This window comes from Coenobita brevimanus, chromosome 90, assembly GCF_032717465.1.
Source record: "Coenobita brevimanus isolate Jiangsu-jjx chromosome 90, ASM3271746v2, whole genome shotgun sequence".
Classification (NCBI taxonomy): Eukaryota; Metazoa; Arthropoda; class Malacostraca; order Decapoda; family Coenobitidae; genus Coenobita; species Coenobita brevimanus.
Window position 1 is genome coordinate 16,165,058 of NC_137043.1, and position 72,089 is coordinate 16,237,146.

The following is a 72,089-nucleotide window of genomic DNA, read 5'->3' on the forward strand; positions in this document are numbered from 1 at the left end:
CTATATGGAAGTTGCAAGAAGTGAATTTGCATGACATATGCTATAAAAAAAAAAAAAAAAAAAAAAAAAAAAAAAAGCGTTAAAAGCACTTAAAACTAAAGATGGAAAAGAGTGAAACAGGAAATAGAGGAGGTAAAAAGTATGGCGAACGCAGTGGTATGAAGTTGGCCGACAAAAGGGAGACGAGGGATGGACAAAAAGATATAACATGGGAGGAAAGGGGAGCACGTGGCACGTAGAACGTGACTTGGGGAACAGAAAGACCGCAATTTGAAGCAGAAAATTGACAACACAGAAATATGGAAACAGTCAGACAGTATTTTTAAAAATGTATTCTGTCCAACTTAGCCAAAGACTGTCATCCCTACCTGAAATATGACAAGATATGAATACCGTAATATGACGATAGCTGCCAATATGTGTTATGAAAAGGATGTAGAGCCGTAGTATTGTTTTATTCTGCCACTTAACGGAGGAAATAAACTTAAGTACCAAAATCTGTGCCAGGCAAATGTGGTGTAGGGAAAACCACTGGATCTTAATTTGAAAGAAATGTGAGAAGACAAAAAAGTATTAAACAAAGTGATACACAAAGAAGAAGACATAAGGCTGTGGAGATGAGCAGAGAAGTAACAAGGAATCCATCGTGGCCAAGTAATAATTAGCTCATTCGTGAGTTTTGGGGTACATGGAAGTTGAAAATCTCGACATTAATAATTCTCATAATATCAGCATAAATTCCGTTCAAAACAGAGAAATATCGTGTGAAAACAACTTTAATCTAATATCAAGCACTTGCTGAGCTATGTTCAACTTGGAGTTAGCCGTAAATAAAGAAAATAACAAGCAACTTCTCCAGCACTATAAAAACCTGAACTGTCATCGATATTGTACGTTGTTCAGCAGGTACTTCAAATTATGTCAAAGCTATTCTCATAAGAATTTTTTCTAGTCTAAACGCCATTAATGTATCGATATTTTCGACGTCCCGCCCGCAGCTCGGAAATGGCAAACTGATCTGTTGTCTTAATGACGTGTGTTCAGTCCCATGCCGGGGTAAAGAACGGCTTAATGATATGAATTACAATATACATTATAACAGAATTACAAAGGAAAAGGGGAAAAAGAAGTCGGTGATAATCATAGGGGCATTTGTCTTCTTAGTATAATAGAAAAAGTGTATGGTAGGATACTTATTGACAGAGTTAGAGAAAGAACAGAGGAATTAGTTGGAGAAGAACAGGGAGGCTTTAGGAAGGGAAGAAGTTGTGTAGATCAGATATTCATTCTTAGATCTTTAGTGGAAAAGTTTCTAGAGAAGGGAAAGAAGTTATATACGGCTTTCATGGATTTGGAGAAAGCATATGACAGGGTGGATAGACAAGGATTGTGGATAGTATAAAGAATATGTGGAGTAGATGGGAAGTTGTTGAATGCTGTGAAGAGTATGTATGATGGTGCGAAGGCTGCAGTGCGTGTGGATGGTGAACTAAGTGAATTTTTCTCTCTGAAGGTTGGGTTGAAACAGGGATGTGTCATGTCTCCATGGTTGTTCAATCTGTACATGGATGGGGTAATAAAAGAGGTACAAGGTAGGGTAGTGGATGTTGGAGTGGCCCTGGTGAGAGAGGATAGTGTTTGGAAACTCCCTGTACTGTTGTTTGCAGATGATACTGTGCTGTTGAGTGAAGACGAAGGGGAGCTGCAAGGCTTGGTGGATGAGTTTGGGAGAGTGTGTAAGAAACGGAATCTAAAGGTGAATGTAGGGAAGAGTAAAGTGATGATCTTTGAGAGAGGTGAAGTCAGTGAATGTACAGCGAGGTTGGATGGTGAGGAATTGGAAAATATGAGTACGTTTAAGTACTTGGGTAGTGTGATGAGTAAGGATGGAGGTTTGGAGGGTGAAGTGCTTGAAACTGTACAGCAGGGAAGAAAGGTTGCTGGTTCCTTGAAAGCAGTGATAAGAAACAGGGAAGTGAGCATGGAAGTGAAAAAGTTACTACATGACAGTATTGTGATACCAACTCTAATGTATGGAAGTGAAGCTTGGACGTTGTTGGAAGTACACAAGCCAAGAGTGAGAGCAGTGGAAATGACTTATTTAAGGGGAGCCTGTGGAGTCAATGGAGAGACAGGCTGACGAATGAGGATATAAAGGAGCGTTGTGGCGTGGATGTGGATGTGATAGGAAGCGTTATGAGGAACACACTGAGGTGGTTTGGCCATGTGGAGAGGATCGAGGGTGAAAGACTGACGAAGAGAGTGTATGTGAGTGAGATGGAGGGGGGAAGAGGGAGGGGGAGGCCGAGGATGAGATGAAGGGATGGGGTGGAGAGGTATATGAGAGAGGGGGGTGTGAGTTGGGAGCAGGGCAGTGAAATGGCGGGGGACAGGGTGACGTGGAGGCGATTTGTTTGTGGCCACCCCAAACGAGATTGAGGCGTCTGGCAATAGATAGATAGATAGACATTATAACAGTATGTACAGTGAGGTTCACACACTCCTAGCTCAGACTCTGTCGGGTGAGGAGGTCTGGCCGATTTCGCTCGAGCTGTGAACACTGTTTCATTCACTCTTGTCGATTTTCGCCTGTTTTCCTCGTTTTTTTGCCTCTTTTAGACTTTGTCTCTGGCACTGAGGAAGAATTTTGGTCGTTTTCCAGGTTTTTTCCGAGACTTAGTCTCAGATTGCCTGGGTGTGAGTGGGAGTGTGTGTGTGTTGGTGACTGTGTGTGTGTGTGTGTGTGTGTGTGTGTGTTTTTTTTTTTTTTTTTTTTTTTTTGGCCTGCCGTTAGTGTACCTCACCGTAGTACGACGCCGAACCCTGAAGGGGTGCCGTTAGGGCACTTCCATGAAGGGGGGCCTTTAGGGCCTGGTTATAGGAGGCGGTGAGGGCGGCTCTGTTAGACTAGGGAAGACCCGAAAGGGGCAGTGGCGGGGCCTCCCATCGCCCTTTAGAGGGCGGGGAGCATAGGTTGCCCGTCACTGTAGGGACCTGGCCACTTTTGCTGTTTTTTGTTTGCTTGTGCTTTTTTGAGTGGTTGTGTGTGTGAGGTGTGTGTGTGTGTGTGTGTTTTTGACTAAGTTTTTTGGCCTGCTCCGGTGAGCATGAAGGGATCCAGCATCCCTAGGCCCCAGGGGCATTCCCGCCTCCCGCTTCCTCAGTCGAGGCCCTCCATCCCGTGCCCTGCCACAGGCACGAAGAGGGAGCGTCACTGCTCAGGCTCGAGCTCCCACTCGTCAGCTCACGAGGCCGCGTGTGCTAACCCCTCTACACCAACATCCACGAGAGTGGCACCTCGCTTGCGTGGTGACTATACCCGCTCTGCCAAGGCGGCCCGCCGACATGAGGCTATGGAGGAGGTTGCACCTGCTCCATCATCTCTCTCTTCCACCAAGGGCACTTCGGAGGCTCCTGCTGCGACTCAGCTCCCCCCCTCTGCTGATCCCGCTCTGCAGGAAGATGAGGGTTTCACCCCCGTGATACGCAAGGGATCGAGGCGTGCTCGCCAGGGAAACGGCCCTTCTCCGGCAGTACGCACTGGGCCTCCCCTCAGGGATCCCTCTGCTGCTCGTCCCTCCGTGTCAGTAGCTGTGCGTCCGCCTCCCCGCTCTGCATTTCCAGCTTTCCGTGTGCCGGTACAGGACGGCCATGCGACGAGCTACGACGCCGTGGCTGCACTAGAGCGTCACCTGCCAGGGCTACGCTGCTCCAACCTGATAGGTCGAGACGGCAGCTCGGTGTTGGTGCCGAAGGACGAGGGAGCCTACGACCTCTTACGAACAGCCCTGCAGGACGAGGCCTGCCCTGTAAAGCTAGTAGAGCTGACACCTGGTCAACAGTCTACGAAGGCAGTGGTCATGGGCTATCCCTTGAGAATGCCCATGGAGATACTCCTTCACCACCCTCAGGTCGAAGAGGCGACCCGCTGCCAGAAAACGCGGACCCGGGAAGAGACTCGTCAGGTCGTTGTCACCCTGCGGGGTCCTCTGATCCCTTCACTCGACCTAGGGAACTGGGGAACGTATCACCTTCGCCCCTTCACCCCGGAGCCTCTCCGTTGCTACCGCTGCCAGCGCTACGGGCACCACCGTGCCAACTGCAACCACCCCGTCATCTGCGGCATGTGCAGTGGCGGCCACGACACGGCCGAGTGCCTCCAGCGGTACAAGGCGAAGCAACCAGTTGCAGCCAAGTGCCCCAACTGCTCCGGACGACACCACGCCTGGCACCCCAGCTGCCCCGCGAGGGTTCATCGAGTGAACCAGGGTCGAGAGAGGCAGGTTGCCTTTGTACAGGAACACCAGGCCACCAGCGCCACTCCAGCTCCCCCCGGTACTTTCATCTGGGGACAACAGCGCCGCCCTCTCACTCAGTGCCCACCACCTCTCAGCGACCAAGAGTTCCCTCCATTGCCCTCAGCGCTCACTGTGGTCCAGACCACAGCCGAGGTCCACCACCAACAGCCGCCTGTATCGATACCATCTCCGACTGCAGAGACCAGACAGCCACTGACTGTTCCGCCACCAGCGCCTGGCTCCACGCCAAGTCCACCATCCGCTCCTGCTCCTCCGGTGATCTCTTTCACAACGGAGGAGCTCAGGACCTTTGCCACAGAGCTGGCGCTGACCCTAGCCAAAACAGTGGCCTTAACCCTCGACATCCCTCTCCCAACAGAGCCCCTTGCCGAAGCAGCCAATCGCCTAGTGGACCAGGCGATCGCAAGGAAGATGGCGAGCCTAGGTGCTCCTCTGTCCCCTCGCCGCCCAGCTCGTTCGGCAGGGCGACCCCGTCCCAAATCGCAGAGGTCAGCTCGCCCGTCCAAAAGAGTCAGCTCACGACCTCCCAATGCTCTGCCTTCGGCCACACAGCTGCCTCGTCATCGACATCGTTTGGGGCACACCCTACCACCATCAGGGTCCAAAGTGATGGACAGGGCCTCACCACTGCTGCAGGAGAACGACCGTCCGCAACTGTCGCCGGACGGCCAGTAGACCGCTCTCTCAGGCTCCTCCAGTGGAATTGCTTGGGAGCACGGAGCAAGCTCCCCTTTTGCAGGAGGCGGCCGCACGGGACCGCCCTCATGTCATTCTCCTGCAGGAGACCCTGCTCCCAGGCAATTCCACTTTCCATCTCTCGGGATACACCACCCATCTCCTCCCGTATATTCGTGGCGTTACACGGGGATGTGCCGTTCTGGTCCGGGACCACATCGCGTGCACGGATTGTGAGTCCCCTCCTTTCTGTGGACCTGATGTGGAGGTTCAGGGCGTGGTTCTCCATCTGGCGACGTCGCCCCTGACGGTATACAATGTATACCGAAGCCAGAGGAGCACCCTGGAGTTGGGGGAACTTTTCTCCCAAGCTGCCAGGGGGGCCGTGTACATTGGGGGCGACTTCAATGCCCACCACGCCCTTCTGTCATCGCCTCTTCAGTCCAATGAAGCAGGACGGCACATTTCTTTACTTCTGGAGGAGATGGGTGGTGTCTCCCTCCTAAACGACACGACAGAGCCCACCCATATTGGAGGAGGTCGCCTCGACCTCTCCTTTATCTCAACCCCTCTGTCAGGCCTGGCGTCATGGTCGCTCCACCCACACCTTGCGAGTGACCACTTCGCTCTCAGGGTTAACCTGCCTCTCGCTCCCCTCCCGCCACCCCCACCTCCACCACTACAGTGGGACCTACGCAGGGCGAACTGGACTGCCTTCGCTCGTGCTCTCACAACGGCCTTCGAGACATCCCCTCATGCCTCGGATCTCGATAGTCAGGCAGATCAGGTAGCACGCATTTTTGCGCAAGCTGCCTCTCTTGCCATCCCCGTGCAGCGACGCTCGGCGAGGTGCTACCGAGACGGCTGGATCTACTGCGACAGGGTCAAGGAATTGAACAGGAGACTCAATGCGGCTTGCAGGCAGTACCGGCGGTGCCGTACATCTCCGCACCGTCGGTACTTGGTCGCAGTGACACGCCATGTTGCTTCAGAGAAACGCCGCCTTAAGGAGGAGACGTGGATCGGATGGTGTCGGACGTTGGATTCTCACTCCACTCTCCGTGAGATGTGGAGAAGAATCAAGTCCATCTCCGATCCACGTCCCCCCCGTCCTCCATCTCATCCTGACCCTGCCGCTGAGGCCAGCCGTCTTGCTAAGCACTTCGCCGACCGCTCTGCCTCGTCTAATCTCCCGCAGTCTGTCAGAGCCCTACAGGAACAGCTGTCCGCCTCTCGCACTGCAGCAATTCAGGCAGCATGTGATAGGCCTGACCCTGCTGACTGTCTGATCACCAGTGGGGAGCTCCATAAAGCGCTGCAGCGCAGAGAGGACACTGCACCGGGGCTTGACGGCCTCACATACTATGTCTTAGCAAATGCCGGAGATTATGGTAGAGCACGTCTACTTGACCTGCTCAACCTATCGTGGTCTGAGGGGCGTCTTCCGAGGTCGTGGAAGACGGCTGTTATCCACCCGATTCCGAAACCTCGTGATCCCGCCGCCATGCGCCCCATCTCCCTCCTCAGCTGTGTTGCCAAGACGGCTGAGAGGGTTGTGCGGGCCCGCCTTGCTTGGCGGCTGGGACCACTGCACCCAAGGATTTATGCTTTTCACCCTGGCAGGAGTACCACCCACTGCCTCGCATCATTCCTTGGGGAGCTGAGGGGAGGAAAGGGAATGGCCGTCTTCCTCGACCTTGAGAGGGCGTTTGAACTAGCGAACCCAACTGTTATCTTGGCTGCTCTTGCAGCCAGGGGTGTGGGAGGCAGGTTACTATCCTGGATCAAGGATTTTTTCACTGCTCGATCAGCGGGGGTTAGATTTCAGGGGCATCTCTCCCCTTTTTCTCATCATGACAATGGCACCCCTCAGGGAAGTGTCTTAAGCCCGCTCTTGTTTAAAATCTTGATGGAGGGGCTTTTAACCATTGACTATGGGCCTGGCATAACACTACTGTGCTATGCAGACGACCTAGCCCTCATTTTTACACGCAGGGACTGTTTTTCGCAGGCTTATTCTGCCCTCTCCTGCCTGCATGAAAAATGCAATGAGCTAGGGCTCAAAATAAATCTCACGAAGACTAAATGTCTGCCCTTTGGCCTCCGTCCTCCTGACTTCCCGGTGCTGCTCGGAGGCCACCAGCTCACCGTGGTCACTTCGCACCAGTATCTGGGGGTATGGTTTGACGGGGGCCTCACCTTTGGCAGCCACGTCCGATATCTGAAGGAGCGTGCCTTAACTCGCATGGCTGCCCTCCGATACCTTTCACGACGGAGTCTGGGGGCATCATATGCAGTCCTCCGCACTTTTTACATCCACGCGATCCGCTCTCTTGTGGACTACGGAGCAATCTGCTTGTCTGGCCTCACACCGCCAATCTCCAGATCACTGGAAGTCATCCAGAATGATGCTCTACGAATCATGCTGGGTGCTCCACGTTGGACCCGGATCACTAACTTACGGATGGAGAGTGGTTTGCCGTCGCTGGCGCACCGAATAGCACTACGAGTGACGCTTATCACTCACCAGTTAGTGCAGCACCGACCAGAACTGCCAGTCTCTGCCCTGCTCCTACGACTACTACGACGACCACCTGAGCCGCTCCCCCAACGCGACTGGGCCCGAACCACAGCGGCTCTTATCCACAACCTGGAAGTCGCGCCTTGTCTCTGCCAAGGCCCTGATTCCCCATTTCCTGGGTTTCAACACCCACCGCCATGGAGGCCACCTCCATTCCACATTCTTACTCCAACGGAGGCAAAACCTCGCTCCTCTATCCCTGCCATCCTGCGACAAGAGGGTCTCAGTCAGGTGGCTGCTCTGCACTCCCCGGGCTCGGCCACTTACTTTACAGATGGGTCGGTCCACCCTGATGGCTCTGCTGGGTCCGCTTTCGTCCTTGGAAGGACAGTTGAATCATGGCGCCTCTCCCCTGGTGTATCTGCATTTCAGGCAGAGCTCGCGGCAATTCCGGGTGCGTTGCGACATGCTCACCATCATCATTACCAATGCATCGTTGTTCATACAGACTCCCTTTCTTCTCTGCAGAGGTTGCGCTCATTCTCACTGCAAGACAATATCTCTCTCATAACGGCCATCCATACATTTGCAACCCTCCTTGTCCAGAGAGGAGCCACTATCACTCTTCATTGGCTCCCAGGACATGTGGGGATCACTGGGAACGAAACAGCTGATGTCGCTGCACGCTCTGCCTGCTCTCTGCCAGAGATCACGTTCCCACTTCTCCCCGGCCCATCACATGTCCATCGCACTTTGACTGCAAAAATAGGTAGGCTGTCTCGGGAGGAGCACCAGCTTTGCGTCGCTGAAGGTTCCACATCTGCGACTTGGTATGTCACAGCCACATCATACTCTCCTTTGGTGCCTCCCCCAGGCCTGCCAAACTATCTTTTAGTGCGACTTAGAAGATTACGAATGGGATTCCCATGTTATAAGCAGATTAAAAATGCGGCAACAGATCCGTGTGCTCATTGCTTAGAGAGGTCGGATACGCCTCTCATCCATTACATACTTCACTGCCCTGCCACAGCTCATCTCAGATCCCGTCACGCAGCTGGCTTTGCCCAATCGGCCAACGATTATACTGACGCTGCTGGCATTGTGGCCAGAACACCTTTTAAAATTTTACTACAAACAGTTAGGGACTACCCCCCTCCTCGTTAAATACAGCTTGTGCGCTACATGTGCACCACTGACGGGCTCACTGTTTGCCCGTGTCTCAGCACTGCTGAGACGAATATCCAAACAACAACAACAGTGAGGTTGGGTGAGGAGGAAATGGAAAATGTGAGTACGTTTAAGTACTTGGGTAGTGTGATGAGTAAGGATGGAAGTTTAGAGGCTGAAGTGCTTGAAAGGGTGCAACAGTGAAGAAAGGTCGCTGGTCCCTTGAAAGTAGTGATAAGAAACAGGGAAGTGAGCATGGAAGTGAAAAAGTTACTACATGACAGTACTGTGATACCAGCTCTAACGTATGGAAGTGAAGCGTGGACGTTGTTGAAGGGACATGAGTCAAGAGTGAGGGCAGTGGAAATGAATTATTTGAGAGGAGCCTGTGGAGTCACATGGAGAGACAGAATGACAAATGAGGAAGTGAAGGAGCGTTGTAGTGTGGACGTGGATGTGATAGAAAGCGTTAGGAGAAACACATTGAGGTGGTTTGGCCATGTGGAGAGGATGGAGGGTGAGAGACTGCCGACGAGAGTGTATGTGAGTGAGATGGTGGGGGGGAGAGGGAAGGGGAGGCCAAGAATGAGATGGAGGGATGGAGTTGAGAGGTATATGAGAGAAGGGTGTGTGTGCTGATAGGAGGGAAATGAAATGGCGGAGGACAGAGCGACAGAGAGGCGAATTGTGGCCACCCCTTGCGGGATAGGGGCGTCTGGCAGTAGATAGATAGATAGACAGATTTTTCCTCTTTCACAGGAGTCAGCGACATATCATAAAAGCATCCAAAGGAATTCAGTATAGTCCATGAGCATTAACTTCAAAATGGTGACATGTGAAGGAGCGAACCACATAATGGGACTAATGGGCCTCAGGGAACGGGTTATCAATTCTATGCCCAGAGTCGGACACATTATAATAGCGACATTTCGGTGTGGGGGGGGGGGTTGTTGAAGGTTAATAAGCCTGTATTGAAAAGAAAAAGAAAAACAGAATGAACGATACACCTTCAAAAAAGGAAAAAAAAAAAGTGTAGAAGGAGCCTTAAAGAATGCAATAAGGACATTACAACTGAAAATGCTGAAAACAATCTGAAATTAAAAATCGAGGCTTGGCCCCTTGCAGCCCCTTCAATCTCCTGTTAATCAAGTGGCTGATGAAAGTTATAACACCTGCAATTGAAAAACGAATATCCCCTGGAAAATGAATTCGACTGTAGATAGCAAATTGGACTGTTCACTCCATAATCAGATTGGAACAGCTAAGTCTAGCTTATGTAGTAGGAAGAAACTGAGAACAGTAAAGGACTGAGTGACGGGTAAACATTTAGAAGAAGGTTTGTCCACAGAAAGAATTAAAGATGGGGAAGCAACAGAAGTGTGTGTGTGTGTGTGTGTGTGTGTGTAAGTCACCGGGTCGGACAGGATCACTTGATGGTCGTGATGGTCAGCTTTTACCCTCCCGGAAGGGAGCTGAGAGCTCATATAGTCCGATCTAAGGGCAAGGCTGTGACCTTCACACACGCACACACCCGTCCCCTTGCTCAAGGGGGACAGTAACCACCCACTTCGTTAGTGAAACTTTTCGCAACCTGAGCGAGGCGCGAACTCCCGTCCACCAGTTGGCAAGCGGGAACGTTACCACTGCACCAGCGAGCGGTGTGTGTGTGTGTGTGTGTGTGTGTGTGTGTGTGTGTGTGTGTGTGTGTGTGTGTGTGTGTTACATAAACACTTATACTTGCTGCATTTAGCAAATGGAGAGGAATGGGTGTGAGGGGAAAAATAGGAAAGAGCTTAAGTTCTTTAATTCTCTAGGGTACGAGTATGTAGTAAAGAATTTTTAAAGGAAGAATTTAAGTACATTATATTAATTTAAAAAGTTATGCTACCCTGAAGGCTGACTTGTAAGTCTCAAAAATTAAGCATATAGGAAAAGGACGAGGAACAGAGGTTATACTATGAACGCGACTAAAAAGAATGAGAGATAAATATCCGCCTCAAACTTGGACAAGTCTTCCGTAATGGATGATTATTTGCAGAAAGCGGGATCAAGAATAGCTCCTTCATCAGGAGTAAAGATCAGCCAACAAATAAAGGGTAAAGGTGAAAGTAACGTTAATGAGGATAGTGTTATTTATAGTATACCTTGTTATGGTTGCCCCAAAGTATATACAGGTGAGACCATAAGAGGTCTTGCGAAAAGAACATAATTCAGATGTGCGTCGGCATAACACTTCATATTCCCTGGTTCTTCATACAGATCACTGCCGACATCTACCAAAAAGGCCGGATTTTACGATTTTATAGAAGAGGTTAGATAAAAACTTCAGAAAACCTTTAGAGCAAGAGTTGATACGTACAAAATAAGTTTCCAAGCACAGAGATGGTTTTATGTGCAGTCAGTCACTGCGGCAGGTGCCACTTTGACCCCACCAAATGAGAGGGAATTCAGGAGCAATTAAGCATGGGGAACAGTGGAGTCAGTTCAAGATAAAACCACCAGGTCAGGCCAACATAATAGAGAACAGCAAATCAGCAATAGACAGGACAAAGGTCTCAGCAATGTCATGTGTATGAATATCTCAGATTTCCTAACCTTTATAGTCTCTCTGAGGATGGACTCTGTATAGTCTCGTTAGAGAACTAAAGAAATTAAGCTCTTTCCTGATTTACACTCCCATCTATTCCTATCTATCTATCTATATCTATCTGTCTATCTCTCTTTTTTTTTTTTTTTTTACTAACAGAACGGAGGAAGGAAAAACAAATGGAGAAAAAAAATAATCCATACACCAGATTACTGGTGTCCTCTGTTCATAAAATATCTGTAACAGTTAGACTTGAACAGTTGTAGGTTGAAATTTGGAGGAAAACAACTATGGAGAAGCGAGTTCCAGAGAGATGCAGTTCGGGGAATGAAAGAATTCTGATAGGCAGAAGTTCTGCAATATGGGTGAGTGACATTCCAGTCATGAGCGCTACCAGATGCCCGTGTAGCACGAGGGAAGGCATGGAGAGGTGGCACCATGGACGCAACTTCGTCTGAGCATTTGCCAAAAAAATATCTGTAAAATAATGCAAGGGAGGCAACATTCCTTCTTACTTGCAGGGGAGGTAGTTTATATGTAATGGCAGGCTTGTTAATGATTCTAACAGCTTTATTCTGAATTTTGTCTAGTTGTCTTAATGCAACCTCTCCACAACCATTCCACAAGGGTGAGCAATATTCAAGCTGAGAGCGCACATGACTCTTATAAATTATAGCTAACTGCTCATTGGCGAAGAAGTTACGGACTCTGTACAATAATCCAAGTTTCTTTGAGGCAGTTTTAGCAAGTGATCTGACATGAGAGGTCCAGCTGAGGGCACTGTTAAGTGAGACACCAAGAATTTCAATACTTTTGGAGATGGGAATATTAGTAGCAGTGAAGGTAATGTACGAATCTGGCAATATCTGTCTATTAGTAAACTGTATATATTTAGTTTTACTAGCATTAAAAGAGACAAGGTTGTTTTGTCCCCATTCACTGATTGTAGATAGATCTTGATTTATGGAGATGGCTGAGAGGTAGAGATATTAGACTTTGTAAATGGATGTCTGAGTGTGAATGAACTATGTAGTGTTGAGTCATCTGCATATGAGTGAATGGGATTGTGAGTGACAGATAAGAGATCATTAATATGAACCAGAAATAGGGTTGGCGCCAGAACTGATCCCTGCAGCACGCCGGCGTTAATTGAGTGGAAATTCGAATATACATCATCTACTTTTACTCTTATTTTCCTGTCACTAAGATAAGAAGAAATCAAAGGAACAAAAGACGTTAGTCCATAGCAAGGGAGTTTGGACAGCAGGGAACGGTGCCATACTCTGTCGAAAGCTTTAGAGATATCAAGAGCTACTGCTTGAGTTTCTCCAAAAAGATAAATTGATTGATGGATGGTATGAGTTAAAAGATTGAGTATGTCAATGGTGGATCTTTCGTGGCGAAAACCGTATTGTCTATCATTAATTAAGTTGTTGGATTCAAGATGTTTAACAATATGCTTATTAATTAAAGTTTCAAATACCTTACCAAGAGAAGATGTGATAGCTATTGGTCTGTAATTGGAGGGGTCAGACGAACTTCCTTTCTTCGGAACTGGGTGGATATTGGCTTCTTTCCATGAATTTGAGAATAAAGAAGTACGTATGCATAGTCTGAATAATTTAGCTAGGACAGAGGCAAGTTCAGGGGAACACTTTTTCAAAACAGTTGGCGGAATTCCATCTGGGCCTCTAGCTTTGTTGGTAGGTAAATTGTCTAGGATGGATTTTACGTATCTTGTCCGTATTTTAAGTGGGGCAATTTCGGGAGAATCAAGTTCCAGTACTGAGACATTCTTGCTGGTATCATCTATGGTAGAGTTTCTTGCAAAGGTACTAGCAAAGATATCTGCTTTCCCACGTGGGTCATTTGTAATATTGCCATCTGAAGATTTTAGTGGGGGAATGGAAGATGACTTGTTAAAGTTATTATCTATGTATCTATGTATGTACTGTATGTATGTATGTATGTACGAGTATGTATGTAAGTATGTATGTATTATACTGTATGTATATTTGTGTAATTCATCGGGTCGGTCAGGATCACTTTGATGGTCGTGATCGTCAGCTTTTACCCTCCCGGAAGGGAGCTGAGAGCTCATATAGTCCGATCTAAGGGCAAGGCTGTGACCTTCACACACGCACACACCCGTCCCCTTGCTCAAGGGGGACAGTAACCACCCACTTTGTCAGTGAAACTTTTCACAACCTAAGCGAGGCGCGAACTCCCGTCCACCAGTTGGCAAGCGAGAGCGTTACCACTGCACCAGCGAGCGGTGTGAGTGTGTGTGTGTGTGTGTGTGTGTGTGTGTACACACCGGTGAATATATATATATATATATATATATATATATATATATATATATATATATATATATATATATATATATATTGCCGGACGCCTTATTTCCGTAAGGGGTGGCCACAAACAAATCTCCTCCACGTCGTCCTGTCCCCAGCCATTTCATTGCCCTGCTCCGAGCTCACACCCCCCTCTCTCGTTTATCTCTCCACTCCATAACCCTCCATCTCATCCATGGCCTCCCCCTCCCTCTCCCTCCCTCCACCTCACTCACACACTCTCTCCTTGTCATCCTCTTGCTCTCCATTCTCTCCACATGGCCAAACCACCTCAGTGTGTTTCTCCTAATGCTTCCTATCACATCCACATCCACACCACAACGCTCCTTCTCTGCCCCTTTTTTTCAGTCTCTCTCTCTATGTGACTCCACAGGCTCCTCTCAAATAACTCATTTCCACTACTCTCACTCTTGACTTCTGTCCCTCCAACTAGGTCCAAGCTTTACGTCCATACGTTAGAGTTGGTATTACAATACTGTCAAGTAGTAGCTTTTTCACTTCCATGCTCACTTCCCTGTTTCTTATCACTGCTTTCAAGGAACCAGCAACCTTTCTTCCCTGCTGCATCCTTTCAAGCACATCACCCTGTAAACTTTCATCCTTATTCATCACACTACTCAAGTACTTAAACGCACTCACATTTTCCATTTCCATCTCATCCAGCCTCACTGTACATTCAAGCTCTTTCCTACATTCACCTTTAGATTCCATTTCTTACACACTCTACCAAATCATTCACCAAACCCTGCAGCTCCCCTTCGTCTTCACTTAACAACACAGTATCATCTGCAAACAACAGTATAGGTAGTTTCCAAACATTGCCCTCTCTCACTAGGGCCGCTCCAGCATCCACTGCCCTACCTTGTATCTCTTTTATAACCCCATCCATATACAGACTGAACAACCATGGCGACATGACACATCCTTGTTTCAATCCAACCCTCAAATATAAAAATTCACTCAGTTCACTATCCACATGCACTGCAGCCTTAGCACCCTCATACATTCTCTTCACGGCATTCAAAAACTTCCCATGTACTCCATATATTCTTAATACTTTCCACAGCCCTTGTCTATCCACCCTGTCATATGCTTTCTTCAAATCCATGAAGGCCGCATACAACTTCTTTCCCTTCTCTAGTATTTTTTCCATTAAAGATCTAAGAATGAATATCTGATCAACACAACCTCTTCCCTTCCTAAAAGCTCACTGATCTTCTCCAACTAATTCCTCTGTTATTTCCCTAACTCTGTCAGTAAATCCTTTGTACAAGTGAACAATTATCCCTGACTTCCAATCCTCCGTTACTCTACCTTCTTCCCAGGCCAATCTGCACATCTTCCACATCTATTCTACTACTATCTCTCCCCCATGCTTCAGCATTTCACCACACACTCCATCAGTTCCTGGGGCTTTCCGCATTTTAACACACTTCATTGATTCCACGACGTCCATCCTACTGATTTCTTCCTATCTTCTCACATAACTCCTTCTCCCAGTCGTTCCCCAGCCATTTATACTTGCATTGCTTTCATTCTCCATGTAGAATAATTCCTTAAAGTGTTCTCTCCATCTGCTCACTTTTTCTACCTTCTCCACTAGTAATATACCATTTTTGTCTTTCACTCAGCAGCTGACTTCTTTGGCACTCTGTATAACTTTTTTTTACCTCTTTCCAGAACATTCTCTTACATTCACTCCACTTTACACTCAAGTTCATTCCAAATTCCTCATCCACTCTCTTCTTATTCTCTCTTACTAATCTAATATATATATATATAGATATATATAGATATATATATATATATATATATAGATAGATAGATAGATAGATAGATATATATATATATATATATATAGATAGATATATATATATAGATATATATTTATATAGATATACATATATATATATATATATATATATGCACGAGGACCTGGCATTGCCCGGGCCAGAAAGGTTAACACACCAATCCTATTTGTTCTAGTTCAGTCTTTCTACTCCTGAAAGACCATGTACAGTCAGGGACACATGAAACAGATACACGCCAGCCAGGAGCGAGGCGGTGTTGTGCTGTCCGCACATGGTAACACTGACGGGTTCAGAGCTTCACCAGGTATCGATGGGTCGCTGAGGCAAAACGAACGCTTGTGAATTTGTTTCGGCCAAGAGGAACAGACTTATGAATAAAAATGTCAATATGAGTCAGATTAATAATGTTTCGTTCATATACCAGACGTTAGTATGTTTATCTTTGTGAATATAAACTAGCTGTATTCAAGTTAAATTTATTTAGCATTAATTGCGCTAATTTAATATAATACATTAATCATATTCCTATTTCAGTATCGGTATCTGTTAGGAAACAGTTAAATGTAAGATACTGTCAGTCCATAAATATTACTTGATATGCTGCACCAAGCATACGCAGTTAGTGGGTATATTTTTTCTATGGTAATAACACTTTCGCTACCACAAGCGCACATTCATATTTTATCTTTACAAACGCCAGACGATTATATTCAGCTGAGGGAAAAAAAAACTGACAGCCATTAGGTTAATAAATATTTATCACTGAATGATATTATCCAAGACATTTTTTATTGTTTTAACCCAGTAATTAATCTCATTAATTAGCTTCCAAAATAAACACTTGTCCAAGTAGATAAATTGCACTTATGTTACAATTAAAATACATGAATATTTGCATGCAGAGGTAGACACGTGCTCTTAATTCAGTACCCTGTCCATCCACCAAGCTTGTCAATAACAGCCTGCAGTCGCTTTCTCATGTTTTCGGTGTGTCTTCTAACTAGGTCCGGCTTTCCCCGAAATTCCTCCTACACCTCACGAGCATGATCCATTAGTTCCTGGGGTCTGCGCTCCTGCTGAGGCTCCAACGTATTTACCATCGATGCCCATATATTTTCTATAGGGTTACAATCTGCCCCCTTACTTGGCCATTGCAGTAGCTGAAACTGTGGATGATCTTGAAACCACTGCTGCACAACACCGACCTGATGAACAGGGCACCGGTCGTGGACAAAATATACTGGACCAGGAGGGAAAGGGTGATTCCTGGCGGTAAAGGAAGGCAAAAAGAAATTGTTTAGTATGTCAACATACTTTTCAGCATTAAACCTCCCCTCTGTGCGGTGCATGTCGCCCATTCCGTGTATGCTTATCCACCCCCATATATTCACTGTCACATGCCCACTCCTGGCTACGTGGAGGATATTTTGCCGATCGTATCTGTTGAAACAAACCGTAATTAGATAGCAGTTTTATTTTAAAAAGTGTAAGTTGCCCATTTTCATATGTTGATTGTTCATTATTCATGTCAGTTACAAATAAGGCAAATTATGTTTGAAAAGGCTTTGATCATGGTCATTTTCTGAGAAAGCATGTATCACTAATAATGTCCCATACTACTGATATCGAATTTACTTAACACGTATTAATAATAATGTCTCACAGCATTAATACAATAACTTGCCTATTAGTTAGAAAACAGTGATTTCTACTTACCGAGTGTTGTTTCTCCTCCAGCAGTGGCGTACTGCAAAACGTAGTCGCCCTTCCCGGTGTGCGTCCGTCAGGAACTCTTTAATTGCTGGAATTCTGTGATGCAAGCCCTCTTTGTGCATCCGTCGTCTGACTGTTCTCGCGCTGACATGAAGGTGCAGAGCGTCCCTTATAGTCACAGCAGTTGACTGAGGAGTGGCCTCGGCTGCATGTTTAATACCTGTATCTCTGTCCTGAGCTGCATTGGTGCATCACGGTGGTCGTCCGCGTGCCAGGTTCCCATAATCATTGGTCTCCTCCGCCCTGAAAGACGATAGAATTCACATTTATTCTACAAGTTCACATCCATTCTGCACATTTGCATTCATTCTGCATGTTCATAATGTGTATTGGCGGTATTTTTTATGGATATGTAACAGTAATAATCATATAAACTCACCTGTGTAGCCACCTGACGACTGTTCCGGTAGAAATCCCTAAGTTGTTGGCTACGGCTCTTATGGACAGGCCACTTTCCCACATACCAATAATGCGGCCTCTAAAAACCAATCTTCCTCTCTCTCTCTGCTTGGCGTCTTGCTTCCATCCTTGGTCAAGTTTGTGTGCGCAGTCCAGTAGCATGGCACGTTAGGCATCACCTCGGTTCATCTTTACAGGGATGCTAAAAGGCCACTAACCCGGCCCTTTGCTACAAAAGACCATTGATTGCCCTGTTCATAGAGAGCAGTTACTGCGTTTGTCGGGAAGAGGGAAGGGCGGGTAATGAACACGATAGAGACTGTAAATCATGTTAGTCAAAGGTTACTTGTTCCATATGTCAGTACTTAATCTATCAGTGTAGGATTAACTGTAATCCTACGGTCACATAGCAGTAAAACAGCTAATAAGGCATATCTCTACCCGCCGATTAGGCAACCCTGATCAACCACATACTCCCCCTATTACATCTCGTTTTTGTTTACATCGCTGGCATATAGATACAGGGAGTTGGCGGTCACAATAATTCTGTGGTTCATATGATAGCTAAAGATAATGTTTTAAAAATGAATAATTAGCAATAAATAATAACGTTGTGTAAATAATAATCAGCCCACTCAGTAAATATTGTATGGTTCGTGAGGTTTGTTGAAAGTAACACTTAATAACTTGACTCATAAGAACAGACTCTCTTATGTGGTGTGCAATTTTATTGTCATAACTCCATAATGTTTATCTTATACGTGTAATATTCAGGCAGTACACTGTATACAGAGCAACGACAACTCTACATAGCAGCGCTAAAGCGTTCGTTTTGCCTCAGCGACCCATCGATACCTGGTGAAGCTCTGAACCCGTCAGTGTTACCATGTGCGGACAGCACAACACCGCCTCGCTCCTGGCTGGCGTGTATCTGTTTCATGTGTCCCTGACTGTACCTCTTCTGCTTCTGAAGAGGGATTATAAGTGTTTTAAGAACTTTAAATTTCAGTTTTGGAGACTAATGCACAGTATTTGTGCGCACTTGTTTACTGTTACCGGTGACCTCAAATGACCTCGGAGGTCAACCTCACATAGCCCATGTCCTAAGTGGAGGCCAAGTGAGTCTCCATTCCAAACACTGGGCTGCAGGTGTACCCTGCATTGCCTGGACCAAAAAGGCGAACACTTCACCGGTGACCTCAAATGACCCAGAGATGAATTTTGATTCCCGTGAAACCGTGCTTGGGTTACCCTGATTTAGAATATACAATACATGGGTATGGGGGTCGCTGGTGCTTGGTTTGGGCCTCATTAAAGGACCAACAATAAATTGAGCCCTTTATTGCCCTTTAATATATATATATATATATATATATATATATATATATGTAGAACTACATATTATATAGATAGATAGATAAATAGATAGATAGAGGCAGGGAGTCAGATGATGAGAGGTGTTGTGTCTGCGAGAATCGAGCAATGCTAAACATGCTTACACTGAGGAAAGCTGACGACAGCGGCCAGTAAGGAGATGATGCAATTAGCTGTCAGCAGTCCTCTCGTGAACAAAGACCTAGTCTATCCACGAGGAACACACGTGACACACCCCTGCTACACCAGAATTTAGGAAAGAGAGCTCAGACGGAGATTAGCCACAGAAGAGGCAAGAGAGAAGTAGACAGGCCTCAGAGGAGACAGGTGACGGGAGAAGGGCTTGGCAATTTGAGATAGAGAGACAGATAGCGAGACAGGGAGGTAGCTACCCGGGACTTATACTCGTTCCGTGTGAGAGACTTGTTAATATTCCAAGACAAATAAAAATAGTCCCATACAATTCTTTACCTCTCCTGTCACTACATGACATTATATATATATATATATATATATATATATATATATATATATATATATATATATATATATATATATATATAGAGAGAGAGAGAGAGAGAGAGGCAAGCAGACATGGGAAATAGGAAACAGGAGACGATAACCACAAGAATAATGGACACTGGAAGCAAAAGCCGAGAGCAGCGGCTAAGAACGATGGATGAAATAAATCTTTTGCGGCCTATCAGTACTGGCGTTTTATTTTGGTTTAAGCCAGACGCTTTTATGAAACTGATAGTGGTCATACTGGTACCATTAATCCTGTCGTGGCTGCAATAAGTCTAGTGTTCTGTTAAAGTTATCGTTAGACTACTATTGTACTGTATATTTATTTGACGGTAGGTCATTGAATCGTGAGGCTGGTAAAAGAAATGTACACAGACAGCCCTTTCAGGATTAATTAAGGTACAGGAGAATTTTTAAGTTCTTTGTGAAGCACTGAAGTATGGAAAATTTAAATGGAGAGTGATAATGAAGCAACAAATGAGACGGATAGATAGAAAGGACAGACGAGGAGGAGGAAACAGGCTCCTGGGAAATGACATGAGTGGAGCTGAGGCGGAGGGAGCACTGAGCACAGACACAACTTCAAGATAGAGAGTAAACGACAGGCGGAGGAGAACACAGCCGAAAGCTACGTGAAAAGGCAGCGGATCACACTGCAGTGTATAAAACAACACCCTCAATGGAAAAACAAGAATGTGAAAAAAACTGAAGGATAAAATTATACGTCGTACAATATGCCTTGCATTTTTTTTTTTTTCTTTCTATAACCAGGCACCTTACTTTGGAAGGGGTGGCCGCTACCCAATTGCCTCCATGTCACAATGTCTTTTACAATTAGTTTGCCTCCTCTCCCTCTCATTCGAAGAGGAAATCTGTCAGTGATATTCCAGGGACAAAAAAATACGAAAGTCTGAGACAATAACGTAGAAATAAAGACTAGCTCGCTAACAAGTATTCTCTCTCTTCTCTCTCTCTCTCTCTCTCTCTCTAAATACCAATTTTTTTGCTCTTGAAGTTAAGTTTTATTGGATGATATCGCGGTTTCATCAATAAAATGAATTCTTTCCACTTAAACTTCTGTTCGCAGATTAACTCAACGTTTAGTTCGAACTGGCCAAGGATAACTCGGAATAAAGTTCTTACGCGTCCAAATCAAGCCCTAGTATAATCAGACAGTTTATCACTACATAATCTTTATTTAGCTGTGTAATACTTGTTACTGATAATTTCATGAGGAAACCGTCGTTGCGTATGATATATATATATATATATATATATATATATATATATATATATATATATATATATATATATATATATATATATATAATGGTGTACTGACTATTTACATAAATATATTAAATAATTGCATATGCATGCTTGCCTAAATATACTGTATATAGGGTACAAAAAGTGGATCCAAGCGACTAGGTTGTATTGGAATTGCACATCATGCATAACTGCATATGCATGCATGTATACAAATGTGTGTGCCCAGTGAAGCACGTATATTTATCTGCCTATCCATGATTTGCTCCTTTCCAGCCCAATCAACTGATCCAGGCTGAGCTCCTTAGCCCCTGCATTTAAGGCGAGGATGACCAGCTTCGTTCAACTCAGAATGGTAGGCCTATTCGATGATATATAAATCCCAAGCATTCCTTTGATGAAAACGCTTTCAAGCCACATTTGGTGTTACGGCCATAAAATGCCATCAGGCGTCATTTACTGATATGGTTATCGTCAGGGGTAGTAAGTGGTTTTTGAGATGGAAGAAACCATCTGGCTTGTAAGGAGTCATCCGAAGGCAGCGCTACATAGTGAGTGGATGGTAGTTGCCTCATCGAATTTCACATGTATCTGTTAATGTATATTATTCATATACACCTAAATGCAGAACATGCATTGAGATCATATATGTGGATACGTATAAATGCATATGATAAAATTATGTAAGGTTCTCGGACTCCTACTTATGCAGCCACACAAACAAACAATTATGTATATGGTATGTGTATCTAAATAATGCTGTGTTTTTGTCAGTCTGTGCATTTGCTTGTTTCTTTCACGAGAACTGTGATAGACATTGATCGAATTCTTTTTGCATTAGGTCGGGGTAAGTCCAGAGAGTGTAAGAAAAATACCAAACAAAAATTTCGGCGATCTCGCGGGACGCGACGGCGCAACATTGTCGGAAATTGCTACAAACAAAAATATGCGAGAATATGTTTTTCGACTGTTTGGTCAAACTGGTCATTGTGGGCTCAATAATGGCATGGAGACAATGTATTTGGAAACATTTTGTGATGGAAAGGTTCGTCCCTCAAATATTTGTGGGCAAACACTAGTGTATATATATATATATATATATATATATATATATATATATATATATATATATATATATATATATATATATATATATATATACTACATGACAGTATTGTGATACCAACTCTAACGTACGGAAGTGAAGCTTGGACGTTGTTGGAAGGACACAAGTCAAGAGTGAGAGCAGTGGAAATGAGTTATTTAAGAGGAGCCTGTGGAGTCACATGGAGAGACAGGCTGACGAATGAGGATATAAAGGAGCGTTGTGGTGTTGATGTGGATGTGATAGGAAGCGTTATGAGGAACACACTGAGGTGGTTTGGCCATGTGGAGAGGATGGAGGGTGAAAGACTGACGAAGAGAGTGTATGTGAGTGAGGTGGAGGGGGAAAGAGGGAGGGGGAGGCCGAGGATGAGATGGAGGGATGAGGTGGAGAGGTATATGAGAGAGGGGGGTGTGAGCTGGGAGCAGGGGAGTGAAATGGCGGGGGACAGGGCGACTTGGAGGCGATTTGTTTGTGGCCACCCCAAACGGGATTGAGGCGTCTGGCAATATATATATATATATGAAGTCAAACTGTGTATGTGTATACCTGTCTGTGCATTTGTTAGTTTCTTTCACGAGAACATTAATAGGTACTGACGACTTTCCTTTTTTGCGTTAGGTCGCAGTAAGTCCAATAAAGGTCAAAAGATACAACAAAATGACTATTGCGTGCGACGCGACGGCACAACGTTTTCGGAAATCGTGACATGAGCAAATGTTTGTGTTTGCGTTTGCTCATTTCATCCACGAAGATGGAGATACATATCAACGTATTTTTTTTTTTTTTTTTTACATTAGGTTGGAGGTAAGTCCAGGAAGTGTCAGGAAAACACAAGCCAAAAATTTTGGTGGTTGTGCGTGACTCTACGGTGCAAAATTGTTGGAAATCGGGTTCGTTCCTTTCACGAGAACAGTAATATATACCAACCTAATTCTTTTTTGCACTGGATCCGGGAAAGTCAGGGGAGTGTCAGAAAATCACCAAACAGAAATATTATACTGGTCGTCATGGGCTACGTGATGGCCCGAAATTGTCGGAAATCACAACACTCGACAATATTCCAAAAATAATTTTTTCTACTTATTTGTCTGAAATGATTATTATGGGCTCAGTATCGGTATGCAAACGAAGATGATGGTATCTGCAAACACTTTTGGATGGAAAGGCTATTAGGTAGTATCCCAAATTTTTGTGGCCATGCACTGGTATAAATATACAGTATATATATATATATATATATATATATATATATATATATATATATATATATATATATATATATATATATATATATATATATATATATATATATATATATATATATATATATATATATATATATATATATATATATATATATATATATATATATATACAAGTGGTGGGATTTTTTAGGGCTTGCCGGGTACTACAAAGCGTTTATGCAACAATTCTTTCACATAGCAGAACCATAACTTCACCTACCGAAAAAACAAGGGGTGTTCAGTGGGAAGAGGAACAAAAAATATCATATAATGAATTAAAAGATAAACTTACATGTGCACCTTCCTTGGCCTATCTTAATTTCACAAAACCATTCATAATTTGCACAGATGCTTCCCTGAAAGGTTTAGGTGCTTCACTGATGCAAGAGGATAGACGAGGTAAACACCAACCCACTGCATTTGCCAGTAGTCAAATAAATGGAACAGAGAAAAATTACTGTACAACAGACTTAAAAGCCCTAGTGGTAATATTTGCTCTACAGAAATTTCGTGACCTTGTGTATGGATATGAAATTCATCTATACACAGACAACAAGCCTCTCGTGGGCATGTTCCAAGAAATACTCCTTTCTGGGAGGAGAGCACGATGGAAATGTAAAATCCAGAAGAATTACAATGTAAATATTCACTACATAAAAGGTAAAGTAAATTTGGCAGCAGATGCTTTATCGCAAAATCAGTCAGCCAATATTGCTACAATAAGTCCACGGGAATCACTCTCCAACAATGGTGAAACGATCCCTACTAATCAAGAAATCTCACAGGCACAGAGACAGGACCCAGTATGGTTTAAAGTAATATATCATCTGGAGTCAGGCAATAATGTACCATTACCCAAGTTACATGAACCACTTAAACAATTCACAATGGTAAACAATGCCTTATAGAGGGTAAATCCAGGAAACCGAATCATAGAAAAAATATTATGCAGTTAGTCATTCCTAGTATAATGATACCTCACATTTTAAGGATAATACACGACAGTCCTCATGCAGGGCATCCTGGCGAAGACAGGACAATCAGGCAGGCCCGGATGTCATATTATTGGTCAGTGTTATGCAAAGACATACATCATCACGTAGATAAATGTGAGTCATGTGCAAGACACAAAGGTAATATGTCATCACCTGCACCTATAGGGAAAAATCCTGTACCTAATCAATCATGGGAGATTGTCGCCGTTGATTTACTTAAATTTCCCTTAACTACCAATCACAGTCAACTGACCATTTCTCACGATACATGATCTTGGTTCCAGTTAAGGATAAAACAGCAGAAACAGTTGCGCGGGTATTCATTCATAGTGTGATCTGCAGGTTCACAACACCGAAGGCGCTAAGAAGTGACAATGGTGGTGAATTTAGCTCTGAAATTTTGCAAGAAATATGTAAACAATACAATATAAAGAAGGCTAATATCTTGGCCTACCATCCAGCTTCCAGTGGATTGGTGAAAAGACAGAATAAAAAAAATAATAAATGTACTACGGCACATTCTCAATGAAAATTATGCAAACTGGGCTGATTGGATCCCCAGAGTTGAAGCATCAAGTAATTGTGCAATTAACAAATCCATGGGAGATACGCCTTATTTCATCATTTACGGGTCAGACAAACGTCTCCCTTACGAGACGTTAGAAGGTGAACAAATTCCCGTATATAATTATGATGATTATTCTAAACTTCATTTACGTGAATCTCAAGAAATACACAGAAATGTAAGGAACGATGTCCAAGGAGAAAATGGCAAAATCATTTAATAGGAAGGCAGAAGAATCAAACGTTAGCATAGGTGATATTGCCTATGGCATCATTCACACTGGAGACAGGAAACTGTCACCGAAATTTGAGGGCCCATACAGAGTAATTAAGAGAAAAGCCAAATAAGGTAGTGATTAAGTCACTATCGAGTGACGAAGAAAAAGAAATACATATTGATCACTTAAAAAGGGTCTCAAGAAATTTAACTTGCAACTATAAAACACCGGACACAACCGAAAAGCCTAGTACACACGGTGAAAATAAACCGGAAGCAATTAACACATATCAGAATAAACTGCGGTCGCAAACCAGACAGACAAACATAGATGCAACCAATACAGCTTTCACTATAACAAGGCATTTACAAGACTTAGGAATCGATTTAGACTCCTTTTATAGGTATTAAGATTAAACAGGCCGAGATAACTGTAGTATTCATCATCACTATTATCACCCTTAGCAATACTTGCTATCAACAGTGGATTAGATATCTAATACAGTTATTCTTTCGGTAGGTAAAGATGAGGCGAATAATTCCATGGATCATGTTTTTATTGATATCAAGAGGATCACCTCACTTGCTTCCTCAGCATGTAGTCCGACAAGGGTGCCTGGTCGCCCCAACAGCCTTAACAGCAATAGCGCAAGACATAATAAGCACCGAAGTTAGTTTGGACATACTGCAAGACATACCAAGAATGTTACAGAAGTTATCAGGACCACTTAGAACTCTGGAAGCGGTATTAAAACGCCCTTCATCACATGATCACCCCTCACAGGTAGTAGCTGAATTAATTAGGTTAACAGACTGGAAACTAGAACAGGCTAAGTACATAATGATCATCATGATCCAGGACATCCCATCAGCTGGGAGTAACACACTTAGGGCAGGAAACGACATCACAAATACACGTAACAGACGTGGCTTGTTTGACTTAGGTGGAGCAATTACAGTCAACATTTTTGGATTGGCTACAGAAAATGATCTAGAGGAAATAATAAATTTAACAAACTTGCATAAATTCTCTCATATCAACATAAGTTGGCTGATTCTCAGAACACCTTAATGCTGACGATTGTAAAGAACCTAAGGAAGGCAGAAGCATCAACTCTAGGAACTGTGGAGAAAGTAAGTGCACTAGAAGGAAACAATACACTATTCCAACACCTCTCAGTGATCATGGAGCACAGTGATGTAATAATACTACAGTTAGACAATACTAGAGCTCATTATCAGTCTTACATGAAAGGAATTGCTAATGCTGGTAACAGAAGGATCACCATTAATCTACTACCCATTCACAATCTCCGTCAAATAATTAGTCAAGGTATACATAAGCATGGTTTGAAATCTTTGTTTGAAGAAAGAAATCTGCTGTTATAATTATTATCCATATTTGGAAGCAACACTCACAACAACATCAATTGTAGTTCATGTAACATTCGTAACAGATGATTTGTTCACAGTCTATAAAACCTACTCTTCTCCTTCCAAGAAAGATGACTCATTGGTCACCATCAACATCACAACAGAAGACATCATAGTCTCCAAGAAACAGGAGGCTGTCACTTGCACAATTAAAACAACAATTGAACACAAATGTCGCACACCATTACATGCATTTCATCTTTGTCCTGCGTACATCTTCACGTTTCAGCCAGCTGAGAAAGTCCCTTGCGAAACTGCTATAATAAAAGATCACGACATCCCTCATCATGGCAGCTTCACATTAGCTCCAGCTAAACTCATCCTTCATCAACACACTGGACATTCACAGTTCTTCTACTTCGCTCAAAATACGTCAATTTTTGTGACTTGCCCAGACACACCCCCAGCCCATCAGCATCTGGTTCATACATCTCACCAGATTACTGCGCAGTCCTGACACCTACACTATCCACTTTGCCCACAAAAAACCATTATGCCATTCTCAACCACACACACAGCTACTTTCAGCCATTACCTAGGATGAACTTAAATATAAGTGCACATATTACGTTGACTTCACCCAGGTATGAATCCATGCAACTAATAAATCGGACAATACAACCTTGAGAAGTATTATGTTCAGCCCATTATATGTATACAGCCCACCTATCTTTGTGATTTTCTCCATCATACTGTATTTGCTATATTACTTTTGGCCATGCACAGAATGCAAGCAAGGATTGCTAACCTGGAATCAGTGTTTAGGAACTGTTCTGTACAAGTGAGACAAAGTGAGTAAATATTGTAAATACTGAATGTATATATTTTATATAAAATAACAAAATGTGGGTTTCACATAATATAGGCTTACTTTAAGTATACTGTTATGTCTCATTTATATATGAATATACTGTATATAGCAAGTCCTTCTCATATATATTGTATACTGTAATTGACTACAGTAGACTTGCCATTGTATTATTTTAATATTGCTATTATGTGGATGGTGAACTAAGTGAATTTTTCTCTTTGAAAGTTGGTTTGAAACAGGGATGTGTCATGTCTCCATGGATGTTCAATCTGTACATGGATGGGGTAATAAAAGAGGTACAAGGTAGGGTAGTGGATGTTGGAGTGGCCCTGGTGAGAGAGGATAGTGTTTGGAAACTCCCTGTACTGTTGTTTGCGGAGGATACTGTGTTGTTGAGTGAAGACGAAGGGGAGCTGCAAGGCTTGGTGGATGAGTTTGAGAGAGTGTGTAAGAAACGGAATCTAAAGGTGAATGTAGGGAAAAATAAAGTGATGGTCTTTGAGAGAGGTGAAGTCAGTGAATGTATAGCGAGGCTGGATGGTGAGGAATTGGAAAATGTGAGTACGTTTAAGCACTTGGGTAGTGTGATGAGTAAGGATGGAGGTTTGGAGGGTGAAGTGCTTGAAAGGGTACAGCAGGGAAGAAAGGTTGCTGGTTCTTTGAAAGTAGTGATAAGAAACAGGGAAGTGAGCATGGAAGTGAAAAAGTTACTACATGAGAGTATTGTGATATGAACTCTAACGTACGGAAGTGAGGCTTGGACGTTGTTGGAAGGACACAAGTCGAGAGTGAGAGCAGTGGAAATGAGTTATTTAAGAGGAGCCTGTGGAGTCACATTGAGAGACAGGCTGACGAATGCGGATATAAAGGAGCGTTGTGGTGTTGATGTGGATGTGATAGGAAGCGTTATGAGGAACACACTGAGGTGGTTTGGCCATGTGGAGAGGATGGAGGGTGAAAGACTGACGAAGAGAGTGTATGTGAGTGAGGTGGAGGGGGGAAGAGGGAGGGGGAGGCCGAGGATGAGATGGAGGGATGAGGTGGAGAGGTATATGAGAGCGGGGTGTGTGAGTTGGGAGCAGGGCAGTGAAATGGCGGGGGACAGGGCGACTTGGAGGCGATTTGTTTGTGGCCACCCTAAACGGGATTGAGGCGTCTGGCAATATATATATATATATATATATATATATATATATATATATATATATATATATATATATATATATATATATATATATATATATATATATATATATATATATATAATTTTATTGTTACAGTTATATTTTCACAATGACTACAGTTATACTCGCTACATTACCACAATTATGTAACTTTTACAATATTATGTATTTCACATAATTATCTTACAAGATGACTGTAATGTGTATAGAGTATGCATTAATATGTTGTGACAGAAGTTGCTGTCATTGGTTCGCCAGTTTCGCGTGTCCGAGCGATTTGAAAACATTATATAGGCACTAGTATGTATCTCATAACGCAATGTACAGGAAGTAGTGTCTGCTGGAGACCTATACAGCTTCATGCTAGGAATGTCAGTCCACAGAATGAATATCCACAATCTTGTTGTCCCAGACCATCAAGAATTCTCAACACATGATGTATCTCAATCTCTTTTTCAGTCCTGACGACAAGAATTTCATGACGTATTCAGACACGTGGAGTAACCAGCCCTAGTGGGTTATTCCATTTGAATGGAAATCTACCAGACATTACATCACACCACACATTCTCTCCAAGCTGAATATAACGTCGGAGAGATTCCCTTCAGATCAGAAGGGGTTGGAGAGAAGGCCGGATAACACGAGGGTCAGCTAGGAAGCTTTGCCGTCATGCTACGTTACGCTGTAAATCACAGTTCGATATTACTGTACAATAAACTCCTTAACCCAAGAGTGCTCTAACTCACCTCGCTGATACACAAAAGGGGGAAAGTGAGAAGGAAAGAGAGAGGACCTACCTATTCATACTAGTCGACGACACACCGTGTAATAAGCAGCGACAAGTTCGAGCCATACTACATCTCACGACTTTATTCTGGCAGTGCTCCGACGACCTGCAACCGACCTCCTCATCTCCCTACAAGTACTTACGAGGAAGAGTACTTGTAGGGAGATGGGGAGGTATGTTGTAGATCGTCGGAACACTGCCAGATTAAAGTCTGAGATGTAGTATGACTCTAACTTGTCGCTGCTTATTACACGGTGTGTCGTCGACTAGTGTGAATGGGTAGGTCTCTCTCTCTCTCTCTCTCTCTCTTTCCCCCTATTATGTATCAGTGAGGTGAGTTAGATCATATATATATATATATATATCTATATCTATATATATATATATATATATATATATATATATATATATATATATATGAGAGAGAGAGAGAGAGAGAGGGAGAGAGAGAGAGAGAGAGAGACATAGGTGTGTGCTATTCTGCGTTAATGTGAATCAGCGCCATACTTCCTCACTTGTTAAAACAATAATTCAGTGTGGCATTGACTGTGAAAGATATATTAACAAATAAATGCAATATTTATACAACAGGAATCCAAGAATGTAACATTCGTCTCGTTTTTATTAATTTCAAGTAAGTGTATCTTCTATCAGCACTAATTCATACCCTCACTTTTGAGTCATACTGTGTTATTGCTCCATGCATAACTGATCAAATGATTTTAATTATTTTATATCGAAGAGATTTGTGAGTACGGTAAATATCGAAATCAGAGTTCCTGGAACTCAGCTCCGTCTTATCAGTACCATTAGAGGAGATTAATGTAGTTATCAACGTGTTTCCTTTCATAAAAAGTTCCTTTTCCTGTTAGGTACGCACGCCCATTTTGTTTACCACCATAAAGGAAAAATTTCCCTTCTATCTTATTATTATCTCTCTCATCTAGTTGGTTACCACTCCGTCCTCGGGCAGAAAAACAGATTTACATTTAACCGAATTTCCCCAATGAGTTTTAAGGCAGTCTATCAGGCAGAGGAAGATGCTGTAATAATATGAATTTACGCTAAGTATTCTGGCTTCACGTCGACATGAACAGGAAATAATCACTGCTGGCTTAGCGAACTCAGATCGTGATCCGTCGTGACACTGGCCTTAGTCTTGGCCTTGCACCACTACCTGAGAGTTGCAGCAACTTCACCTCCTTTATGCCACAGTATACAGTAGTTATAAATTGAATTAGGAAACAGAAAAATGATTATGTGGCTATTCTTATTCATTAAAAAATTTATACCTGTAGTAACAGTGTATATGATAGAGAATTATTGCAAAACCATAATCGCTGCCCTTCAGAATATTGGTTATATCCCTCTCCCATTATGGCGATATCCCTCTCCCATTATGGAGGGTACGTAGTCCGTCTGGTTATTTACTTACCATGGTTGTGTCCAGTTCCGTAATGCAAGAGTTATCCGACATTCTTAGTTCTGCACATGCTAAAATGATCTACGTTGGAAGTATCTTCGTATTTCTCAGTCATTAAAGAATTGGATCGAAGGATCTCAATATGCATACATCTTGGTTTGGCCACTAATCTATCATTTTACGAGAAGGTAAATTTTACAGGCTTTCCTGGCTTAGGTTACACACACACACACACACACACACACACACACACACACACACACACACACACACACACACACACACACACACACACACACACACACACACACACACATATATATATATATATATATATATATATATATATATATATATATATATACCTCATCATCCTTCCCTCCTCTTTTCTACTCTGATGGTTCTGTAGCTATTTCTTCTACTGATAAAGCAGATCTCTTCGCACAGACTTTCTCCTCCAATTCCACCTTAGACGATTCCGGTGCTGTTCCTCCATCACTTCCCCCCTCTGACTTTCTCATGGCTGACATTAAAATTTCTTCAGCAGATGTATTTTCTGCCATCACTGGCCTCAGTACTAACAAGGCATATGGGCTTGATGGGGTCCCTCCTGTTGTTCTCAAGAACTGTGCTTCTGTGCTTACACCCTGCCTAGGCAAACTATTTTGCCTTTGTCTGTCAACTTGTACCTTTCCTTCTTGCTGGAAGTTTGCTCTCATTCGGTCAGTCCCAAAGAAGGGTGACCACTCCCAACCCTCCAACTATCGTCCAATTGCTTTAACGTCCTGTATTTCAAAAGTTTTCGAGTCAATTCTTAATAGAAAAATTTTAAGGCATCTTTCCTATCACAACCTTCTTTCCGATCGTCAGTATGGGTTCCGTCAGGGACGCTCCACTGGCGATCTTCTCACCTACCTTTCAGACTCCTGGTCATCCTCCTTTCGGGACTTTGGCGAAAGCTTTGCCATTGCACTTGACATCTCAAAGGCTTTCGATCGAGTCTGGCATAAATCTTTAATTTCCAAACTGCCCTCCTACGGTTTCTATCCTTCTATCTGTGCCTTCATCGCTAGCTTCCTTTCTGGTCGTTCTATAGCCGCTGTTGTACACGGCCATCGTTCTTCTCCTAGATCTATCAACAGTGGTGTTCCTCAGGGCTCTGTCCTATCACCAACTCTCTTCCTTTTATTCATCAATGATCTTCTAAGCTGTACATCTAACCCTATCCACTCATACGCTGATGACTCCACCCTTCACCTCTCCATTCGGTTCCCACAACGCCCATCTCAACAGTTACTTCAAGAAACAAGGGATGAGGCTATGGCACACCTAATGTCTGACTTGGCTCGTATCTCTGACCGGGGAAAAAATAATATGCATCTAAGACTCAGTTCTTACACCTATCAACCCGACAAGGTCTTCCACAGGTATACCCACTAATGTTTGATAATGTTCAGCTTAATCCTGCATCATCCTTCAACATGCTTGGGGTTTCATTTACTCGGGACTTATCTTGGAAAGATCATATTATATCTCTTGTAATATCTGCTTCCAAGAGATTGGGCGTGCTAAGCCGACTGCGCTCTTTCTTTACCCCTGCACAATTGTTGATTCTATACAGGGGTTTTATCCGCCCCTGTGTGGAGTACAACTCTCATGTGTGGGGAGGCTCCCCACATACAGCTCTTCTCAATAGGGTGGAGTCAAAGGCTTTTCATCTCATTAACTCTCCTCCTCTTACTGACTCCCTTCAACCTCTGTCTCTTCGCCGCACTGTTGCATCTTTATCTCTTTTCTATCGCTACTTTAATGGTCAATGCTCCTCTGAACTGTCTGCTTGCATTCCTCCACCTCTACGACGGGCGCGTAGCACCCGTCTGGCAGCAAACTCTCATCCCTTTTCTGTCCAACTCTCTAATGCAAGAGTTAACCGTTACTCTCAGTCTTTCATTTATGCAACAGGTCAGCTCTGGAACTGTCTCCCTCTGTCTGTATTTCCTGCTGCTTATGATCTCCAGTCTTTCAAACGTAGTGTGTCCAGGCATCTCAAAATGATCGGATCTTGAATCTGGCTCTCTATTGTATTTTGTTTTTCTCTTGGACGGAACTGTTACTGCGGGCTCATGGCCTTTGGTTCCTTCTTCCTCGCATAAAAAATATATATATATATATATATATATATATATATATATATATATATATATATATATATATATATATATATATATATATATTGTTACATAGCCTATGATTTCATCATCCTTTGTATAATTCTAACGTACAGTATGCTGCATGTTTGATCACGATTCGCCTCGTGGCTTCCATAGTGACCAGGCTTGCGTGTTCTACCTCACTCCCCCCTTCTCCCCCTTATAGTAGAGTAAGTCGTTCTTTCTGTTGTTCAGAGCAGGAGTGTCAACTCTTCGTCCTCTGTGCTTCATTTGCGCGTCCTTCTTACAAGTTGTATCAAGCTCTGCCGGCCCCTATATAATGAGCTCAGTCTCTGCATTAATTGCCACTTAGATCTACTCCTTATTTTGTTCACCTCTCTGTCCTCCCCTGGATAGTGTATTATGATTTTTGTGAGTGCTCAGGAAGTCTCCAGCCATCTAGCTGTTGTATAATTTGAGTATAAGTGTTGTTACCATTTTTCTTGTACTGTGTGGCCTGGGGAGTTGATTCGTGGGCCTGGTGAGGTTTTTGTGATTCATGTGGAGTTTTTGATGTCAGCCATTATTAATAATATTTTGTATATGTAATAATATATCTTGCTTTAACTGAGCATTATCCGGTTTTCTCATTTATCAGGGCTGACTTAGATAAATTTGCACTTGCTAATTCATGTTAATAGAGGCTATTGCAGTTAACCATATATTTAACCTGTTTTTGCCATTACATTATCCTTATGAGTCCTGAATGTTTAGTTGTTAATTTGAGCATTAAACTTTAACTTGTAATTTTACCTAACTCTTTTGTTTTGAACCTGGAACTTTGCGGGACAGTAGTGATTTTAGTATTTTCACTTGAAGTGTTCATTATCTCTCTCTGTTCCGTAACATAAATTTGGCGACCTCTTATCAGGATATTCAGGATATTATCATAAGGATATTGCTCGATATTTTGTGACTGTGATTTATTCATGATGTCTACTATTACTACTCTTGATGAAGCCAAAGATTTTTTGTCAAATGTGCAAACAGTGTGTGATGTAGAAAACAGAACAAAGAATGAACTTAAGCTTCTTGCTCAATAATTGGGAATTGCTGTTCGCTCTCATCAATCTAAAGATCAAATTGTTGACATGATTAATAAAAGCTTGTTTAATGTAACTCCACCAAATGAGCAAACGCAGATTGAAATAGCTAAGTTACAGCTAGCCCTACAGGAGGCTCGTGCTAAGGAGGCTGAGTCTCAGGCTCGTATTCAGGAGACACGGGCACAAAATGAAATTGCTAGGATTCAGGCAGACCATGAGTATCGCATGAAACAATGTGGAACTGGATCATCTAGCTCTGATGATTTTGATGTGGCTAAAAATGTTAAACTTGTCCCTCCTTTTAATGAATCTGATTTAACAAAGTATTTTCAGTTGTTTGAGAGGGTAGCTACAGGTATTAATTGGCCCAAAAAGTATTGGCCAGTACTCCTTCAGAGCGTTCTCACTGGTAAAGCTCAAGTAACTTATGCATCTTTGCCTCAGGATCAATCTGATAATTATGATGTAGTTAAGAGCTTGATTCTTAAGGCTTATGAGCTTGTTCCTGAAGGCTATAGAGTAAAATTTAGGACAACTTATAAGCAAGATAAGCAATCCCATGTTAAGTATGCAAAAATCAAAGAAGATCTGTTAGAGCAGTGGTTAAATTCTAAGAATGTAAATTCTGATTTTGATAAATTTAAGCAGATGATTTTGCTGGAGGACTTGAAAAGGTGTGTTATTAAAGATGTAAGCCTATATCTTGATGAGAAAAGAATAGATAATTTGTCTGATGCTGCAGTTTTAGCTGATGAATATGTTCTCACTCACAAGAGATATTCTAAAGAAGGAGGGAAAGCTGAGAGTAAGTACGTTGCCTCTACTCAGAGTACAGGTAACAGGAAAGAGAATAAAGATGATGTTTCTCAGGAAGTAAATACCAGCTCCACCTCTAGATTTGAGAAAAGTAAATGTACTTATTGTAGTAAGCTTGGTCATACTACGGAGAAATGTTTCAGGAAACAGCGTGATGTGAACAAAAAGGAGTCTTTAAATATTCAGTCAATTGGTCTAGTGTCCACCCTTGAGAGTTCCCAGAATTCTTTAACCGAGTTAACTAAACCTGCTTTGAGGGGTAAATTAAATTCTCATGATGAAGCTCCTCTTTTGAGCAGTAACGTGGGTGACACTCTCAAGAGTTCATGTGCTAATTTCCTGTCTGATGGTTTTCTCAGTCCTCTGGACAATAATGACAGGAAATCAGTTAAAATATATCGTGATACAGGTGCCTGCCAATCCCTTATGCTGACCAGTGTTCTAGGCTCTAATGTTAATTCCTCTGATGAAACTGTAATCTTACAAGGTGTAGGGAATATTTACTTCTCTGTCCCTCTGTGCAGAGTGAATTTAGAGTCTGGTTTTGTTAATGGTTCCGTTATGGTTGGGTTGGTTGAGACACTCCCAATGTCAGGTGTAACTTTCTTACTTGGAAATGATATTGGTGGAAGTCAAGTGTGTCCAGCTCCTCAGTTGTGTAGTGAGCCAGTGACTGCGACCCAGGATTGTGATGTCCCTGATGTGTTCTCTGCATGTGCTGTCACTAGGGCTAAGTCTAAAGTTACTGGTGACTTAGAGGATAATGCTGATGATGATGTTATCCTAGCTGACACTTTTCTTGCTAATTTGGACCACTCACCAGATGAGGCAGTACCCCGTAGTGTTGAAAATTTGTCTCGTCAAGAGTTGGTTGAGTTGCAGGTTGCTGACCCTGAGTTGAAAGGTCTAGCTAACTCTGCTTGCAGTGATGAAGAGTCACCTTGTGCTTCTACTTGTTATTATATAAAGTCAGGAGTACTTATGAGAAAGTGGAGACCCCCAACAGCATCAGCCGACTGTGAATGGGAGGTTGTACATCAAGTTGTCATCCCTCATGTTTGTAGGCAGGATATCATTAGAGTGGCTCATGATTCCAGTTTGGCAGGACACCTTGGAGTGAGGAAGACTGTGGCACGCATTTTGAAACACATTCTATTGGCCAGGTATCTTCAGAGATGTTTCCTGGTATTGTAAGTCTTGTCACACCTGTCAAGTTGTGGGGAAGTGTAATCAGACCGAAAAAGTTGCACCTCTAGTTCCCATTCCTCCTTTTGAGGCGCCATTCACCCGTGTGTTGGTGGATATTGTGGGCCCTCTTTCTAAGACTTCTTCAGGATTTTCTTACGTTTTGACCCTGATTGATATGGATACTCGTTATTCTGAAGCCATTCCACTTAGAAATATCTCAGCAAAGAACGTGGTTAAGGAAATGCTAAGGTTCTTCACCAAGTTTGGTCTGCGCAAGGAGGTACAGTCAGACCGGGGAAGTATTTTCATGTCAAATGTTTTCGAGCAGTCTCTGAAAGAGTTGGGCATCACCCAGATCACGTCTTCAGCTTACCATCCCCAGACCCAAGGAGCATTGGAGAGATATCATCAAACACTCAAATTGATGCTCAGGAAATACTGTTTGGAACATCAGAAAGACTGGGATAAAGGTCTTCCATTCGTTGTATTTGCCGCAAGAGAATCTCCAAATGAATCACTGGGCTTCTCACCCTTTGAACTACTGTTTGGCCATGAAGTAAGAGGACCCCTTAAGTTACTCAAGGAATGCTGGCTGTCGGAGGAAGATGACGTCAACCTGCTGGAGTATGTGATGAAGTTCAAAGAACGGCTGTCCACTGCTTTACAGCTGGCGAGAGAGAATTTAGGAGCTGCTCAGGAGAAGATGAAGACTTGGTATGATAAGAAGTCCAGGTTACGCCACTTTCAGCCAGGAGACAGGTTTTGATTCTGCTACCGGTGCATGGGCAACCTCTTCAAGCCAAGTTTAGTGGTCCTTATTTCGTGGAGAAGAAACTCAGTGATGTCAACTATGTCATCGCCACACCAGATCGTAGAAAGAACAAGCAACTTTGCCACATCAACATGCTAAAGTTATATCACAGGCGGGACGAAAATAACCCAGTCTGCACTGTAGCTGTTCCACCCGAGTCTGCAAGTGAAGTTCTCCCATGCAGTATGAGCCTGAGTGATAGTTTGGGGAAGAAACCTGATATCATGAATGATCTCCAGACTAAGCTTTCTCATCTAGCTCCCGAGGAAAGGCAGGAGTTTTCGGCATTACTGCAGGAGTACCCGCAAGTGTTCCGTGCCACTCCAGGAAGAACCACTGTGTTGATGCATGATGTTGATGTTGGAGACGCAAAGCCAAGTAAACTGCCTCCTTACCGTGTGAACCCAGTGAAAGTTCCTCTCATCCAGAAGGAGCTTGGCTACCTGTTGGACCACAAGATGATTGAGCCCTGTCAGAGCGAGTGGAGTTCTCATGTCACTCTAGTCCCTAAGCCAGGTGGGTTACAGCGGCTTTGCATCGACTACAGACGTGTTAATCAGATAACCAAAACAGACACTTACCCTCTCCTTCGCGTGGAAGATTGCACAGACAAGATCGGAAAGGCTAGGTACATGAGTAGGTTTTATTTGTTAAAGGGATACTGGCAAGTACCTATGACTGAACGTGCTAGGGAGATCTCATGTTTTGTGACACTAAGAAAGACTTTTGCATGTTCTGTAATGCCATATGGTATGAAGAATGCACCAGCCACTTTTCAGAAGCTCATGAATGTTGAAACAGAGGGTTTGGCAGGGTGTGTTGTTTATATTGATGATGTATTAATCTTCAGTGACAACTGGAAAGATCACCTATGCCATGTCAGTAAATTTCTTGAGCGTTTGGTTCAGGCTAATCTTGTAGCTAATTTATCAAAGTGTGAGTTTGGTCAAGCTAAAGTTCAGTACCTTGGGTACGTAATTGGTGATGGACATGTTGCACCACCAGGAGCTAAGGTTCAGGTTATAAGTGATCTTCCCAGACCTAAAAGTAGGAAAGAGCTACAAAGATTTTTGGGAATGGTAGGTTACTACAGGAGATTTGTTCTTAACTTTTCAATTCTTGTATCACCACTTACAGACCTACTGAAAAACAGAGTTAAATTTGTCTGGACCGATAACTGTGAATCCTCTTTCAGTAAACTTAAAGCTATCATATTAAGTCAGGCAGTGCTCGCTACTCCAAATTTTGCTAAGCCTTTTAAGATGGTTGTTAACGCAAGTGATACAGGAGCTGGAGCTGTTTTGCTGCAAGAGGATGATCAGAGTATTGAACCCCCTGTATCTTATTATAGTAAGAAGTTCACTCCACCTCAAAAGAACTACTCAGCTATTGAGAAAGTGCTTTTGGCCTTGATTTTGGGTTTACAGCATTTTTCATTTTATTTGTGTTCTGGTTTTGACCCCATAGTTATTTATACCAATCATAACCCACTGAAATTCCTTAGTAAGTTTAAAGATAAAAATCAGAGATTGACAAGATGGAGTCTACTTCTTCAGGAGTATTCATTAGACATACAACATGTCAAAGGGGAAAGAAAATGTTATTGCAGATTGCTTATCTAGACTTTAGACAGATTGTTTTAGAGTAATAAGAAATTTCCTTCGTAAATTTCTTTTTCTTTGTGGGGAGGTGTTACATAGCCTATGATTTCATCATCCTTTGTATAATTCTAACGCACAGTATGCTGCATGTTTGATCACGATTCGCCTCGTGGCTTCCATAGTGACCAGGCTTGCGTGTTCTACCTCACTCCCCCCTTCTCCCCCTTATAGTAGAGTAAGTCGTTCTTTCTGTTGTTCAGAGCAGGAGTGTCAACTCTTCGTCCTCTGTGCTTCATTTGCGCGTCCTTCTTACAAGTTGTATCAAGCTCTGCCGGCCCCTATATAATGAGCTCAGTCTCTGTATTAATTGCCACTTAGATCTACTCTTCATTTTGTTCACATCTCTGTCCTCCCCTGTATAGTGTATTATTATTTTTGTGAGTGCTCAGGAAGTCTCCAGCCATCTAGCTGCTGTATAATTTGAGTATAAGTGTTGTTACCATTTTTCTTGTACTGTGTGGCCTGGGGCATTGATTCGTGGGCCTGGTGAGGTTTTTGTGATTCATGTGGAGTTTTTGATGTCAGCCATTATTAATAATATTTTGTATATGTAATAATATATCTTGCTTTAACTGAGCATTATCCGTTTTTCTCATTTATCAGGGCTGACTTAGATAAATTTGCACTTGCTAATTCATGTTAATAGAGGCTATTGCAGTTAACCATATATTTAACCTGTTTTTGCCATTACATTATCCTTATGAGTCCTGAATGTTTAGTTGTTAATTTGAGCATTAAACTTTAACTTGTAATTTTACCTAACTCTTTTGTTTTGAACCTGGAACTTTGCGGGACAGTAGTGATTTTAGTATTTTCACTTGAAGTGTTCATTATCTCTCTCTGTTCCGTAACATAAATTTGGCGACCTCTTATCAGGATATTCAGGATATTATCATAAGGATATTGCTTGATATTTTGTGACTGTGATTTATTCATGATGTCTACTATTACTACTCTTGATGAAGCCAAAGATTTTTTGTCAAATGTGCAAACAGTGTGTGATGTAGAAAACAGAACAAATAATGAACTTAAGCTTCTTGCTCAACAACTGGGAATTGCTGTTCGCTCTCATCAGTCTAAAGATCAAATTGTTGACATGATTAATAAAAGCTTGTTTAATGTAACTCCACCAAATGAGCAAACGCAGATTGAAATAGCTAAGTTACAGCTAGCCCTACAGGAGGCTCGTGCTAAGGAGGCTGAGTCTCAGGCTCGTATTCAGGAGACACGGGCACAAAATGAAATTGCTAGGATTCAGGCAGACCATGAGTATCGCATGAAACAAGGTGGAACTGGATCATCTAGCTCTGATGATTTTGATGTGGCTAAAAATGTTAAACTTGTCCCTCCTTTTAATGAATCTGATTTAACAAAGTATTTTCAGTTGTTTGAGAGGGTAGCTACAGGTATTAATTGGCCCAAATAGTATTGGCCAGTACTCCTTCAGAGCGTTCTCACTGGTAAAGCTCAAGTAACTTATGCATCTTTGCCTCAGGATCAATCTGATAATTATGATGTAGTTAAGAGCTTGATTCTTAAGGCCTATGAGCTTGATCCTGAAGCCTATAGAGTAAAATTTAGGACAACTTATAAGCAAGATAAGCAATCCCATGTTAAGTATGCAAAAATCAAAGAAGATCTGTTAGAGCAGTGGTTAAATTCTAAGAATGTAAATTCTGATTTTGATAAATTTAAGCAGATGATTTTGCTGGAGGACTTGAAAAGGTGTGTTATTAAAGATGTAAGCCTATACCTTGATGAGAAAAGAATAGATAATTTGTCTGATGCTGCAGTTTTAGCTGATGAATATGTTCTCACTCACAAGAGATATTCTAAAGAAGGAGGGAAAGCTGAGAGTAAGTACGTTGCCTCTACTCAGAGTACAGGTAACAGGAAAGAGAATAAAGATGATGTTTCTCAGGAAGTAAATACCAGCTCCACCTCTAGATTTGAGAAAAGTAAATGTACTTATTGTAGTAAGCTTGGTCATACTACGGAGAAATGTTTCAGGAAACAGCATGATGTGAACAAAAAGGAGTCTTTAAATATTCAGTCAATTGGTCTAGTGTCCACCCTTGAGAGTTCCCAGAATTCTTTAACCGAGTTAACTGAACCTGCTTTGAGGGGTAAATTAAATTCTCATGATGAAGCTCCTTTTTTGAGCAGTAACGTGGGTGACACTCTCAAGAGTTCATGTGCTAATTTCCTGTCTGATGGTTTTCTCAGTCCTCTGGACAATAATGACAGGAAATCAGTTAAAATATATCGTGATACAGGTGCTTGCCAATCCCTTATGCTGACCAGTGTTCTAGGCTCTAATGTTAATTCCTCTGATGAAACTGTAATCTTACAAGGTGTAGGGAATATTTACTTCTCTGTCCCTCTGTGCAGAGTGAATTTAGAGTCTGGTTTTGTTAATGGTTCCGTTATGGTTGGGTTGGTTGAGACACTCCCAATGTCAGGTGTAACTTTCTTACTTGGAAATGATATTGGTGGAAGTCAAGTGTGTCCAGCTCCTCAGTTGTGTAGTGAGCCAGTGACTGCGACCCAGGATTGTGATGTCCCTGATGTGTTCTCTGCATGTGCTGTCACTAGGGCTAAGTCTAAAGTTACTGGTGACTTAGAGGATAATGCTGATGATGATGTTATCCTAGCTGACACTTTTCTTGCTAATTTGGACCACTCACCAGATGAGGCAGTACCCCGTAGTGTTGAAAATTTGTCTCGTCAAGAGTTGGTTGAGTTGCAGGTTGCTGACCCTGAGTTGAAAGGTCTAGCTAACTCTGCTTGTAGTGATGAAGAGTCACCTTGTGCTTCTACTTGTTATTATATAAAGTCAGGAGTATTTATGAGAAAGTGGAGACCCCCAACAGCATCAGCCGACTGTGAATGGGAGGTTGTACATCAAGTTGTCATCCCTCATGTTTGTAGGCAGGATATCATTAGAGTGGCTCATGATTCCAGTTTGGCAGGACACCTTGGAGTGAGGAAGACTGTGGCATGCATTTTGAAACACTTCTATTGGCCAGGTATCTTCAGAGATGTTTCCTGGTATTGAAAGTCTTGTCACACCTGTTAAGTTGTGGGGAAGTGTAATCAGACCGAAAAAGTTGCACCTCTAGTTCCCATTCCTCCTTTTGAGGCGCCATTCACCCGTGTGTTGGTGGATATTGTGGGCCCTCTTTCTAAGACTTCTTCAGGATTTTCTTACGTTTTGACCCTGATTGATATGGATACTCGTTATCCTGAAGCCATTCCACTTAGAAATATCTCAGCAAAGAACGTGGTTAAGGAAATGCTAAGGTTCTTCACCAAGTTTGGTCTGCGCAAGGAGGTACAGTCAGACCGGGGAAGTAATTTCATGTCAAATGTTTTCGAGCAGTCTCTGAAAGAGTTGGGCATCACCCAGATCACGTCTTCAGCTTACCATCCCCAGACCCAAGGAGCATTGGAGAGATATCATCAAACACTCAAATTGATGCTCAGGAAATACTGTTTGGAACATCAGAAAGACTGGGATAAAGGTCTTCCATTCGTTGTATTTGCCGCAAGAGAATCTCCAAATGAATCACTGGGCTTCTCACCCTTTGAACTACTGTTTGGCCATGAAGTAAGAGGACCCCTTAAGTTACTCAAGGAATGCTGGCTGTCGGAGGAAGATGACGTCAACCTGCTGGAGTATGTGATGAAGTTCAAAGAACGGCTGTCCACTGCTTTACAGCTGGCGAGAGAGAATTTAGGAGCTGCTCAGGAGAAGATGAAGACTTGGTATGATAAGAAGTCCAGGTTACGCCACTTTCAGCCAGGAGACAGGTTTTGATTCTGCTACCGGTGCATGGGCAACCTCTTCAAGCCAAGTTTAGTGGTCCTTATTTCGTGGAGAAGAAACTCAGTGATGTCAACTATGTCATCGCCACACCAGATCGTAGAAAGAACAAGCAACTTTGCCACATCAACATGCTAAAGTTATATCACAGGCGGGACGAAAATAACCCAGTCTGCACTGTAGCTGTTCCACCCGAGTCTGCAAGTGAAGTTCTCCCATGCAGTATGAGCCTGAGTGATAGTTTGGGGAAGAAACCTGATATCATGAATGATCTCCAGACTAAGCTTTCTCATCTAGCTCCCGAGGAAAGGCAGGAGTTTTCGGCATTACTGCAGGAGTACCCGCAAGTGTTCCGTGCCACTCCAGGAAGAACCACTGTGTTGATGCATGATGTTGATGTTGGAGACGCAAAGCCAAGTAAACTGCCTCCTTACCGTGTGAACCCAGTGAAAGTTCCTCTCATCCAGAAGGAGCTTGGCTACCTGTTGGATCACAAGATGATTGAGCCCTGTCAGAGCGAGTGGAGTTCTCATGTCACTCTAGTCCCTAAGCCAGGTGGGTTACAGCGGCTTTGCATCGACTACAGACGTGTTAATCAGATAACCAAAACAGACACTTACCCTCTCCTTCGCGTGGAAGATTGCACAGACAAGATCGGAAAGGATAGGTACATGAGTAAGTTTGATTTGTTAACCCCTACACCGCGGGCATGTTTACCAATGTTTTGCGTGTGCCGCGGGGTTATTTGGGCTCCGACAGACTCTCAAAAAATATTTGCCAAAAATCAGTTATTAGTCCTAGAATATTAAAATTAGATATGCTTATGGCACATACCTTCAACTTTCTCCTGGAATGTTTGTTGAGCCTTCGTCAGTTACCGTAGGACTTGTGGAGACCTCTGAATTTGGGTAACGAAGTCTCCACTTTACACTTCCTGACAACCCGTAATATGATTACCACAGCCCGATATTAACACTATAAACACTACTCTATGATTTTCAAGTAGTTTGGGATACATACTCGAAAAAAAAAACCCACTGTGAAAGCAATGAAAATTACGAGCGCGTCTGACCGTCGCACTGGCACTAGTTCGCTCTTGGTACTCTGTCATTTATTATTCATAAAACCCCTCACACTTTATATTTCTGTTACTATATAACACTTATATATATCTACAGTCTTTATCCATAAGTTTCCTTCAGTAGTGTTAGTTTATTGTCACTGTAGAGATTCAATTTCTTTCAGTAAAATACGTAGCATTCACTTTCTCCTCCTGTATACTAGCATTGAGAGTGAATGTCACTTTCATCTTCACTCTCATAACTCATAGTATTCAGACATGCTAGAGTGAAACTTTCACTTTCATTACTCCTAGGGTATATACTCGTATTCTTATAATACTACTCATTTACACTTATATTTACGTTCTGTATTTTATTTACGTTATTTACATTTCTATTTTATTTACACTGTGTTATGCACTGTCACTTGAAGTAACTTATAAAACTATTTTCCATTGTTCACGTATATTTACATTCATTACTTTCACTTGCTGTTTACACATTATTTAAACATTATTTACAATTCCACTTGCACTGTTTTACTCAATAGAAAGTTCGTAGTCACTCTTTTATCAATTGTCAGCCCTTTACCTCTTTCCACACGAGGTTTAGTAGGGGGTAAAGGTCACAGGGCCCTTTGCATGGGGGTGAAAAAGTCCCTGAAGTCAGCAAGAAGAAACATACGTACCCCCACTTCGGAAGATGAGAGTAAACTGATAAAGGAGGGCCGGGGTAGAGGCCTACTTAGTGGATATTCAGTGCTACCAATGTTAGCTCTTGAAACAGCTATGTCTAGCACTGAAATGATTGGCAGGAAATCTAGACAATACATTATAAATTAGGTAGTTCCAGGTGAATGTAAATATCACTTAGGCTTCTCCCTTCCCTCCTTGCATGTGTATTTATTACGAAAATAGATTATACGGCATATTTCAAGGGGAAAAAAACAGCGAAAATTAGCGAACGAGTGCACGTGAGGTGTTGTCAGGTGATAATTAGCCAATTCCAGGTGTATGGCACTCTCACTTACCTTATTTCTTTCTTGTATATATTATTTGGTATAAGAATAGGAGATAGGGCTTATTTCAATGGATGAAATCAGTGAAAAATTCCAGGGAAGATTTACTTAGCGTAGCACGGCCGGGCAGGCGAGAGGATAGGGTAATGGAGGGGGGGTAGGGGAGGGAGTCAAGAACGGGGAGAAATGGCTAAATTGTCAATAATGGATGGGAGTACAGATGAGATTAGGAGTGCTGACTAGTGTTGGACATTGGCAGTGCTGATAGATGATACAAGCCCCCACTTGGAAGCCCGGGTAAATTCAAAATAACACAGAATCACAAAAGCGACGCCCCGCGGTATGATCCCTTGCTCCCAAGCGTCACGAAAGTGACGCCCCGCGGTTAAGGGGTTAAAGGGATACTGGCAAGTACCTATGACTGAACGTGCTAGGGAGATCTCATGTTTTGTGACACTAAGAAAGACTTTTGCATGTTCTGTAATGCCATATGGTATGAAGAATGCACCAGCCACTTTTCAGAAGCTCATGAATGTTGAAACAGAGGGTTTGGCAGGGTGTGTTGTTTATATTGATGATGTATTAATCTTCAGTGACAACTGGAAAGATCACCTATGCCATGTCAGTAAATTTCTTGAGCGTTTGGTTCAGGTTAATCTTGTAGCTAATTTATCAAAGTGTGAGTTTGGTCAAGCTAAAGTTCAGTACCTTGGGTACATAATTGGTGATGGACATGTTGCACCACCAGGAGCTAAGGTTCAGGTTATAAGTGATCTTCCCAGACCTAAAAGTAGGAAAGAGCTACAAAGATTTTTGGGAATGGTAGGTTACTACAGAAGATTTGTTCTTAACTTTTCAATTCTTGTATCACCACTTACAGACCTACTGAAAAACAGAGTTAAATTTGTCTGGACCGATAACTGTGAATCCTCTTTCAGTAAACTTAAAGCTATCCTATTAAGTCAGGCAGTGCTCGCTACTCCAAATTTTGCTAAGCCTTTTAAGATGGTTGTTAACGCAAGTGATACAGGAGCTGGGGCTGTTTTGCTGCAAGAGGATGATCAGAGTATTGAACCCCCTGTATCTTATTATAGTAAGAAGTTCACTCCACCTCAAAAGAACTACTCAGCTATTGAGAAAGTGCTTTTGGCCTTGATTTTGGGTTTACAGCATTTTTCATTTTATTTGTGTTCTGGTTTTGACCCCATAGTTATTTATACCAATCATAACCCACTGAAATTCCTTAGTAAGTTTAAAGATAAAAATCAGAGATTGACAAGATGGAGTCTACTTCTTCAGGAGTATTCATTAGATATACAACATGTCAAGGGGAAAGAAAATGTTATTGCAGATTGCTTATCTAGACTTTAGACAGATTGTCTTAGAGTAATAAGAAATTTCCTTCGTAAATTTCTTTTTCTTTGTGGGGAGGTGTTACATAGCCTATGATTTCATCATCCTTTGTATAATTCTAACGCACAGTATGCTGCATGTTTGATCACGATTCGCCTCGTGGCTTCCATAGTGACCAGGCTTGCGTGTTCTACCTCACTCCCCCCTTCTCCCCCTTATAGTAGAGTAAGTCGTTCTTTCTGTTGTTCAGAGCAGGAGTGTCAACTCTTCGTCCTCTGTGCTTCATTTGCGCGTCCTTCTTACAAGTTGTATCAAGCTCTGCCGGCCCCTATATAATGAGCTCAGTCTCTGTATTAATTGCCACTTAGATCTACTCCTCATTTTGTTCACATCTCTGTCCTCCCCCGTATAGTGTATTATTATTTTTGTGAGTGCTCAGGAAGTCTCCAGCCATCTAGCTGCTGTATAATTTGAGTATAAGTGTTGTTACCATTTTTCTTGTACTGTGTGGCCTGGGGCGTTGATTCGTGGGCCTGGTGAGGTTTTTGTGATTCATGTGGAGTTTTTGATGTCAGCCATTATTAATAATATTTTGTATCTGTAATAATATATCTTGCTTTAACTGAGCATTATCCGTTTTTCTCATTTATCAGGGCTGACTTAGATAAATTTGCTCTTGCTAAATTCATGTTAATAGAGGCTATTGCAGTTAACCATATATTTAACCTGTTTTTGCCATTACATTATCCTCATGAGTCCTGAATGTTTAGTTGTTAGTTTGAGCATTAAACTTTAACTTGTAATTTTACGTAACTCTTTTGTTTAGAACCTGGAACTTTGCGGGACAGTAGTGATTTTAGTATTTTCACTTGAAGTGTTCATTATCTCTCTCTGTTCCGTAACAATATATATATATATATATATATATATATATATATATATATATATATATATATATATATATATATATATATATATATATATGCAAGGTAATCACAGGAGAAATGAAAGCTACAGTGTGTACCTGTACTTTAGTATATTACGTCTCCAATGTTACTGAGATGTAAAGGGTATAGGTCTATACACACTCGCAGCATGGAGTGGCACACAGTACAAAGACTGACCTGAATTAAAACTGAGCGATACACAGAACAATAAGGACCTGACTTTTCATCTTAGGAATGCACCTGACAAAAGGGGAAAATACTGCGGCTTAACTTATACACACTTGCAGCAGGGAGTGGCTCACAGAACAAAGGATGACCTGAAAAAATGAGCGATACACAGAACAATATGTACCTGACTTTTTAACTTAGGGATGCACGTGACCAAAGGAAGTTAATACTGTGGCTTAACTTAAGAACATGGAGAATTAGTGTTAGGTGTGGTCCACACAGGTGTGACTGCACTACAGAAGTCAAGGATACAATCAGTTGTAAGTCTGGGGGGTAATGATTTAAAATTAATTGAGTTAACTATTTACCACATTTAAAATGTTCATAGCTCATGTTTGCACTCTTTTCATATGTACCAGAAATTAGGCAAGATTATATTACATTTCTTTCATCAAAGCTTTTTTTATCTTGCTAGAATCATAGAACCTACCCAGTCAATATAGTGATCACTGGATGCTTTATACTGAAAAAAAAAAAAAAAATAGACTGTTGGCCTGTCCTAACACTGTATTTATGTTGTGAGATCCTAGTTTCCAAATCTATTCCAGGTTATCCTATGTAAACTTTGTTACAGTTTTTTTTTTTTTTCCACGAGATTTCGTAAACAACACGTGTATTACGAGACGGGCTATATCTCTATGGGGTCCCATTGTCCGCGTCGTCTAAGACGGTACCCTGTATATCAACGAGATGTTACCCTACGAATATACACCACCTGGGGACGCGCCAGGTAGCAGTCGGATCCTACCCCTGAATGCACACACACATACACATATATATATATATATATAGATAGATAGATAGATAGATAGATAGATAGATAGATAGATAGATATCCATCCATCATCCAATCCTACATTGCCCCATGAGGAGCGTAGGAGCCCGGGGCTAGGTAGTTGGTCCCGACATTTAAGATGACAGTGACCAGCATCACTCATCCCTAAGTGGCATTACATGAACAATCAACCCCAACCACCCCTTGGATATAAACCTTCACCGGCTCAATCCGACTGGAGCGCAATAATTACCCACTAGACCACCAGGTGCCAAAATTTGGTTATATACTTACCACCCAGCGTAGTAAATGGTCTCCTGGTGCACAGGAAACCATTTGGCTTGTCACTCAGTGTAGAGTCACCCACAGGCTGAAGGAAGTGGAAAGAATGAAGGAAAGAAAGACAGAAGAGAATGGAAGGAATATATATATATATATATATATATATATATATATATATATATATATATATATATATATATATATATATATATATATATATATATATATATATATATATACACAGTATGTCAGCACATGATCTACCTAGTAGGTCGCACTTATTGATATTGCAATGAACGCTAATTTAGAGTCATTCCATTTGCTCTTGCTAATGTCACCTGCCATATACTAGTGTCAGGAATGTGTATCTTTAATTTTATAGTCTTTGATGCTCCTCAAGCGGTTTTGCAACCCAGGGGCTAGTTTCAGTGTTCTGGTTTATCTTTATTACTGGAGTTTGGAACTTTAGGATAATTTCTGCAAGTCTTAGTCTGACAGTCCTTTTGGAGCCTATTTGATTTTGTTCTTGTAGCTTTAAGTTAGTCAAGTATTTTTATTGCCAGTTTTATTCCTCTGTTTGATCGCTGCTTTTTGTTTTAGACTTTACCATTTTCCCCCTTCTGAGCTTACGTCGTAATTGGTGTGGCTAGCCGCCACTTTGTACTCTAAAATTCCCGTTGCACACTTTGATTTAATCTTCAGTCAGTCAGTTAGGCATACAGCCCCACCCCGTCGTACAGTGTGGGGACTTCTCGCCAGGATTGTCAGTACTAGCTGTTGTAGAATTTAAGCAAGTTTGTGTAAGAAGTTATATCCCCGGAGTGCTGTATATTCACTTGTTGGAGTGCCACGCTGTTGCCGTAATGAAGCATGTAACCCTCAACTCTCCCACTGCCCCTGTCCATATTGTTTCGTCGGAGGATGCCAGTGCACTTGTAAATTCCTCACTTGTGCTTGAGGGTTTTGTAAAGTCAGAGCTTCATTCCTCTAGTCCTAGTCTAGAAGATCGGGGTTCCCATCTCCCTAAACCATATATTCAGAACATCGGGTTTGAGCACCCTCAGTGGGAACACGAGGCTCAGTTATAGCTGATGAAGTTAGAGCTAGAGATGGCAGAGACAGAACAGGCGAAGTTAGTGCGGCAGGCAAAGATAGGACAGGTGAGGTTAGAGCAGTGGGCAAAGATAGATCAGGCAAGGACAGAGCAAACTAGATACAAGGTCAGAGAGCAGACAAAGTTAGAACAAATGAAACTTGATCGTAAGTACCGTATGAGATCCTCGGAAAGCCAGACAAATTCTTCCTATTCTTTCTTAGGTTTCAGTCCTACTGATCCCACTAAATTAGTACCTCCTTTTGACAAGACCCATGTTTTGGAGTTCTCACGTTTCGAAAAAATTGCTGTTGGAAATAAGTGGCCTAAAGACCGATGGTCTACTCTAGTTCATACTGTAGTAAAGGCAAGGCCCTGAGAGTGTTTGATAGCTTATGTTTTGAAGAATGCCTAAATTTATGAGGATTTGAAGAGTTCACTTTTACGTGCTTATGAATTAAGACCTGAGGCATACCATCAGCGGCTTAGGATTGCTTATATGCCCCCTGAGGAGTCATACTTAGAATTTGCTAGATATGTGACTAACACTTTCCAAATGTGGATTCGTAGTGAAAATGTGGCAAGCTGTGATAACCCAAGCTGTACTAGGTTGAGGGATATCGTTATGCTTGAGAATTTCATGGATAAATTAGACATTGAATTAAGGATTCATTTATCAGACAAGAAAATAAAACAGTCTCAGAGGCAGCTGTCATTACTGATAATTATTTATTGTACAAATTTGGCAAAAACCCTAAGGAACTCTAGGAATTTCCACTCTAAGAAGTATACCCCTCAGCAGAGTAACCAACACTCGGGTAAGCCAGACTTAGCCGTTAATTCCAAACCTAATCCTTCTTCTGCAGTCTCTAAAATCTCCTCTTTTTCTTTCCGGCGCCCTTATCACTTTTGTACTCGCTGTAAGCATCCAGGCCACTGTGTTGAAAAGTGTTGTATGAAGAATGTTCCGTCTAAGCCCGGCAGCCTTGTTCGAGGTGGACCAGTAGTGACTCCTGTTTGCCCTCCAGGCATAAAGGTGGCTGGAGAGTCTTGCGTTTCTTCCCCCTCTTAGTCTGTTGTTTAAGAGGATGGAGATAAGCCCACTATGGAATTGCAGGTGGGAGGAGGCATGCCCGTGCCCATTCCTGATGCCATTTCATTTTCTGGTGCCGTTGTCCAGGCGGCAATGAGCAGCACTGCCCCTTCTCCATTTGCTCCATATTTGTTTTCTGACATGGTGCAGTTGGACGGAGCCGAATTTTCTGTGAGAATTCTACGTGACAAAGGAGCTCTGCTGTCGTTGTGGGTAAGCCCTGAACTTAAAGTCCCAACTTAGAAGAATGTATTACTTCAGTTAGTAACTGGTGCAAAGGTTATCCCTGTGGTGACTGGAGACTTGAAATGAAACTTGTCTGATGGGCCAGCTCACCTCAAGCCTGTTGACTCTCTTCCTCTTCAAGGGGTTGACCTGTTGGTGGGAAATGACTTGGCAGGTGAGAGTAAGTGTATTGCCTCTGTGTTATCCGAGATGCTTGTTCCTGATGATCCCACACAGGTTGATACAGTGAATGCAGATGTGTTTCAAGCGTGTGCTGTGACCAGATCCATGGCACAGACAGTGTAGAGGAGGTGAGTGTTGAAAGAAGGAAGGAGTTGCAGATGGGTGACCAGAGATTCAGGAGCTGAAGTTAGCTACAGTTGAGGATTGTGCCATTGAAAAAGGCGGTTGCTTTTATGTGATGGACAGAGGATTGTGGAGGTGCTGGCTCGCCTTGCATATTAGTGTTGGTGATGGAGTGTGGCACTGTCACTAGGTTGTGACCAATGCTTGTGGAAAAGAATTATTGGAGCTGGCTCACTGTACCCTTTTTTCAGACCACATGGGCGTGAGGAAGACTTTGGACCGGCTGCTTATGGAGTTTTGCTGGCCATGCATAACTGTAGATGTGGCCTCGTTTGTAGAGTGCTGACACACTTGGCAGCTGGTGGGGAAGCCTAATCAACCTATACCTATGTTGCCTTTCATTCCCATTCCTACCTTTGACCCTCCATTTACTAGTATTGTAGTTGTTATGGTGGGGCCCCTGACTCCTCCATCCTCTGGTAATTAGTGCCTGTTAACAATAATTGATTCTTCCATGAGATACCTTGAGGCTATCCCTGTTCGTTCTCCAAATTCTAAAATAGTTGCTTGAGCATTGCTTGATTTTTTTACTAAGTTCAGGTTACTGAGGGAGGTTCAGTCTGATAGAGGGTCTAATTTTCTTTCAAATGCCTTCCAGCAGTCCATGGCCCAGTTTGGTATTGTCCATGTGAAGAACAGTGCTTACCATCTCGAGAGCCAGGGTGCCCTTGAGAGATACGACCAGACCCTTAAAACGATGCTTTGGAAGCTCTACATGGATCACTCAATGGACTGGCATAGAGGAGTGCCATTCTTCTTGTTTGCCACCCATGATGTTCCTCAAGAGAGTTTGGGTTTCTCCCCTAATGAGGTAGTATTCACTCACAAGGTAAGAGATCAACTATCCATCATTAAAGAGGCTTGTTCTGGTGATTCTACCACGAGCCATAGTGTATTTGAGTTTAATTATTTTAAGAACAGGATGTCTAAATGCTTGGATGCGGCTAGAGAGAATCTGAAACAGGCTCAAGACAGGATGAAGAGGTGATATGATAGGAAAGCTCATTTGCGAGAGTTTAAAGTTGATGACGAAGTGTTAGTTCTATTGCCTCTTCAAGGACAGCCTTTTGCTGCTAAGTTTTGTTGCCCATATCTTATGGTGCATAAAGTGGGTGGTACTGATTACTTAGTGGAAACACCAGATAGGCATAAGAAACATCAACTTTGCCATGTTAACATGCAGAAACCTTATTACCGTGCTCAAGAGGCCCCTTTGCCTGTGTATCTAATATCGGTTGAATGGAATGAGGAGACTCCCGGCAGTTTGGTAACTCAGGAACAAAATAAGGAGGACTTTGATTTCGATACTGAGAGTGCCTGGCAGAGCAATACTGAGGCCGGGTTGTTCCTTGGAGAGAAGGTTTCACATTTGCCAGAAGACCAGTCCTGACAACTATTATCATCGTTTTCTTCATTTAAGGATGTCTTTAGTAGCTCCCTAGGGCGGGCGGCCTGGATCGAGCATGATGTCAATGTGGGTGATGCACTCCCTGTTAAGTAACCACCTTATCGTGTCTGCCCCCAAGGCCCAGAAGTCATTCACTAGGAGTTGAAGTACATACTGTACAAAGATCTTATTTACCCCTGTGTGAGCCCGTGGAGCTCCCCTGTGATGCTATAGCCCAAGCTTGACGGTACCGAGATATTCTGGATTGACTACTGCAGTGTCAACGCTCTGACTAGAACTGACACATATCACCTGCCCCAGTTAGAAGACTGTGTTGACTGCATTGGTTCATCCTGCTACCTTACTAAGCTGGACCTTAAGAAGGGCTTCTGGCAGGTGCCCTTGACGGAGTGGGCAAGAGAAGTCTCGTTTTGTGGCAGATGGTCAAACTTAATATTGTAATGTGATGTCGTACGGGATGAAAAATGCCCCAGCTACCTTTCAGAGACTTATAAACCGAGATGTTAATGGGGTTCATAATTGTGTACTGTATCTGGATGATGTAGTATGTTCAGTGATAATTGAAATGATCACGTTGAACAATTAAATAAGTTGCTTCCAAGGCTTTGGAAGCTCACCTTGTTACTAAATTAAAGAAGTGCGAATTTGTTCAAGCTCAAGTTCAGTACCTTGGCTACGTAGCTGGTCACGGTTGTGTCCACCCTCCTTCTTCAAAGGTGGAGGACATTAACCCCCCCCATCCCAACGTTTTCTGGGCCCCAGTCCCGACATTTTTGGACCTATTTTTTTTTGGCTCAAACATCCGCTTTTGGTGAGAAACATCGAAAATTCATAGAGAAATCGCTCACCTGAGGTTTAAAATACTCGATCCAGGTAGGAGTACCTCCTTACCTTACTGGGTTTTCTATCAGGCTGGCTGCAAAGAAAACGAGTTCTGTGGGAGGATAACAATTCCACACCACTCATAAACGGTATTTATTTATTCATTTGGTACGAATTTATATGTAGTATGAGAGTATATTGGTTTTCAAACGGTAATATAGGCATTATAAGCATTGTTTCACTCACTAACTCATCACCATTCCTGACCTTTTTTTGCCACATTACCTGATCATCATTTCTGACTGTTTCTTCCTCTAATGTTTGTCCTCCACATTGTCATCGATTGGGGAATCACTCTGGCCCTGAATTTCGTACCGTGGCATGACATGGCTTTACTGGCCAGGTCACAGATAACAGGTGAATTGCTGAGAAAAGGGCATGCAGGGGGGGAGGAGGTCATGCTGGGTAAGGCATTGTCCCTGCCTGGCATCTTGTAGAGGAAGGTGTCCCGTGTATACGTGACGAAAATCACACGCGAAAATTGAAAATTGTGCAAATTAGGGACCTTGCAATGTTGCCGCGTTAATTCATGTCTCCAGGATATGAGTGCACATCATGTGAGGACGTGAATTCACGTCTCCGGGACGGGGCAGATTAAGAACTTTGCCACACCTGAAACCAGGCGAGTTTCAGAAGTTCTTGAGCACTGTTGATTATTACAGAAACTTTACTGAGAACTATTCAAGTGTTGTGGCCCCACTGACAGATGTGTTAAAGATAAGAAATGCTGTTGGTCTAAAGATTGTGAAAGTGCTTATAAGTCTGTACAGGGAATTTTGTGTCGTAACCTGAAATGCTTGCTCCTGATTTTCAAGGCCTTTCAAACTGGCCGTTGATGCAACCAATGTAGGAGCAGGAGCTGTACTCCCCCAGGATGACGATCTGGGCATCAAGCATCCTGTTTGCTATTTCAGTAAGAAGTCTGACGCAGTTTTTGGAAGAGTATAACATGAAGATAGGGCGCATCAAGGGGGTTGATTACGTGATTGTCGATTGCATGTCGCGCTCTTAAGAACGAATTTTCCTCTGGATTTTATTTATTTTTTTGGTGTGTGTGTGGAAGTGTAATAAGTGGCCAATAAAATTGCCTATATTCTCTTGCATCATTAAGAATGTTTATTATTCACCTGTGTTGCTAGCATCATGCTTAGCACTTGTGTGAATAGAGAAGAGGTTTATAAATATCCAAACCTTGTGAAAGCAGCTGGCTTGGCTGCGTGTTGTCAGTGTTGAAGTGTTATAACATGTGAATTTTACCAGTACGGGTTTCTATCCCTGACTGAGATGTAATTTTAAGTTTTTCCGATGAGTAAGCTAATGCGCAAATCTGTTTCTGTAACTTTCCATAAGAGTTGTTTTTGCCGTAAGAGCTACTTTTTCGTGTCTGCCCCTGATAGTTTCGACCCTGTTAATGAGATTCTTTAACGCCTTTTGTGCTTGTGTGTTTGTATACAAAGACCAGGCAGTCTGTTACCACGGCCACAGTTCGTATCCAGCAGTGGTGGTGACAACATCTCAGCCATGCCTTCTCCAGCTACCTCAGCCTTTCACCCGTCGAGGGGAGCCACCGCAGACACAGAGGGGTCGCCATGAGTGCAGACCATCACAGGTGTCGTGAAATGGTACAGCGTGAAGGCGGGATACGGATTCATCAGGCGCCAGAACACTGGCACTTATGTTTTTGTACACCATCTGGGGATAGCTGCTCCCACTTCACGACGCCTCCGGCACTCGTTAGGTGAGGGCGAGACAGTCGTTTTCTGTCATCACCAGACACTGAAGGGTCCCGAGGCTAGGGACGTCACTGGACTGGGGAGTGCGGCTGTACAGGGCTCTGCCTATGCACGGTGGTGTCCCATGGCCTGGGGGTGCCTGCCTGTGGATCCCCAATGTCTTGGTAATGTGGATACGATTGTCCCCATGTGCATTGTGACGGTGAAGGAGTTCTGTGGTGATATCAAGGCCGCAATGCTCGTTCTTTTCTGCAAGATATTTGAGAAGAATGGGCTGCCAAGCCTGGTTATCCCACAGAGCTTTGCTCGTGATGCACAGGCAGCCCTTCATCAGGAGTGTTGTGTTGTCACTCTGCAGCCTCCCAGACCCCGCACAACACTGCAGAAAGGCTGCAACTCGATGCTCCACTCAACAGAATGACTGTCTCCTCCACCACCACCTCTGCTGTACCCATGGACACCACCATTATTCAGGACAGCCTAGACACCCACCACACCCCGTCAGCAGCATTGGAGAGAGCCGCTTCTCCTGCTCCCTCCATCCATCAGAAAGAAGACTCTCCTCTTCCATCACCACATGCCACATCCCCTGAGGTTCCAGTGTCATCCCCTCCCAAGAAGAAGCAGAAGAAGAAGAAGGGGAAGCACCAGAGCAAGCCCCCACCCATTGCCGGGTGGATCGCCAGTGCCCTTCCACTCATTGATCCTGCAACGACCACCCACCTTGCAATGACGCTGACCTCCAGGAGATTCTCCTCTACCTCTTCACACCAGCAGATCCTGATGACGCTTCAGCTCCTCTCTGCAGGCAACTGGATGTCGATCTGAGGGACGCGTACATAGCTCATTCCATCCCCGCCAGCCTCTAGTCTCGCCTTTTCGACAGTCTTGCTGCAGATCCTCCGCGGTCTGCAGTCCTAAATTTCATCGCTACCCAGCTGCTTTCTTAGAGCCCTCTAGTAACCACAATCTTACTCTTGTGGGCCCATATTTGGCCCGGTCCTCCTACGGGAGGTAAATCTTCACAACAACAACACAACTGTTACCATGCACACACACCACAAAGCCAGCCAGGAGACAGGGCGTGTGTGCCAGGCAATCCCCAGGCCCTGTCTTCCCCCTTACTATTTTTTTAATCAGCCCATACCCCAGTGACCGGGCCAATGTATGGCCCGGCCTGCACTATAGGTGCAGGAAATCTGTAAACAAAGAAGAAATGTTACCACGCACACACACCACAAAGGCAGCCAGAAGGCAGGGCGTGTGTGCTGGGCAATCCCCAGGCCCTGTCTTCCCCCTTACTATTTTTTAATCAACCCATACCCCACTGATCGGGCTAATGTATGGCCCGGCCTGCACTGTAGGTGCAGGAAATCCGTAAACGACCGAACGATGTTACCACGCCGACCGGGCCAATGTCTGGTTCGGCCTTCACTATAGGTGGAGGATATCTTCTAACTAACGAACGAATGTTACCACGCAGATTTGGCGGCTCTGATTAGACCGGTATGTTCGTGTGCTCTTCTCCGGGACATTTTGCATATGGTAGCATATCTGCCACAAGTGAGTTAATGTTAATAATTTAGAGAGTCAATACATGATCTACTTATTACGTTGTACTTATTGATATTGCAGTTATAAGAACTGCTAATGTAGTCATTCCAGTTGCTCTTGCTAATATCACGTATTTTATTCTAGTGTCAAGAGTCTATATCTTTATTTTATAGTTTTTATTGTGCCTCCAGTGGTTTTGCAACCCAGGGGCTAGTTTCAGTGTTTTGGTTTACCTTTATTATTGATGTTTGGAACTTTAGGATCAGTTCTGCAGGTCTTTGTTTGACAAACCTTTTGGAGCCTATTTGGTTTTGTTCTTGTAACTTTAAGTTAGTGTTAAGTAAATTAAATATTTGTATTACCAGTTTCATTCCCCCATTTGGTCACTGCCTTTTGTTTGAGACTTTATTACCGTTTCCCCCCTTTTGAGCTTACGTCTTGGTGTGGCTAGCCGCCAATTTGTACTCTAAAATTCGTGTTGCACACGTTGATGTAATCTTCAGGCAGTCAGTTAGAATTTAGCCGCACTTCGTCATAACATTATATAAATATATATTCAAAATGACAAAAAATCTCATATTTTGTCACTTGCATTTTCATACATTCTCATCCACTTACTTCCTGTCACTCAGTTATTTTCACAAACTCACTCACTCACTCTCTCTCTCTCTCTCTCTCTCTCTCTCTCTCTCTCTCTCTCATATTTTCTGGCTTACCCATTCTGGTTCTTGCCTACTCTAAAGCCTGTTTTTATCCACACCCAATCACATTGTTATCTTTTCTCTACCCTCACATTCCAGACTTTTTTCTTTTCGTCCTAACTCACTCTTAAACACATGTATGGTGTGGGAGGGCTGGGTACGAGTATAATTAACCTTTTCACAGTATGCTACGCTTCTCACTTGTCTTGCATGACTGATAACTGTGTCTGCTCAGTTCATATATAAAAATAAAGTCTGATGTATTTTCAGTTTGACTTATTCTGCTATATAAGGTAAATAGAACTTAATGCATCCTTAATGCATAATCATGATAGCTCCACGGCAGGAGGCAGCTGTAACAGAACCGACTCTCTCTCTCTCTCTCTCTCTCTCTCTCTCTCTCTCTCTCTCTCTCTCTCTCTCTCCCATAAGCTCTTCCAGTCTTTTCCTCTGTACCAAATAAGGTCAATCTCATCCAGTTCGAGCGTTACCATTCACTTCACTTTCAAAGATTTCTTTCATCCTATCAAAACGATGTTTTCCATGTTCATACCATCTTACAGCATTCCTGTTTATCCATCCAACAATTCCACATTTGTTTTTTTTTTTCCCATTCCAAAATACATAAGTTGCCTTGTTATTTTACACATCTGTCCTGGATATGCCTGAAGATGCTTTGAAATATGTCACTAACTGCATACATTGTTACTGCCTGGCATTCACTCCCATACGAGACTGTCGGTAGTAAAACACATTCACTCTTCGTGGTTCATAAAGGAAACCATACTTAGAGGCGTCAGGACATTCCCGTAAAAACACGTGTTACCCGAACATCTAATATAATAATATTTTACTGTAAAGGAAGGCAGGAGAAAGGCAGGAGGGTGGACGAATTCGTGTGCTTTAATATGAATCAGGTGGGTGGCTGGTTGAGTGGATTGGGGTGGGAAGAGGCTGTAAGGTGATTATTGTCCCGATACTTCTCCGTAATTCAGTACCGCAAATATAAACAGAATTACCAACACATGTATCACAAGTTTGCAGTGGTACATTACTGTCCAATAATACAGTCCAAATTATTTATATTTTTCATCATATACTATGCGTTCTATAAACAAAACTGATGCCTTTGCCCTCTTCCATGTTTCCTCCTTCTATACCCAAACGATCCTCCCTTATACCACACCGCCTATGAACTCCGCCCATATTCCTCCACTCAACTAGATGCTTCTAAACTCCAAGTGCTCATACCTCCCACAAGGTGAGCATTGGCAAGGCTAGCGTTAAAGCTGGAAACTTGGCCGACTGTACTGTACAGTCGTGGTCATAAATAATCACCTATCCTCCTGTACCCCGTGCCTCAAGCAAGTCACACTGGAGTAAGGAGGCGCTGAGAAGAAGGGACCAGGGAGAGAAGGGAAAGTTGGGGGGAGGGGAGAGTGATGGTACTGGAGTGGAATGAGGGAACGGAGAGAGGGTAGGTAGGTGAAGGAGAAGGAAATGCAAAGTGGTGGCCACATAATGTGTCTATTTTCTTTCATTCAGGGCTTGATATAAGGGAGTTAGTATTCAGTAGATAATGCTGCATTACACATTGTATAGCGGCGTCAGATAACGAGCTTTAGATAGGTGGTGATACCAAGGGCTGGCTCGTGAGAGAATGTACTGACGTGACATATCAAATACTAGAGCAGTGCCATCGAGATTGTGTGGGCATAAATTGTCAACGCGTGGAAGCCAGAGAAGGAGAGGACACGGGTCCGCCTCCTCCAGCACGCCAGGACGGGTGGGAGCTGTTCAGACGAAACCAGCAAACCATCATCAACATTGTTTCCTCGGTGCCGCGAAGACAGCAAGAGGTGTTTAAGGCAAGAGGCCACTACTTACTAAGGCTTTCCTGGTTGCTTTGGCTTGACCAATGTCGGTAAACATGACAGATATCTTTTGGGTGTTTGGGTAAGATTTTGTATCATTCTTCTTCTAACAGATTATGAGAGACACCTCTGTTATATCCATCCTTATGCACAGACATCAAATTTACTTACCGGTTATGCAAAATTATTTTAAATAGACTTTTCATATAGGGATGCCATAAAACAGCTGACGTGATTGTGACCTTATAGAGGGAGTGTATGCCGTGAGGATGATCATATATTCTGTGGACACAGCCATGTCAAAGGCTGCATAAAATATTTAGTTCCAAAAATTAAATACATATAAAGGCGGAGGACGTTGCTTTTTTTATGCAAGAAAGAAGGAACCAAAGGCCAAGAGCTTACACAAACACAGCAGAAGTCAAAGCCATCCAGAATCCATTATGAGTCCGGAGTCAAAGTGTCAGGACTCCATATTATAATAATACAACTCATAGATAGATAGACATATAGATAGATAGATAGAAGCACCAAGCCAGGGTGTGAGATAGGTAGTGTATCAGCGAGAATCAAGCAAGAGGAAATTAGCTTGCAATTCTTAAAGTGAAGGAATGCTGGTCATGCACCGGAAGCTGTACATACACACAGATATACAGTGTTCTAGAAGCTTCACAACAGTATAGCCCACACAACACGACCCATGCTAAACGAGAATGTAGGAATCAGAGCTCAGAAAGGGGCAAGCCATAGAACCGGCAGGTAGTGGAGAGATCAAATAAGAAGAGGGGTCTGACTAGACTTAGTAAATTAAGTCCCTGTGTAATACACACGTTACTGAACTTACACTTTCTTTGAAGATAATAAATCAAGATCAACTCCCTGTATTCATCTTTAACTCCTCCTGCTCTTCAGTTACCTAAATAACTTTAACCAAAACTCAAAACTCACCTATTACAAGGCTGAAGAGTTACATATATATAAATGGTGGCTACAAAGCTCCAACAATAAATGGTGGCAGCGCAGTAACAATCGACTCTACGCCTACGAACCCTCATCTCTACAAAAGCAGGCGAAACTGTAACCAAGATAGACTCCAGTTCTGCAGCTGATTCAACATTACTACAATTCTACAATCAAGTAACCACAAGTGAGTATACAATAAGAAGAACGAGTCTACGAGTTTGCGAGCCTACGAGTCTACGAGCATACAGTAGCAACGACGATTTAAGAGTGAGGATCAACAAGCTCTACGATTGACTACAAATAACAAGTCTACAAGACAACTCTATAATCTTCTTCACGCAACTTAAAGCAGCAGCAAGAAGAATAAAGAACAAAACAAGTATACGAAAAGCAAGAACAAAGCAACAAGCACTAGAAACCCCAACGCTCTCTCCTACCTCCCCCCCTACCTCCATCGCTGACGCAGAGGTCAAGACGACACGGCAAACACCAGAGCCACATTTATAACGCATCTTACCTTTCCTCACTCAGGTTACTCATCGCTACTCGGTTACTCACCACGGCTACCAGTCTGGGAAGCCAACGTCACCATGTGTATCTGCTGAGACAATGCCACGCCAATCACCGTGTGACTGACACCAGGCACTTCTCACCCACTACTCGTTACTTATGCTCCTTCTCATACACATTTATTTCCACAGTACTGAGTGCGAATTCGACGTTCTATGGTGAGGTTCGCGAATCGCCTGTGAGTACAGCTGTTAACCACTACATTCATCAGGCCATGGAATTTCCTGAGTAATATAGTCCATCAAGACAGCCCTAGAATTATCGAGAGGAGATCTTCATTCAACTCTTCATTTATCTTCCGAGATCGACAGCTGCTTACGACTCTCCTCTCCGAGTGACCATCTGTATCAAGTGGGTGTAATTATACTTACTCATTTCTTAGTGCTTTCAATTAGGTACATTCACCTCCTTTACTTATTTTTATATATACACTTATACACTCACTATCTATCATTCATTACAACTCATTTACTCATCTGTTTAGTTGCGACATAACACCATACTTTAGCAACATGAATACTTCTTAGCTGAGTGATATGACAGGAATATTTTCACTTCCACCTGTGTTAGTACCAGATGAGACACAGTTAGCGCCCACTGCGGATACACAAGTTGGAGAGCACCAGGGCAACACACCCACCCTACAAAATTCACCGCAAACTAAAGATACCTCCATTCTAGATGATAATGATGATGATTGGCAAACCCCTTTTGATGTAACGAGTGAGGACTTAGTCTCTGCCTTGCATACCTATGAAAATATAACTAACATAGGTCATCGTTCAGGGAAAACCTTTTCCACTATTCCCTCACACAACGATTAACAAGTCCAAGTTAAATTAACAGAGCAACCAGTGAAGATGAATACCACGGATCAAACTCAGATATACGTTTATCATGAGGATAAAACTGCCCCGAAATTCTCTGGCACAGAAAAAGACCGTATTGATGCCATCACACTGGTTAATCAATGCAAACAGATCTTCCTAAAATGGCACATTACAGATGAACGAGAGAAAATTGTTATTTTCTCCTCTTGGATTAGTCAGGAAAGGTGCCCGGCAGGAAATTTGCTTAGGTCAGACAAGCTTCTCCGAGCTAAGACATATGATGAATTTAAAACTGAATTTTTGAAGAAATTTTCTGGAGGTATGAACTTTTGGCCAGGTATAATCCCAGAATTACATAAGATTGTAGATCTTGTAAGGGAGCACACTACAAATCATGTGCTCAGTGAAATAACTGCCAATGTCTCCTCGATCAAAAGAACATTATTAGCTACCTTAGAAAACTCAAACTGGATAACAGGAGATAGAAAGATGTCCCCAGACCTCGTCGTGGACATCACTGGTTATGTAGCTGCCCTGTGTAAATTACCTGATAGGACCCTTAAGATCGCCAAAACAATAGTGTACACCCCAGGTATGTGCTTCGTAGACTTAATGAACGAGGTAGAGATGCAGTGTAGCAAAGCAGGGGTGATCGAAACACAATCACATTCTAGCAGAATGAGTGCCTGAGACAGTATTAGCTGCGAAAAACAGCTATAACTACCTCAAACAGAGAACAAAATCGATTGCGACCCGAAAACAGGCAGAGCAAACAACCAAACGCGTCAAACCTACGATCACAAACACCAGGATACAGGCAATTTTGTAAGTTTTCGCTCAGTCCAAGCAGATCTCGCGCCACAGACACCACTAATTATGGGAAGTCACCTCGTAGATCACAGTCAGGAGATAGGTCCATTCTATGTCATATTGTGCAAAACCAGGACACACAAAAAATGAATGCTTTATCAAAACAAAAGAGGATAGACAAAGGACACAAGGATTTGGTCCCTACTGTAGGCATCATCGGTGCCAAGGGGATTGGATCAATAACTGCAAAACAGTAGAAAAATTAGTGTCTATTTTCAAATCGTGGGAAGACCAAGTCACGACAAAAAACGAACAAACGTAAAGAGAAGCAAGTCTAAAATTCACACAGGAGGCATGTTGGGAAATGGGTATATCTTGATACCAGCTGCATGAGAGGGTCAAAACGTTTCCTTATTTTTAGACACAGGCTCTCCAGTGAGCTTAATAACACAAGAAGAAATTAATAGAATTTTTAGAAATAAGAAGAAAGCAACTTTTCTGGAAGAATCTGATTTAGACTTATATACGGTAGATGGCAAACAAATCACAGTAAAAGGTATGGTACAGCTAAACATCAGTTTAACAGGGACTGCAAGACCAATCTCTGCATTTTTATATAGTTGAAAACTTAGCAATTAAAGCTCATTTGTTACTGGGTTTAAGATGCATGAGAACAGAGAAAATAACTTTACTCCCACAAATGAATGGAATAGACTTTGATAATGAATTCATAGAGGAAATACCATCAGCGTCCTCGCCGATTAGTAAAGCAGAACCAAAAAGAATTGGTAATATTAAAAGAGTAAACAAACATACACAAACAGATGAGTGTATAGATCCACTCCCCCCCCCCCAGCCTCCAGGACTAAAAACCCAGGTAACGGTACTGATTTATCAGTTTTTCCCGCCCATCTCACCAATGATTTAGTTATACCACCTAACTCCTATATGAAAGTTACCATAAAGAGTAAGTTACGAAATAGTACTGTTCTTTTCTTAGAAGAATTATGTAAAGTAAAAGGATTGTCAGTAGAAAATGCATTTTGTCAGATGAATGACGATGGGCAAACTCAGATATTTCTAATTAATCACATAAATGGGGAAGTACAGTTGAAAAAGGGAACTTGTATAGTTAATACTGAAAAATGTCTCGTCCCTGTAACGGAAATAGTTTTAGCTGGAGTCACAAGTGATATAAAATCTACGGATAGAGAAAGCATAAAAGAGAATTTAATTCACTCAGGTGAATTTGAAGAAAATGATCTGTTAACCCTGTTGGAAAAACACAGGGACACCGTAGCATTACCCGGAGAACAATTAGTGTGAACTAACCTGATTAATCACAAGATTAATGTGCACCCAGATACACCACCAATTTTCGTACCTGCCTACCGAATCCCACAATCTCAGCCTACACTCGCAAATCAGTATGTCGATGAAATGTTAAAACTTGGAATTATTGAGCCATCAGTCTCCCCGTGGAATGCTCCATTATTCTTCGTGCTCAAATGAAATGGGGAAATGCGTGCGGTAGTAGATTACCGTAAACTAAACGATGACACAATCCCAGATCGATTTCCTATACCATTGCTAAGTGACATCCTACAGAATATTGAACCAGAAAATAATGTATTTTCCATGATCGATTTGCTAAGCGGTTTATTATCAAATTCCTGTAGATCAGGAGTCACGTAAATACACTACCTTTTCCACAAATAGAGGACACTATTAGTATAGAAGGATGCCCATGGAACTGAGGACAGCCCCGGGCACATTCCAGCGTCTTATGAATTACGTATTGTCCGGAATTTTAGGACAAGGAATACTTGTTTATCTTGACAATATTATCATTGCAACGAAAGATATCACAGAACATCTCCAGAAATTAGACCTACTCTTACAAAAGCTTGGTGATGCTGGTTTGAAAATTAAGCTTTCTAAATGCAAATTTTGCTTTAAGGAAATAAAATTCTTAGGCCACAGATTAAGTCCTATTGGTATTCACACCACTAATGACAAAATTCAGGCAGTGAGAGACTTTCCTGAACCTACTAAGAATGACGAAGTTAGACAAATTTTAGGTCTAGCTGGGTACTATAGGTCATTCGTACAACAATTCTCTCATATAGCCTTTCCTCTATTCCAGCAACTTAAAAAAGATGTTATATTCCAATGGAAAGAAGAACAAAACCAAGCATTTAACAAATTAAAAATTAAACTAACCAATGCACCATGTTTGGCATATCCGGATTTCACAAAACCATTTATAATAGGTATAAGGAAAAGAGGAATAGGGCAAGAAGGGCTGTGCATGATGCTAAAGTGGCAGCAGATGAGAGATGGGGTAGGTGGCTGACAGAATTTTCAACAGAATAGGAAAATGTTCTGGAAGGAGGTGAAAAGGGTGCAAAAGGGAGAGTCTGGAAAGGAAGAGCGAGTAAAAGCAGAGGATGGAAGGATGTTAACTGAGATGGAAGCAGTAAGGAAGAGATGGGCAGAGTATTTTGAAAGATTGTTGAATATAGCGGAGGAAATGGTGGCTGAAATTGTGGCGGATGGAAGGGTGCAAGGAATAAATATGTTGGGAGAGTTGAATGATTCTTTGATCACGAAGGAGGAAGTGGAGAAGGCAGTAAAGGAGATGAAAACAGGGAAAGCTGCAGGTATGGATGGGTGGGCTATGGAATGCCTGAAGGATGATGGAGTGACTATTGTTGACTGGTTAGTAAGATTGTTGAATGTGTGCTTTGTGAAAGGTATGGTGCCAATTGACTGGGCAAGTGCTTGTGTGGTCCCGTTGTATAAAGGCAAGGGTGATAAGTATGAATGTTCTAGCTTTAGAGGTATAAGTCTGTTGAGTGTTGTAGGTAAGGTTTATGGTAAGAGTGTTAGTTATGAGAGTTAGAGAGGGTACAGAGGAAGTGATTGGTGATGAACAGTGTGGCTTTAGGAGAGGGAGGGGATGAGTGGATCAGGTGTTCGCTGTGAGACAAGCATGAGAAAAGTATTTAGCGTAAGGCAAGGATGTGTTTTGGGCATTCATGGATTTAGAGAAAGTGTATGATAGAATTGATAGGGAGGTTTTGTGGACTGTTTTAAGATTGTATAGACTTGATGGTAGGTTACTAAGAGATGTGAAAAGCTATTATGTAAATAGTAGAGCGTGTGTATGAGTGGGAAATGCTGTGAGTGATTGGTTTCCCGTGAGAGTGGGGCTGCGATAGGGATGTGTGATGTCGCCTTGGTTGTTTTATAATTATATATGGTGTTGTAAGGGAGGTGAATGCAAGAGTTTTTAGGTGGAGGTCTGAGTCTGGTGAATGTTGATGGAGGAGAGTGGAATCTGAAGCAGCTGCTGTTTGCAGATGATACTGCACTGGTGGCTGATTCAGAGGAGAGATTGAGACAGTTGTTTGAGGAGTTTGGAAGGGTGTGTGAAAGGAGGAAATTGAAAGTAACCGAGAATAAGAGTAAAGTGATGATGTGTACGAGGTTGGTAGATGGTAGGGGGATGAATATAGTTTTGAATGGCGAGTTGCTTGAGGAGGTAGAGTGTTTTAATTATTTAGGGTCACATGTTGCTGTGGATGGAAGAATGGATGCAGAAGTGAAGTTTAGAATGAATGAAGTAGGAAAGGTGCTGGGAGGAATGAAAAAAGTGTTTAGATGTCATTCGCTTAGAATGGATATAAAGAGAAGGTTGTATGAGGGTGTTGTGGTACCGACTGCGTTATATGGGGCTGAAACATGGAGTATGGGTGTAGCAGAGAGGAAAAGTTTGAATGTAATGGGGATGAGGTGTCTAAGGAGTATGTGTGGAATGACGCGTATGGATCGAGTGCGAAATGATGAAGTGCGAAGGAGAACTGGAGTTGTTCGGGAGATGACTGGTAGAATTGAGCAGAGGGTGTTGCGATGATTTGGGCATATAGAGAGAATGGATAATGAGCAATTGGCGAAAAAAATAACTAGATCTGATGTGAGAGGTGTGAGGCTGAGAGGAAGACCACGAATAAAATGGATGGACAGTGTGAAGAGAGCGCTGGATTCGAGAGGGATGTCTGTTGAGCAAGGAAGAGTGGCTGAGCGTGAGAGAAATAAATGGAGAGAAATTGTGAATGAATAAATGATGGCGCACCCATGAGGGGATATTCTCCCGCATTTGGTCTGATCAGCTAGTCAGGTCAGGTGCAGGTAAGGGGATGGGTCTATTATGATGTGGCAGGGGTAAACCAGCTCTGCTGTCGGGCCCTGCTGCGGATGTCACTGATTGCACTGCGCAATTGACCCTTGTGCTGTGTTGTGCGTTGAGGATCTGTCCCTCCTCCCCTTTGGGGCTTAGATGCGAATGAATGTGTCTGAATGGATGAGTAAATGGGGAGTGTGTCGTCCTGTCTCGGCTACCTTCTTTTCCTTGGGGGAAGCAGCCTAGGTATATAGATAGATAGATTTATTATTTGTACAGATGCATCAGTTAAAGGATTAGGTGCTGTACTGATGCAAGAAAATAAAAGAGGACAAAATCAACCAATTGCATTTGCCAGCAGACAAATAAAAGGTGCAGAGAAAAATTATTGCACTACAGACTTAGAGGCACTTGCAGTGGTTTTTGCATTACAAAAGTTTCTAGATTTGGTATACGGTTACGAAATACACTTCTTCACCGACCATAAATCGCTAGTGGGTATGTTTAAAGGAAAACTCCTCTATGGGAGGAGAGCAAGATGGAAATGTACAGTCGACAACTACAATGTACATATTCATATATATACAAGGCAAAATGAATCTAGTAGCCGACGCATTATCTAGGAACCCGAAAACAATTCAGGTCGCGGCATTAGATCTCAAAGGAGACATTCCAAACCACGATGAAACAGCAAAAGCACAATGACTTGATCCAACATGGTCTAAAGTAATATACAAGTTAGAAAGTGGAGATGACATAGAGTTACCCAAACTACATGTACCACTAAAACAATTCACAATAATCAATAATGCATTATACAAGATCAACCCAGAACGATCAAAACGCCGAAGAAATAATAACCGTAGTACCTAATGACATGATACCTGAAGTATTACGAACGATACACGATAGCCCACATGCAGGACATCCTGGAAAGGATAGGACATTCAATCAGGCCAATTTGTTGTATTACTGGCCATCGTTACGAAAATATATAAACACTCATATAGGTAGATCCGAATCATGTGCAAAACACAAAGGGTACCCAATTTCACCTGCACCGATGAGTAATTACCCTGTACCACATCAACCATGGGACGTTGTCGCGGTTGATTTACTCAAGATGCCATTATCATACAATAATAACCAACACCTACTTGTGGCAACGGATTATTTTTCCCGTTATGTAATTTTATCTCCAATTAAATATAAAACAGCAGAGACAGTAGCAAAGGCAATAATAGATAATGTAATATGTCGCTTTACTACCCCGAAGGTACTAATAAGTGATAATGGAGGAGAATTTAATTCTGATATCTTACAAGAAATATGTAAACAATACAATATCACAATGCTATCACCCAGCATCCAATGGGTTAGTAGAGAGACAAAACAAAAAAGTATTAGATGTACTACGACACATTCTCAATGAAAATTATGCAAGTTGGCATGATTGGATTCCCAGAGTAGAAGCCTCAATTAATGGATCTATAAATAAAGCCATAGGTGACACACCACACTTCATTATATATGGGACAAATAAAAAACTACCATATGAGCTCCTAGAAGGTGACAGTCTGCCCATATACAATTACGATGAGTACTCTAAACTCCGTTTACCTGAATTCTAGGACATACATAAAAGACTCAAAAAATAATTAACTAGGTCCAAGGAAGAAATGATGGAGGCATTTAATAAAAGGCAAGAGACTCGCCTATCAGCTTAGGAGACATTGTCTATGGTATCATTCATACGAGAAACAATAAATTATCCCCAAAATTTGAGGGCCCACTCCGAGTAATTAACATAAAGGCAAATAAAGTGTCAATTAGGTCACTGTCAAGTGGCGAAGAGAAACAAGTTCATACTGACCATTTAAAACGAGTTTCAAGGGAACTATCCAATAATTATACAGCCTCAGATACCACCGAACAACCAAACGTAACTCATGAAACCAATCAAAAAAATAACAATAATTACAAAAATAAATTAAGGTCATATACCAAACAAACATAGGTGCAACTGTTCCAATAAAGTCTACAGTACATCATTTACATGATTTGAATATCGATTTAAACTCCTTCTACAAATGAAATAACAAGCAAGTTATAGTTCTACGTTAGTCAACCGTAACGCACAGCATGACCATAACACACATGAAGTGGATGAAATAGTGAAGTTAGAGAAATGGAAGATAGAACAGGCAAAGTCAGCTATGCTCATCATGATCCAAGATCTCCCATCTCATGGAACGGAGGTACTGAGCGACACGAACAATATTACACGTACTCGCCAAAAGCGCGGTTTGTTCGACCTGGGTGGTGCAATTCTTGGGAACATCTTTGGATTGGCTACAGAGGAAGGCCTTCAAGAAATAAACACTAAATTTAATAAAATAACTCAGGTACTAACATACCAAGATAAATTCATCGCAGGACATAAATCAGCAATGAAGACAATCGTGAAAAATCTGAAAAAGGCGGAAAACATAGCTCTCGAAAGTGTACATAAAATATATGACATGGAAGGAAATATAACACTTTTCCAACATTTCTCCATCATCACGGAACACATTGACACAATTCTACTCCAATTAGACAACACTAGAGTTCGTTACAGGGCACTTATGCAAGGAATTTCGAATGCCGGTAATGGCAAGATTACAACTGACTTACTTCCTGTTCATGAGCTACGTCAGATAATTAGTCAAGGCATACATAAACATAAATTGAAGCCTTTGTTCCGAAGGAGGGATTTCATGCAATATTATCCATATTTAGAAGCAACACTAACACCAACATCTGTAGTAGTTCATGTACCATTCATAACTGAAGACCTGTTCACAGTATACCAAATACACCCCTTCCCTTCTAAGAATAATAACTCTTTGATCATCATCAACATCAACACAGACATCGAACTCATCATGGTCTCCAAGAGACGGAACACTGTCACTTTCGCAAGTGAATCAACGATTGAACGAAAGTGCCGTACATCCTTACATGCTGTTCACCTTTGTCCTGTGTACATTTTCACCTTTCAGCCTACTGAAACAGTCCCTTGTGAAATGGCTATCATAAGAAATCATAATATTCATAATCATTGCAACTTCACTTTTGCTCCAGATAAGCTTGTACACCATCAACGCATCGGATACTCACAGTTTTTTTTATTTCACTCATAACACATCAGTTTACATAGTGTGTCCAGATAAACCACCATCCCATACTTCAGCATCAGCATTATACATAGCACCAGACTACTGTGCGGTATTTACACCATCCATGTCCACTTTATCCACCATCAATCACTACGCCATCCTCAGTCATACACACAAACATTTCCACCCACTGCCTGATATGGACTTAAACATGAGCACAAGTATTAAGTTGACTTCACCTAAGTTTGAAACTATGCAGCTGATCAATGAAACAATGAAGCCCTGGGAAGATTTGAGTTTGAGTATGTTCAACCCATATTATGTGTATAGCCCAGCACCTACTGTCTTTATAATCTTTTGTATTGTATTTGCAGTAGTTCTGTTCGCAATGCACAGAATGCATGCAAGAATTGCAAACTTGGAATCAGTATTTAGTGGGGGTAGAGTAAACATTCGAGTTAACCCCCCTGAATGAAGTGTACATATTTTGTATATAGTATTAATTTTATATTTTAAAAAAAAGAAGAATGACAAATGATAGAGAAGTATACCAGTATCATTATCTCTATATAAAATATTAATAGCACTTACCATATTCTTAACTTTGAACTATTTTTTTTTTTGCATATATGCATTATACTATTATACATACACATCTTACATAATGTCATACACTAACCAGTTTAACCATATTGCGTTTGTTCAATAATGTATACAACTTGTTTAAATTGTAATATTATTGGATCATTGCAATATTAACATGAATATTATATCTATGCAATATTATAATCAATGTTATGTATTAATAGAATTTAACCATATTGCATTTGTTCAATAACGTATACAACTTGTTTAAAATGTAATATTACTGGATCATTGCAATATTAACATGAATATTATATCTATGCAATATTATAATCAATGTTATGAGTGGAGTAGACTGTAGCACCAGTCGAGCAGGGCAGTACTCCCGAGGTGGATGGAAAGCTGATGACAGGGAGTGCTGGAGCTCCCGTTTCATCAGCCCTCAGGACTAGTTCCTGACCATCCCCCTTTGCTGAACTTTTTCAGTGTCTCAGTTACACAGAGAGTAGGCCAGCATGCTCTCCAGTACAAATTTCTCTATCTATCTTCACCAAACTACATGCACAGTACACACTATACTTCCTATTCAAAATTTACCAAAATGGCGTCAATTCACCCAGCCTCGGAGACCCCAGGGGGGGGGACCATAAATGCCCCCGCCATCTGCCCCTCTCCCGGTGACGACTCGAGGTGCCTGGAACCACTGTCTGACTCTCTTCTTCTTCATTTCTGCAACATTCGCGGCCTTTCATCTAACTTTCGCTCTGTTGAGCACCACCTCTCCTCCTCTAAACCTCACCTTCTTTTTCTAACGGAGACTCAGCTGTCTGAGGCAACTGACAGCAAACCCTTTTCTGTATCCTCCTACTTTCTCTATACTCATTTCAAAGCCAAAGGTGGCTGTTGTGTATACATACGCAACGACTTATCTTGCTCTCGTGTTCCTGAACTTGATTCTTCTGAATTCTCCACTCTCTGGCTTCGGCTTTCCTGTCATGCTCTGACTAAATATATCTGTGCTGTTTACTTATCCCCTAATTCTACTGACTATCAAAAATTCTTCGACTATCTTACTTCTACGATGGAACACATTCTGTCCATTTCTACTTTCTCTGAAATCTCCGTTCTTGGAGATTTCAATGTTCACCACCACCTTTGGCTCTCCTCTCCTTTCACGGATCCACCTGGTGAACAAGCCTACATCTTTTCTATCCTTAATGACCTAGAGCAGCTTGTACAGCACCCTACCCGTATCCCTGACCGCCTTGGAGAGAGCTCCAACATACTTGACCTCTTCCTCACAACTAATCCTTCTGCTTACTCTGTTAATCTTTTCTCTCCGTTGGGCTCCTCCGATCACAACCTTATTACCTTAACCTGTCCTATCGCTCCAGTACGGCCTGCGGACCCTCCAGGGAAACGTCGTCTCTGGCATTTTGGAGCTGCGGACTGGGAGGCCCTCAGGCAGTACTTCTTTGATTTTCCCTGGAATGATTATTGCTTCCATGGCCGTGAGCCATCTGAGTGTGCCTTGTGCATTACGGAGGTTATTCTCTCGGGCATGGAAGCATACATTCCTTTCTCATATCCTTTGACTAGCGCAAGAAAGCCTTGGTTTAATCACGCTTGTTCTAATGCTGTCCGCAACAAGGAGAAGGCCTACAAAAGGTACCGGAGCCAACCCACCCCTGAATCACATAATCTTTACGTTTCTGCCCGGAATCGTGCTAAGTCTGTTCTTCGCTCTACTAAAAATAATTTCAACCATACTAAATGCTCTCAACTCTCCAACTCGAATTCTTCCCACTCCTTCTGGCACCTTGCCAAAAATCTTTCTAACAACTTTACCTCATCATCCTTCCCTCCTCTTGTCTACTCTGATGGTTCTGTAGCTATTTCTTCTACTGATAAAGCAGATCTCTTCGCACAGACTTTCTCCTCCAATTCCACCTTAGACGATTCCGGTGCTGTTCCTCCATCACTTCCCCCCTCTGACTTCCTCATGGCTGACATTAAAATTTCTTCAGTTGATGTATTTTCTGCCATTACTGGCCTCAGTACTAACAAGGCATATGGGCTTGATGGGGTCCCTCCTGTTGTTCTCAAAAACTGTGCTTCTGTGCTTACACCCTGCCTAGGCAAACTATTTCGCCTTTGTCTGTGAACTTGTACCTTTCCTTCTTGCTGGAAGTTTGCTCTCATTCAGCCAGTCCCAAAGAAGGGTGACCACTCCCAACCCTCCAACTATCGTCCAATTGCTTTAACGTCCTGTATTTCAAAAGTTTT